We start from the raw sequence: 72,089 nt of genomic DNA, 5'->3' as shown, positions 1-72,089 counted from the left end.
TCGGGGGGTGAGGGTCAGGGAAAGAGAAACAGAGACAGGAACAGAGAGACAGATACAATGCCACACAAAGGTGGCAGTAACAGTGTCTTATACTCGAGAGCCCCTGGTTACTAACTGCAGGATAAGTTCTTATTATCATTCCAACGGTAGTCCTCTTGTTGGGGGTGGAGTGGGGTGGAGTGGTTCGAATTGGGGAAAGTGTTCAGGAGCGTGTGAGGGCGGCTGCATGTGAATTGGTGCAGAATCAAGTTTTGGGTTTTCGGAAGTGGTCACAACGTGGCGACGGCACAATGGATGGGGCAGGCGCCAAGCGAATGTAGTATGCGAACATACCCACCATCGCCCTCAACATGATGTCCCCGCCCCCCCCCCCCCCCCCCTTTGTGTGGGGTTGCATCAAGTTGTGCATAGCCCCTCGGTACACAAACACCAAGTGTTACTCCGTACTGAGATTCTACCAGTTCCCGGTGTTGTGAGGGATGGGCCTGCCTCGTTGCCATGCAACGCTCCAAGTAGAATCAAGGAGTCATGGAGCTGATCAGTACCCTTCGGTCCCACTCGTCTATTAAGACCAAATATCCTCAATTAATCCAGTTCCATTTGCTCGCATTTCCCCCATTTCGTTCCAAACTTTTCCTGTTGAAATATCCATCCTGGTGCCTTTTAAATGTAACAGTACACACATCCACCACTTCCTCTGGCAGCGCATTTCATACACACACCACCATCTGCATGAACAGTCTCCCCCTTAGATCTCTCCCTAATCTTTTCCCTCTCCTTAAACCTATGCCCTCCAGTTCTGGAATCCCCCTCACAGGGGAAAAGTCTATAGCTCTTCACCCTCTCCGTGCCCCTCTTAATTTTAAAAATTTCTGTAACTTCACCCCTCAGGCTCCCATGCTCCAGTGGAAATAGCCCCAGTCGATTCCGCCTCTCCCAACAGCTCAAACCCTCCAACACTGGCAACATCCTTATAAATCTTTTCAGAACCCTTTCAAATTTCACAGCATCGTTCCTACATCAGGAAGACCAGAAGTGAACACAACATTCTAAACGTGGCCTAACCAATGTCCTGTGCAGCCAGAACATGACCTTCCAACTCCTATACTCAATGTTCTAATCAACACAGGAAAGTATACCAAATGCCTTCTTCACTATCCTGTCTACCTGCAACTCCACTATCAAGGAACTATGAACCTGCACTCCAAAGTCCCTTTGTTCAGCAACACTCCACAGGACCATTCCATAAAGTGTACAAGTCCTGCCCTAATTTGCCTTCCCAAAATGCAGCACTTCACATTTATCTAAATTAAAATCCATCTGCCACTCCTCAGCCCAGAGGCCCATCTGATCAAGATCCTGTTGTACTCTGAGGTAAGCATTTTCGCTGTCGACTGCACGTCCAACTTTAACCATCTTCCATTTAGGAACTATGCCTCTTATCTTCGCATCCAAGTCATTTATGTAACTGATTGAACACTGTGGACCCAGCACCGATCCTTGTGCGACACCACTGGTCATAGGCCTCCAGACAGAAAAATAACCATCCACCAACTCCCTCTGTCTCCTCCCTTTGAGCCAATTCTACAGTGAAATGGCTCGTTCTCCCGATATTCAACATGATCTTAATTTGCTAAACAGTTTACCATGAGGAACCTTTTCAAGTGCCTCCCTGAATTCCATATAGATCACGTCCACTGCTCTTCTTTCATAGATTCATGTAGATGTATAGCATGGAAACAGACCCTTCGGTCCAACCCGTCCAGGCCGACCAGATATCCCAACCCAATCTAGTCCCACCTGCCAGCACCCGGACCATATCCCTCCAAATCCTTCCTAGTCATGTACCCATCCAGATGCCTTTTAAATGCTGTGATTGTACCAGCATCCACCACTTACTCTGGGGCTCCCATTCCATACACACACCACCCTCTTCGAGAAAAAGTAGCCCCTTCAGTCACTTTTATATATTTCTCCTCGCATCCTCCTATCCCCTCTAGTTCTGGTCTCTCCCACCCCAGGGTAAAGACCTTGTCTATTTATCCTATCCATTCTCTTCATGATTATATAAAGTTCGACAAGGTCACCCCCCAGCCTCTGACACTCCAGGGAAAACCGCCCCAGCCGATTCAGCTTCTCCCTGTAGCTCAAATCCTCCAACCCTGGCAACATCCTTGTAAATCTTTTCTGAATGCTTTCAAGTTTCAGAACATCCTTCCAATAGGAGGGACACCAGAATTGCACATAATATTCCAAAAGCGGTCGAACCAAAGTCCTGAACAGCCGCAATATGTTCTCACAACTCCTATATTCCATACTTTGGCCAATGAAGGAAAGCATGCCAAATGCCTTCTCATCAATCATCTTCAAAAATCCTTCAAAACATCAAGTCAATGTTGACACGAATTCCCATGCACAAAACCATATTGCCTAGACCGAATCATTCCTTGCCTTTCCAAATACATGGAAGTGCTTTCCATCAGGATTCACTCCAACAACCTTCCCACCCCTGTTGTCAGACTCACCGGTCTATAGTTCCCTGGGTTTTCCTTCACATCTTTCCCGTCCATGTTAACCAAACCCCAGTCTTCCAGCACCTCACCTGTTGCTATCGATGATACGAATATCTCAGCAACTGGCCGAGAAATTACTTCCCTAGCTTCCCACGTGTGTCCGTGTCTATGTGTGCGTGTGTGTATAGTACAATGGTGGACATCTGTAGTGCGCCATGAGCACAAGTTCCCGGTTGAGGCCCTCACTATGGGTACCGAACTAAGCTATCAGCCTCTGCTCGGCCACTATTCGCTGCTGCCTGTCCCGAAGTCAGCCTTGGAGGATGGTCATCCAAATGTCTGAGGTCGAATGTCCTGGACCGCTGAAGTATTCCCCAACTGGGAGGGAACACTCCTGTCTGTGTAATAAATAAACACTACTTTTTTTAATGAGGAAAATAGGGTTTTGTGTCCAATTCTACTGTCGGAATCGAGTACTTCATCTGCAGAAATACTTTTATACTGATCTCTCCACTGGAAGCATAACCTTCCCTCACAAAATCAGCGATAATGTGCACTTTACTCAAAGACACAACCCAGCTGACATCTGTCAAGTGGACAACCTGACAGTTAAGCCTTGCCTCCCCACTGCTCCTGATAATGTGGCAGTCTGTAGTTTGGTTCACTTGCATTTAAATCAAAGGTTTTAACGGTTTCATCATTTGTAAAAAAAATTGAGTTTCAATCATGAGCAAAAGCTCAACAGGATCTGATCATGGAATCCATGGGAAGGTAAAGATTGTTGTTAATTAAATGAAGACGAGCGTAAAGCTGATGTTCGGTGGAAGAGGTATCTTGTAGTACAGTGGTAGTGTCCCTACACATGCTCCAGAGCTGTGCATTAACATCTCAGAACAGGTTGATTTTTTCAAAAACAAGTTATTTTTTAAAAGAATATATATATAAAGCAGACGTTAAGGCCTGCGCCTGGTGCTTAGGAACACGTTTGTATTCAGTAATTCAGGATTAACAAAATAATGCAGTTAGCGAAAACAATATGAAATTAAACTGGCGTGAGACCTGAACAAGTGTTTGAAATAGGTTTCTAGAGATAAAGCAGAAGGTAATCAGAAAAGACAGTTATGCACCGACAACTGGCAGAGGCAGGAAAACTTGCAATTGGGACGCTGTGAAAAACAGAGAAAAAAGATGATATTTTGGGTCTGTCTTCAGAGAGGAACATTCACTCCACTTCTCAATAATACAACAGAAGCAATGTCCTAGTGAAAATGAGCAGATCCATGAATTGGTCATTAGTGAACAGAAGTCGTACTGAAAATTAATACAATCCCAACATCGGAAGATCAACTTTCGAAATACTCAGAATATTGGTTGCAGTGATCATGATCGTTCGCTGCCACTCTGGTACATATTTGTCTTTTCTAATCAGCTTTCGCTTTATCTGTAGAAAGCTTTTTCAAACACTTTCATCTCTCTCACTGGTTTAAGTTCATGTTGTTTTCTCTCTTAATTCATTTTTTTTAGTCCTACTGTCCTGAATTCAAAAAGTTGTTCTGAATCCCCAGGCCTGGGGTTTAACATCAGCATGTTTTAAAGAAACCTGTTCATTCCCACTGAACTACATGATGCCCCTCCCACCCAACGTCAGCTTTACGCACCGCTTCCTTTAATTAACAACAATCTTTTCCTTCCCCTGGATTCAATGATGAAATCGTGTTGAGCATTTGCTCATGATTGGAACTCAAATTTGTTACAAACGATGAAATATTTAAAATCTTTGATTGAAATGGATGCAAACTAAACTACAGAGTATACAGACTGACGCATTATCAGGAGCAGTGGTGAGGCAATGCTTCACTGTCAGGTTGTCCACTTGCCAGCTGTCAGCTTGTTTAAGTAAATTGCACATTGCCGCTGATCTTATGAGGAAAGGGTAGGTTTCAGTGGAGAGTTCAATACAAAAGTATTTCTTCAGATGAAGTACTTGCTTCTGACAGTAAGTATTGCATGCAATACTTTTGTAGAGTGTATTTAATTAAACACACACATTGAATTGTTCGTTGCTGAATAAATGTCTCACCTTGAGGAGAGTTTGAAAACAGCCACCAGAGTATTGGCATTAAATTGGTTTGAAGCAAAGGAACATGCAAATGACATCAAATTATTTTTACACTTTACATTCTATCCCTGTTAAACTGGATGGACGTGCTGTGGTTCGTTTGGCCAAGAGTATGTTTTGCAAGATGTAAATGTCTGAATGAAAAGAAGGAGTGGCCCAATAGGGACAGTGACATAAATTGACGGCTGAAGGGCAGACTCTTTAACTGGTTCAGAGAAGAGGTGATTCAGGTTGGTGATTCTTTTTTATGCCTCTCTCTGTTTGTCTTCATTTGGTTAAATCTCTCTCTCTCTCTCTCCCTCTGTAACTCACTGTCTCCCACTTTCTCATCTCAATGTCTCTCTCCTTCTGTCTCTTTCTCTCTCCCTGATTCTCCCGATATCGCACTCTCTCTTTTTCTCTTCCACTGTCTGTGTCATTATTCTTTTCTTTCTCACTGTCTTGTTGTCTCCCTCAACAACTCTCTCGCTCAATGACTCTCCCTGTTCCTTTTTCTTGCTCGTTCCCCCCACTCATGTCTATCTCTCTCTCTTTCCCATGCCCTCCTTGTGTCTCTGTGTGTCTCCTCTGTTTCTGAATTCCTCTCTCTATGACTTTTTCTCTCTCTATCCTTCACAGTGTCTTTGTATCTCGTCTCACTCTCTCAAACTGGCCCTCTCTCACTATCGATCTCTCTCTGTCCATCTTTCTCAATCTTTCCCTATGTCTCTCTTATAGTGTCTCTCTGTCTTTCGTTCTTGCTGTCTCTCTCTCTCTCTCTCTCTCTCTCTCTCTCTCTGTCACTGTCTCTCCCTCTCTCTCTTTCTGTCACAGTACCTCTCCCTCTCTCGGTCTAACTGACTCACACTCTCATTCTGTCTGTCCTTCTTTCTCCACACCCCGCTGTATCTCTCTCTCCCACTATCTCTCTCTGTCTCCCACTTTCTCTCTTTCTGTACATCTCACTGTATCTGTCAACGCCCTCTGCCTTGCTTTCTCACTCACAGTATCTCTCTTTCACAGACATGTTGCCTCTCTTTCTCTCACTGACTTGTTCTGTTCCTCTTTCTTGCTCCCCATGTCTTTCTCACTATCTCTGTCTCTCCTCGTGCATCTCTCTGTTTCTATTATGTCTCTGACTTGCTCTTTCTCTCACTCTATCTCTCTCGATCGCTGTCCTTAATGGTATCTCTCTCTCTCCCTCTCACGTGCACACACATTCTCTGTCACTCTGTCTTTCTTTCTCTGTAACTCTCCCTTTCTCTCTCAATGTCTCCTCTATTCCTGTTTCCCATTGTTTGTCTCATTCTCCCACTATCCCAGTCTCCTTTCTTTATACATCTCCCTACCTCTCTCACTGTCTTTCCCTCTCACTATTTCTGTCTCAGCACCGCTGTCCCTTTGAGCCTTCCTCCCATTTTCTCCCACTCTCTCTCTTTCAGTGTATCTCACTGTTTTTCTCACTCCCTCACAGTATCTCTTGTTCACACACACAGTAACTTTCTTTCTCACTGACTGTTTCTTTTCCTCTTTTTGATCTTCCCCCCTCCATGTCTCTGTCTCCATCGATCTCTCTCTCTTTGTGTATCTCTCTGTTTCTACTGTCTCTGACTCTCCCTCATTCACTGTCTGTCCGTGTCCTACAGAGTGTCTTTCACTCGCACCATCTCTCTGTCACTTTCGATCTCTAACTGCCGTTCTCTCTGTGTCCTTCTTTCTTGTTATTCCCCATGTATTTTTCTGTCTCCCTGCTGCCTCACTCTCCATCTCTTTCTCGCTCTTTCCCTCTCTGCCTCTCACTCTCTGTCGTTTTCTCTCTGTCACTGTCACCTCTGTCTGTCCTCCATTCTCACTCTATCCCACTCTGCACGTCTGATTGTCTCTCTCTGTCTCTTACTCACTGTGTTACTCCTTGCCTCTGTCTCTCCATCTCTCTCTCTCACACACACACAAACTGTCTTTCTGTCTCATTTTCTCTGCGTCTCCTTCTCTCACTGTTTCTCTATGCGTCTGTTTTTCTCTCTCACACTGTTTTTTGTCAGCTTGTCTCTCTCTGTCTGAAACATGTAGTTGAAGTCAGAACGGTATATTTACAAATATCAGATTTCACAAGGTAATGATTGGACTAGGTTCCCTACAGTGTGGAAACAAGCACTTCGGCCCAACAAGTCCACACCGACCCTTTGAAGAGTAACACACCCACATACATTTCCCACATTTACTCTGACTAATGTATCTAACACTGTGGGCAATTTAGTATGGCCAATTCACATTACCTGCATATCTTTGAATTGTGAGAGGAAACCGGAGCACCCGGAGGAACGTGCAAACTCCACACAGACAGTCGCCCGAGGCTCGAATGGAATTTGAGGCAGCAGTGCTAACCACTGAAACACTGTGCCATACCCGGTCCTTCTTAATCCGATGAATTCTAATTCTTCAATAACAATATTATTTGGATGGATGGTAAATGATATTTTCCAGCTATACTGTGGGTAGGTTGGTACATACCTGCGTGATCCATACAACATCACACAGATAAATGCCTGCAGGTCAAGGAACAACAGCTCAGTGCTAATGTAATGGAGCCTGAAATTTGTTCATTCTTATGTCTCATTGAGGGGGTGATTATCTGAAAATTGTGTTCCAGGAGCCATAAACCTAAGCTTGATTTGCAATTTGGAAGTATCTGTGCTCAGAGACAGTACGGTGTCTGCAGGGGAGTGCAGTTTTCGAACCTCCGAGTTCGCAGTGGAAAAACCTCAGCTTTCACACGCTGGTGTATTCACTGGCTAGAACAACCACCATTATCCATCCCTAACTGTCTTTGAAGTGAACCGCGAATCACTGGCAGCAACTGTTGGAAGAAACCAGATTTAATGCTTTGAATCTGTTTCCCCTTCATCACAACTGATAGCAGCAGAGAATAAGGAGTATTTAGAGTGTGGTGTGGGGGAAGGTTAGAGTTGAGCGGATAGGTGGAGATGGAGCAGAGAGAAAGAGAGAGAGAGAGAGAGCTGTGTGTGATAACATGCGCCTTTAAGAGGGATTGGTTCTGTTCTGTTTATCTTCAAACAGATATGTTCCCAAGAAGAAGCAGATTATGCAGCTTTTTTTTGTTATGGTCTGGGCCAGAACCCCTCAAAATGTTTTAAGAAGGAAGCCGAGACTCTAACTTCTTCCTATTTTAAAGGCAGATGTAAAGTGGATATTCCCGGTTTAATGCAATTGATCAAACCATGCGGCTTTAAGTAGAACAGAAGTTAATTAAACACTGCAATTGAAACACGAACTAAAGAAAGCGAAATTTAAAATAAACTAACTATGGAACACATTAACAGATCCCATACAGTAACTACTAATAAGTAACTGTTCCAATACAACCTTGATTGTTTTCCGTGTTTTCTAACTGTGGGGTAAGAATGAAGTGTCATTTGCTTAAATCCGAGTAGATTGACCAATCGAACCACATCTGCAATGCAACACCTAACACTCAGGTTAGGGTCTAGGCTATGTTCTTGATAGTTTTTAGAGAGGTTGGACTGTTCCATAGTATATGAAATGGGCGGGCAGATCAGAAGCTGAATATGTGATAATAAATGCTAAGAATGGGAGAGAATGGGCGGTGGGAGAAAGGGTGACCTTCCCATCAGCGCTGCTCCACCTTCCGATATGATCCTGGCTGACCCTTTATCACGAAGTCCCATACCTGTTTTTTTTTCTCAGACCCACTGACCCTTTTAGATTCTGGAAATCTACATGTTTCTTTCTTTAAAAAAAAAACACAATGACTTTGCCTCCAGAGCACTTTGTGGAGAACGTCTCCGGATGGTCACCATTGCCTGAGTGAAGACATTTCTCAGCATCCCAGTCGGAAATGGTGTCCCGTGTGTATCCTGAGACCCTATTCAATTTCTGTTGACTCCCAGGCCAGAGGAAACTTCATCATTGCATCCTGAGTCCTTTCATAATTCTATACACATCAGCGAGGCATTTCACCTTCATGCATTATCCAGTGAATGCAGGCGGGCATAAATCTACCAAGTGAGAAAACCACCCAACCCAACAGAACGATCCTTCCTGCAGCTAATCGCAGCACCACCCGCCCCATCTCGAACACTGACACAACGCCTCCCTGTGAGGCAACTGACCCCCTGAAGTCACAATCCTAAACCCTCAATAACCACCAAATGCTGCAGTTCCCAGCTTTTCTCGTCATTTTCAGACTGACTTTCGACCCTTAACACTCTTTACTCTTCGCCATCCCCACCGATCTCTAACCCATCAGCGAGCCAATTCCTCAAACCCAGCTTCCACCTGACATGCCTCTCTAGCCCCGCATCATATGCCACCAGAACACTTCACGCACACATTGTATATACCCCTGCTCTCTGTGTCTCTGAAAATACGAGGATGCAGAACAAGTGAGTCAGAATAGGGGCATGACTAAGACTTCCACCACAGTCTTGAACAGTGATAATAAGCTCTGATTGAAAATATATTCTGCAGAATGATTGATTCAGAGATCTGTGCCTGAAATGAAGAGCTTCTTCAGACATACGAATTAAAGTTATTGCCATTTCACTCAAGTTTTGGTTTAACAGATTGTACTTTGGAATTAAAAGCACAACTTCTAAATTTGAGGACAGCTTCCAAGTATGCAACAGTAAATTAGGTGAACTTTTTAAACAAAATGTGGAAAATTGACAAACAAATATCAAATTAAGTTCAATACACATAATTATGTGACTGCATGTTTTGTTGCATGGTATGGAGATCTAGCCCTTTTCAGCTCTGAAAATGTCAAACCAGACTCAAAACATTAAGTCTGTTTCTCACTACATAGATTCTGTCAGACATTTTGAGTTTCTGCAGAATTTATTTGGGGCTGTCCTACATCGCTTCGTCCAACTACATTCTACTCTCCATTTAATAACATTCTGCTTTCCTGCTTACCCAACGAATTGGAGAATCAACCACTTTGCCATATTTTATTCCACCTGCTAAATATCTGCCTCCCGCGAAATTCTCTCTGTGCCTTTGAAAGCAGTTTTTTTCCTCTTCCCAATTTATATTGCAAACAATATTGTGGGTGGCACGGTAGCACGGTGGCACGGTGGCACAGTGGTTAGCACTGTTGCCTCACTGCGCCGGAGAGCCGGGTTCAATTGTGGGCGGCACGGTGGCACAGTGGTTAGCGCTGCTGCCTCACAGCGCCGGAGACCCGGGTTCAATTGTGGGCGGCACGGTGGCACAGTGGTTAGCACTGCTGCCTCACAGCGCTGGAGACCACGGTTAAATTCCCGCCTCAGGCGACTGACTGTGTGGAGTTTGCACGTTCTCCCCGTGTCTGTGTGCGTTTTCTCCGGGTGCTCCGGTTACCTCCCACAGTCCAAAGATGTGCCGGTCAGGTGAATTGGCCATGCTAAATGTTAGGTAAGGGGTAAATTAAGGGTATGGGTGGGTTGCGCTTCGGCGGGTCGGTATGGACTTGTTGGGCTGAAGGGCCTGTTTCCACACTGTAATGTAATCTAATAATCAATATATCCGTAGATTTGACTTAAAAAGGCTCTCTTCATTCATTATGTCACCGCTATAGCTGATAGACAGATAATGTTTCATGTTCAATCGCTGCGGCATTCCACGCATTGAAACTTGCCAACTTAGAAGTTATCTGTTCATCCCAACTCCCTATTTCCTATTAGTTCGCTAGCTCTCTATTTCCGCTGATATACAACTCCATCAGTGTGAGCTCTTGTGTCTTCCATCTCTCACAATTTTGAACATTTTTAGATACCTAAACACAATACTATCCTGCTTCCTACGAGTTCTAATCTGTAGTTATATCCTCAAAATCGTTTGAACAAATGCAATTTCCTTTCAGAAAACGATGTTGATCGACCTTACTTATCGTGTAATATTTAAAGGTGCTGTTATTCTTTATTTTCCATATCGCATACGGTTACCTTGAAAGTCCGACATTCTCGACCACTGCCTATTCCTGAGGTATGGTGACCCCTATGGTTAACTATGACATACCGTCTGTGTCCACTGAGAGAGAGGAAACCCATGGTCCTCAGGCATTTTGTGACCTTACTTAATATTTGTGCTGTACTGGATTCCACCAGGGGAAATAACAGGTGAGGATCTAACGGAGTTGAGAGTAGCCATTGTTATCCCATTGTTTAAGGAAGGTCAGAGTGATTTGGATAGAAATTACAGGCCTGTGAGCCTCACACTGGTTGTAGAGAAACGATGGGAAAAGATTCTCAGAGACAATATCTGTAGGCATTTAGAAGCAAATGGACTTCTGAGGGATAGACTCAACATATTTATGTGGGGAAGGTCACACTTCACGAACTTGATCGTTTTTTTTCGGGGGTGAGAAAGATCATAGACAAGGGAATAAAAGTTGATGCTGTCGACATGGACTTGAGTAAAAGCTTTGCTAAGGTCCCTCAAGGCAGATTGGTACAAAACGTAAAGTCACACTGTCCCAGGGGTGAACTGGTAAGATCGAAACAGACCTTGCTTCGTCGTAGAAGAACGAGGGTTTTTGTGGATGATTCACAATTTATTTAAAAATGGTGGGTTCTGACAAGTGGAATTCCACAGGATTCAGTGGTTTGACATCTGTCGTTTGTGATCTACATAAGTGATTTGGAGGAAAACATCGCTGGGCAAATTAGTAAGTTTATGGACGACAAGGATTGGTGGTTTTGTGGACAGTGAGGATGACCTTCGGAGGAGATAGCAGATATAAATGAGTCACTGCATGGGCAGAAAAATGGCAGGTGGAGTTGAGCTCGAAAGAAAGTCAGTTGATGCATTAAGGAAGGTCAAGTACAGATGAAAATTATATAGTGAATGGAAGAATCATTAGGAGAGTTAGTATGGAGAGAGATCTGGGTTTCTGGATCCGCAGATCATGGAAGGCAGCAGCGTAGGTAGATAGGTAATTAAAGAAATGCGTTTCGCATGCTTGGCTTCATTGAAATTGCAGAAAATGTAAGGGTGGAGAGACTATGCTTCAGCTTTACCGAACTCTATTTAAGGCCATACTCAGCATATTGTTCACAGTTCTGTTCACCACACTACCAGAAGGATGTCAATGCCATAGAGAGTGTACAGAAAAGGCTTACCATCATGTTGCCTGGTATGGGGGACATTTTGGCTCTGGCGATAGGCTGTCGAGAATACTGAAATTCAAGTTAAGAGACTAGACCGGACTGAGGTTCACACGTAGGAGATGTAGCAATTCTGGAACGTCTGAAAATAAATACGTCCCCTGGACTGGATGGGATTTATCTTAGGATTTCCTGGGAAACAAGGAGGAGATTTTAGACACTTTGGCTTTTTTCGTTATGTTGACATTGGCTACGGGAATAGTGCCAGAAGACTGAAGGATAGCAAATGTTCTCGCCTTGTTCAAAAGGTGAGTAGAGACAACTCTGATAATCATAGACCGGTGAACCTTACCTTGGTTGTGAGTGAAGTGTTGGGACAGAGTGTAAGCGACAGGATTTATGATCATCTGGAGAAGAATCCGTTGATTAGGGATAGTCAACACGGTTTTGCGCAGGGGAGGCCCATTCCGCACAATCGTTATTGAGTTCTATAAGATGGTGACCAACGACTTGGATGAGGTAAAAGAGATTATGCGGTGTACATGGATTTCAGTAAGGCTTTTGATAAGGTTCCCCATGGTAGGTTATTCCACAAAGTAAGAAGGCATGGGATTCAGAATGATTTCGTGGTTGAGATCAGAGATTGGCTCGCTAAAAGAAGACAGAGGGAGGCGGTTGACGGAAAATGTGTATACTGGGATTCATGTAGTAATGGTGTAATGCAAGGCTCTGTTTTAGGGCCACTGCTGTTTGTTATTTTTATACATAATATGGATGAGGGCGGACAAGCATATGATAGTAAATTTGCGGGTGACATTATGGTCGGTGGAGTTGTGGATAGTGCTCATGCATGTTACAAGGTACAGAGGGAGAAAGATAATCTGCAGAGCTGGGCTGCGGTGCCAAGTGTAGGTTAACGCGCAAAAGTAACGCGCACTTTGGAGGGGGCAACAGGAATAAAGGTTACTCGGCGAATGGTAAGATTCTTGCTAGTGTAAATGAGCAGAGAGATCTCGGTCTCCATGTACAGAGATCCGTGAAAATAGCTATCCAGGTTAAGAAATTTCTTTATAAGGCATACGGCTGTGTTATATTTTATTGGCAGATGGATTGACTTTGGGAGCCACGAGGTAATATAGCAGCTGTACAAAACTGTGGTGTGGCCACATTTTGAATATTGCGTACAATTCTGCTCACCGAATTGGAGGAAAAATGTTTAAGCTTTGGAGAGGGTTCAGTCATGATTTACGTGAATGTTGCCTGGTTTTTAGATTAGGTGAGATTACATTATGGATGGAAGGTATTATCAGGAAAGTTTGAGGCACTTGGTTCTGTTTTAGTCAGAGAGAAGAAGGTTGAGAGGTGACTTAATTGAGACATAAGAGATAATCAGAGAGGTAGACAGGGTGGAGACTGACAGCCTTTTTTCCTCAAATGGCTAGCACGACGGGACATCTTTAAATTGTGGAGCTATAGACATAGGACGAATGTGAGAGGTAGTTTTTTTTTTTCTGAGAGAGTAGAAAGGCTGTGGAACGCACTACTTGCAACAGCAGCTGACCCGTCATGGTTAAGGGCATTTAAATAGTCATTTAGAAAACGTACGGATGAATTTGCTATTGTGTAATGGAGATGTGCTTTACTTTTGTTCTGGAGGTCGGTGCAACGAGGGCCGAAGGGTCCGTGCTGTGCTGTAATTTTCTATGTGTTATGTTCATTATCACGGAGACTGGGTTTGCTTTTTGGGGTGACCTGTCAGATAATAGGACATGAATGGCATGGATCGAATGGTGAGTAGGAGACCTTTTTCCCAGGCTGGAGGGGTCAGTACTATGGGAAACATGCGTAGTGGGCGTGCATTTTAAAAGAGGCAAACATTTCACACAAAGTGATGAGTGCCAAGAGCGCTTTCTGAAAGAGTTGGTGGAAGCAGACACAATGGCAGTTTTCAAGACGTACCTGGTCGAAAACAAGAATAGGATCGGAGGTTGAGGGTCATGGTTCCTCTAAGTGAAGACAATTCATTGGTGACGGGCAACATGTGTCAAGACAGGCTTGTAGGGCCGATCGGCCTGTTGTTGTGCGATAACAGTCGTTACTCTTTGTTCTATTTTAGGCAATGACATGCATAACTTGCATAAATCTTCCAAATTTCTATTATTCTCCTTTTTGTGAAGTGCCCTATTTGCAGATATCCATCAACGAAAACAATTCCGGAACCTAAATGATATTGCCACTATTGTACCCATTATCACTGCAGTAACTATATTTAAACGTTCAGATCTAATCAGTCAGATCCAAGTGAATGTCAGACTTTAATCTCATTTGCTTTCTGAGTAATTGTTCCTTCAGTGATCAAGATAATTCCCTCCATTTACTTCTTGATTCTGAATCTTTTTGTTTTGTTGTTTTTAACATGAAACCGGATATTTGTTCAAACTCCCTGCTACATTCGTCTTTTCCATTATACATGGACAAATCTCACCATCGAAATAATCAATATTTCAGATAGCTTCTTCCTTTAAATAAGTATTAAAATCATTGCTTTCACTTTCTTTTTTTATTTGTCATTAACATTCATATTCTTGTTCTCTTCATCAATATTTGTCATTTGTCAGTTTCTATTTTTTTATATCTCTTAATCGATGTTTGCACAAATGATGATCAATTTATTTAGACTAGACGTGAATTTGATATTTAGCCATAAATGGTACATTCTTCTCTTACAATCTACACCATTGAATAGTTCCTTGATAAGAATACCTAAATATTACCTTAACTGTATCCCACTGTTTATCCAATCTCTTACCTCACCTTTCTTTCCATCTCTCACTGATGTAAACGCTGTCATCATCTTCTTGTGCTTGATCTTCTTTCAGTTTCAGGCACTAGCTTGATATCCAAGATTTTCTATTTTACATTGCATATGAAATTCCGGAAAGCTGTGACCACGTTTGTTGAACGAATCGTTTACTGGATTATTATTGATGATCCTGTCTCGTTTCATACATTCCAGGACGAAAATAGCTTGTTCTCCAATTGATTCCATCACGTATTCTTCGAAAGACTCTTATAATTACACCCCATGAATTCAACCACAAGGCTGTATTTCTCTATTTGATTCATCCAATCAACGTGAAATTTAAAATTGTAATTACTTATTCGATACCTTTCTGACAAAATCCCACTATTCCTTGGGTTGTGCTCTCCATCTACGCTCTTAAGAAATACAGGAATAAGACCCAGCAGAGACTTATTTTCCTTTCTCATCACCACACATGGTCATCCAGAAAACCATTTCTAACTATTTCACTGATATCCGATGGTTTTAAACATGAGACTGTGCAGCAAATAAACTAGCCCTTCGGACCACCATGGTTGCGCCTTCCATGATGCTATTCTAATTTAATCTCATCTGATTTCACATGTTCTGTGACCCTCCATATCCTGCCTGTTCATGTGTCTGTCTAAATTTCTCTTAACTTCGACATTGCATCTACTTCTAGCACCTCAACTGGCAGCATTTTCAAGGCATGTACCAGCCTCTGTGTAAAAAAAAAACACAAATGCTTGCCTCTCGTTTCAACTTTCCCTTTTCACATTGAAGCTTATCAAACGAGTTGGCCAAATTCCCTCCGCCTTGTTCGTTTACTTCTCAAACATGAAGGATTTTTGAATACTCAGTTGAATGGTCCCTTCTGAGACCATTTTGGAACCACTTCTGAAACAACTTTCATGTCATACGCATTGTTCTGTGACTTTTTACATCAACATTTTAAAAATGCTGCACACATTCAATTTCGGAATTCTATCAATAATTCTATCTTTTTCTGAGGACATACAAGTTTTTTCAGTTTGATTTTTTTCCTGTATCTTTCCATTTTGATTGCGTTGGTTCAATTTCTTCCTTCCCTTTCAACTCGCGATTTACATGTCGTCTTCAGATTTTTTTTTTGGAATTTTCTAAAGTGACAGAAGATAACGATATTATATGTCCACCTGTTCTTTATTTCCTGTTGCTAATCCTACAGTCATGCCTTCTGAGGAGTCATTGCTCAATGTAAGGTTGAATGCAATGTAATCATTACGACATGACCTGTTGACTGATTAAACCTGTGGACCTTGAGTCAAATAACCTTCATCACAAGAAGGCAATTTATGGAAAAGTATGATTTCATTTTACCGTGTTCATTCCAATAATTGGTTTTAAATTTGAAACGTCATTAATTTGATCAATCTCGTGCTGGAAGATTCCAATCCACTGACGATGCCTCATGAAGGTGAATTACATTGAACTTTCAGCATTGGATGAATTGTTGGAATTTTATTGTTTGTATTATTAGTACAATTTATATTGTTCCTTCTCAGAATAAGGGAACAGCTAACTTGAAAATTACCCACTCCCTGTCTAAAGCCCACTGGTTTCGCCTATTAGGTTGTCCATCATGAACTTCTGGCTCTTTCTGGGCAGTGTGGCGGTATCTATTCTGGCTGCAGCCTCAACAGGCACATTTGATTCGAAATTGGATGAAGACTGGAAAAATTGGAAATCACAACATGGGAACCAGTACACCAAGGTAAAAGGAGAGTCTGTAATGTTAAGCTCACTCAGAATAGGAATGGTCTGCACACAATTGGCAGAGATTGAGAATATGTAGTTGCAGTCAATGACAGGTACCTGTTGAGTGAAGTGACATTGAGAAAACATTGATCTTGAAATTCAATGGGTATTCTCCAAGTTTCTAATTTCATTAGAGAACTGATCAAACACAAAGTGAATCAGTTGCGACTTGGTGTATCTTAATTTACTAGGATCCCGCTGCAGTCCTGTTGGATTTACTACAAAGACCACAAACTGTCTCTAGAAGATTAAGATCCATTCTTGGTGTTGAAGATGCAATTGGAAGTGGGCAACTTGGAGACAGAGGGATGGGGAAGCCGTCTGATCATCCCAAGCGGCCCATTCAATGAAGCGTCTCTTTGCCGACACTGATTTTACTATGCTGGCAGCTTAAGGCAGGTCTCTCACACAACAGGTTAAGCAGGTGCACAGTACATGCACAGTAATTGCCCATGTATTGGCCTCGATTTTTTCGCAAGGACGTGGCTTATTGAATTCCCTGCCTGCCACTGGCTTAATCTTACTTTAGACAGGGACAGGTGGTAGTCGAGAGAACGTATCTATTGTCAACGTCTTTCATGACGGTCGATTAAACCATCCTCTTGTTCAGCTATTTTATTCTGAATTCACTTTCAGCATGAATCTCACAGACTGGCAGCTCGACAGGTTTTGCTATGGGTGCGTTATTTTGAGTGGGGTGAGGGGAACCTGATTAATAATTTTCAGATCTGGGTGGGAGGATGGACCCTGACAGCAAAATGTTATTTCAGGTTTCACAAGCGGATTTTTAATGCTTCTGTATAATTTTATAAATGAAAGATGCTGCAGCCTGATTATATTAATCTCTTTATTCAGGATGAGGAGAGCTACAGGAGAATGATATGGGAGGACAATATGAGATACATCGAAAACCACAACATCGAACACTCATTGGGAAAACGCACATCTAAAGTGGGAATGAACAAATTTGGAGCTCTGGTGTGTACAGGATGTATCGTCTGGGATCTATTTGATGCTGGTCATTGTGACATTGTGAAGCTCTATAATTGTGAAGTTATTTTCAGCTACAGGAGCAGCAATTGGACATTTGGTCCTGCAAGCTGACTCACTCATTCAGTACACTCAATGACTGATCTCACTTTACTCCAAATTATTGATTCCTTCCTTCTCATTCCAGGTTTTCATAACCCGCAACTCCTCTGGAAATAAAAAACATCTCCCTCAAATTTGTATATATTCAATGACTCAAGTCTCCACTTCTCTCTGCGGAAGAGAACTCTAATGACTAACAATCCCCTGATTCGATAATTTCTGCTCACTTGCACGATCAGATACTGTACAACTAAATTGCATTAACCAACACTGGCTGGCTTGAGCCCTCTATGGACGGCAGTCACACTATGGATACATCTCTATGTTGTTGAGTCTTCACAGATGCTGTCCATTATGACGTCTGGAAGCAGGAGTTGCATTCTGTACTGTGGAAGCTGCTCCCTTCGGCAACAATATTCTTCTTGAGTCTGCTGGATCTCTGGCTCCGCCCTCCCTATCGTTGACTAAACTTTATCCCACAGCCATTAAACTAACCTGCATTCCAAACAAATTGAAGTACATGATCCTGCTCTCTGTATTATTGCTCCTCAGGACAGTTGGTCATTTCCCCTATTCTTGGCGTCTCAAAAAAATGTGACTAATGACATCAGCATTACACCAGCATTCCATGAATGGAAAATAAATTAATGGAATTGAATTGGATTGAATTGAACTGAGCTGAACTGAACTGAACTGAACTGAATTGAATTGAATTGAATCGAATTGAAATTAATGTGACGTGTACTGAGGCACAGTGAAAAGCTTTGTCTTGCGAACAATACAGGCAGATCACAGAGTTAAGTCGCATAGATAAGAAAATAATAGCGACAATGACTACGTCAGGTCTTGGTTCTGTACTCACCTTTCCCATCAAGAAAATCATCCTCTCACCATGAGCCCTGTCAATCTCCCTCGAATCTTATTTGTTTCAGTATGATCTGCACTCATTCTCCTCAACTTTATTGTGGAGTGGGCCCAGTCTGTCAAAATGTTTCTCTTGTCATAAGCCTCTTCTTCGTAGGAATAGTTTTGATTAACCTGCTTCAAATTTCCTTCCAAATATTCCTCCGTAACGAGTGAAATCAATGCTCATCACAGGGTGTTTGTCCAATCGCACCAAGACTTCCCCACTTTGATACTGTCTTTTCTCTGCATTAAAGACAAATATTTCTTTTGCCTCTTTAATAACTTGCTGGACCTATGTGCACACGAATGTTAATAAGTGACCAAAGAGACAAAACATTTTTTACCACAGGAAAGCCGATATAGTGTGTGTACTTCAATTTTAAAAGACATATCATGCAGTGCCACATCAGCTGTTGCTGAACAAAATATCAGCTTATGTTTTAGTGCGTAACATATTGGCATTGGTAGAGGATTTGTTCGCAAAAAAACAAACAGAGAATGGGATGGTGGAAAGTGAAGACAGAAATAATCCTATTTTTCTTCTGGGATGGAGGGGAAAGATTGTCTAGCGAGTAAAGACTAATCAGGTTGGGACTTGACTGAATGGGGTTTATAAGAATGACGCGAATGAGAGAGGCTAGGAATTGTCATCATCGAATCACAATAACAGCGTTTTGAAATCGAGATGTGGAGGAATTCCTTCTCTCTGAAGCCTGAATGTCTTTGCAAGAAGATAGGATAGTGAAGAAAGCGTTTGTGATGCTCCCCTATATTTGTCATGTTATTGAATACAGGTGTTGGGATGTCATGTTGCTGTTGTGAGGACATTGGTTCGGCCACTGTTGGTATATTGCGTGCAAGTCTGGTCTCAATCCACTCGGAAAGATGTTGTGAAACTTGAAAGGTTTCAGAAAAGATTTACAAGTATTTTGGCAGCACTGGAGGATTTGAGCGATAGGGAGAGGCTGAACAAGTTGAGGTTGTGTTCTCTGCAGCGTAAGAGGGTAAGGAGTGACCTTATGCAGGTTTACAAAATTATGAGGTGCATGCATAGGATAATTAGACAAAGAAGTTCTTTTCCCTGGGATCGGGAATCCAGAACTAGAGGGCAGAGGTTGAGGGTGAGAGGGAAATGATATAAAAGAAACATAAGGGACAACTTTTTCACACAGTAGGTGGTACGTGGATGGATCAAGCTTCCAGACCATGTGGTGGAGGCTGGCACAATTGCAACATTTGAAGGGCATTTGCAATGGGTATATGAATAGGAAGGGTTTGGAGTGATACGGTTTGGGTGCTGGCAGGTGTGACTTGATTGGGTTGGGATATCTGGTCAGCATGGACAGGTTGGACCGAAGGTTCTGTTTCCATACTGTACATCTCTATGACACTAGGCCTCTCTGTATGCCTAATCTGAGAGAGATTCTTAAGCGGGAGGGGAATCAAGGGTTATAATGAAAATGAAGGAACGGGAACATGGGCAATTTTCGGTCAATCATAATGGAATGATGGAGCAAGGTGGAGGGGCCACTACTCTACTCATGTTGCTACTTCCTATGTTCTTATGGGTGAGGAAACACTTTCTCAAACTGTATAAATCAGCCTGTCAACGGCATTGAAAGGAGTCCTTCGGTAAGGATAAACACCCCAGTGGGTGTGACACCAATGAACATGCAGTACAGGTGGAGAGCCTGGAAAATGGAATGAAATCTTTGCAGATAGCAGACTGTGAGGAGACGCAGTTCAACGTAACTGTGGGAGACAGTAGATGGTCTAGCCCTTAAATGGAATCATTAACATCAAGAAAGGAAAGGAAGATTTTCAGATATTCCAGTTGAAGTTGGGACAAGGGTGGAAATTCGAAGTAAAATTGATTACTATTTCTAATTCTGGGTGAGTTTAGGAAGCAACAATCAATGGATCAGAGACAGAACTTTGACAGGGGTCAGAGTAGGACTGGAACAAGGCGTGCTCCATAAAGCCTGCAAAAAGGCAGCCGCAACTCGGACTTTTGCATGTACCTAGGGCCCAGCTTATTACTCAGAGGATGGGACATATTCAATCCCCTTTCAAACCGACATGTACCCCTCCCTACCCATCAAAAAGAGACACCAGATGATTCAATACCAGTCTGCAATCTCAGGTTGATATGCAGACATCCACAGTTCCGGATGATAAGTTATGTGATGATGGATAGCATCAAATCTGGTCATTTTCTCACCATTCCAATCCAGTATCTTCATGCAAATGAACAATCTGAGTTTCGCATCTAAATCTAATGGTTCAAGAGCCATGAGGCCAACTCAAGACCAACGTCTTATCCGGAAATCAGGTCACGCCGGTGATGAAATTCGAAATCCTCCTGATTGGGAAGGTTAATCTCAAACACCAATAAATCCCACCAATCTAAGGTGACTTAACCTATCCTTCCATGATGAAATTGACCTGTCAGGTTTTAATGATCAGAGACGACTATCGAACTGATTCTTGCAAAATGAAACATTTATAAAGCCCCTGCCATTTTGGTAATTGAACGATCGGGCAGAGATATTTGAGCTGCTCGAGGTTTCTCACACAGCTTTATATTGGATTGAGACGAAATGGATGGCCACTTATTTGCCTGCTACTCATTTATTCAGTCAAAGATTAAACACGAGTAACGAGTGCCCTCATTGCTTTCCCCGCACTTCATGCTAAAGTCAGCGAATATGTAGAATGTAGCTCTCTTACATTATTGACACTTGTCCTACATAATCACCACTAAAAGTCAAACATTTCACCAATGTGTTTGAATTTTCCGACCAATGAAGAGTTCAATAAGCTCATGAATGGACTTCTCCGAATCGAAGCTGTCAACATGACTGAAATTGAAACTGATGCAAGAGTTGAAAGTAATGAATCTGAAGAAAGTCACATTGAATTGAGAACTGCAACTGTTGACTGGCGGAGAGAAGGATTAGTTACTCCAGTGAAAAACCAGGTAAAAATCAGAAAAAGCTCTCAAGTTTATTAAGTGCAGACATTAACTTCTCAACAGGATTGGACGTTATGATCAGCTTGTAGGAATTGTTAGGAAAGGCTACGTTTCAGTAGATCATTTTTAATCTAAATTGCTTCTCCTGCTTTCTTGTTGCATTTGTTTCCTGGTATTGGTTATGGTCAGGCAAGGGAGCATGGTATATGTATCAATTGTAATGTTCGTGCTTTTACTCATAATATCTACAGAATTTTTACTTCAAAATCAAATTCAATGGTTAGATTAAATTGTAAAATTGAAGTCTACAGGTACAATTCCGAGGTAAATTGCCACAACTCAACAATGTTAATGTTGCAAGCTGCAGTGCCAAGCTTCCTTGTGATACCATGTCCAGTGTTATTCAAAGAATATTCGATCATATGCTCGACACCCCAACTTTTAAAACCACGTTCACAGTTCACTTCTGTTGGGCCTTGTACCTCTCTCAATCATTCTTTCAAACTGGACAAGGCTGATCGACAGGAGAGCAGAGCCTGCTGGTAAGTATATGAAGTATTGTGTACAAATGGTAGTTGTAAAAGATCGGATTATACTGTAATTCACTAAATGTCAGTTGCATTGAATGTTTGGGAGGGATACCGCCACGAGGCTCAGTGAGATTTCTCACTATCGTTATCATAGCCATCTCATTAGCTCCGTCAATGCAGCTATAACATCCCGCATATCCGCTCCGAGTCTAATCTTCCCACACATTCTTCCCGGAACAATTCAATATATTCCTGATTAGCGCCCGATATCCTGGGAGCTGAGCCATCATGAAAAAGCTGCTGTGAATCCACATGAGCACGAGAATGGTAACCTTGCCTTGCACAGATAGGAATGCTTTCGAACATGCCAGAGAATGGTACAGAAAAACAACCAACATTGCCATAAAAATGCTATGAGTCAGAATCGCTGTGACCACCCACCTTCCCCCTCCGACACACTCTATCCCAGCCCCAGCACCCCCTCCTACCCAGATCCATGCTGTCACTGACGTCTTCATCATCTTCAAAACCAACATCACATCGGCTTTGCCACTTCACTACCTCGGAATACCTCCCGCATGTACCAACACCAACAGCCATGCAAAACTTAAATCTCTCACTCAATCCTTCCCTTTCTGGCATTCCAGGAGATGAGGGAACACTGGATGGCAGAAAGCTCTTGGATTGGTGGAGAGGTCTCTGACACCAGAAAACATGATACACTCACATTCCACTGAGCGAGTAAATACCACTCATCACTCCTTTGTTAACGCTCTGTCAGTCTCATTAATTCTTCAGTGTCGCTTTGCATTGGTCCCAGAAACTTCTGTCTCTCGTGTTCTGTCGGTTTCGTCAGCATCAACTCTCGCTCCGCAGGGAAAGAAGACACCTCCTCGTTCTCTGAGCATGAAAGTATTGCGGCCTCAGAGGAAATATCAGTAAGGCTGCGTCCAGCAAACACCCTCAGCTCCCTGGGAATGTGAGCTATTGAGGGTGTGGGAGCACTGTTTGGTAAGCCCCTCACTGTGTCATTTCCCACAGCACTCGGAGGGCTGCCAGCGACCCGGTACGGGCAGAAGAGACCGTGGTGTCGGCAAACATCGACATTTACCAGGAAACAGCAGATGCAGCAGACAGAGATGTACACTTGAAAGACGACAGGGATGCAGATACATTGTGGGGACCCAGATATCCCAATCAATGAATCATCTAACCTCCAAGGACAGTTTGGCAGTTGCCATGGAGAAGCAGGCCCAGCACCCTCAGCGTCTGCTGGCCATGGCCACAAAGCTGCACCCCATCGCCCACTGCTCCACAGGCCTGTAGTCGAGGTGCCACTTTCTATTCACAAGTAATAGGGACAGTGCCCTGCTGGAGGAGGAAGCACACACAGGTCACTCCAAAGACCCAGACTCAAGATGTCATAGAAGTGGCTGAGCCTCCACCTGCAAACTGCTGCCCAGTTCTGCTCAGCATTGTCAGAGCTCCCTCACCCCAACCAGACAGAAATGCTGCGATGCTGACTGAACAAACCACTGCAGGGCTAACAGGCAGCAACAAGGAGTCCGATCCTTCCTGCCCAACACAGTAACCGGTATTCATTAAATCTGAAACAATGAAGGAAAGGGAGGTTTAGTGTAAAGCTTGACAAACCTCGTACGTTATTTGATCCTTTTCGATAAGTGGTATCAGCTTGACCTTCCACTTGGCTGTTTCTCTCTCGGTGGAGAGAAGCCTTAATATAACTGCAGCACCATGATACCGAACGACATGGTTACATAGGATCAATGTGTGTACTGAGAGCCTGGTGTCGCATGTGGAAGGAAGAGGAACAATGTTTGCAGAGGTAAGGCTGTGCTGCTAACACCGTCACACCTCATTCAACAACTTTATGGAATCCCTTCCCACTATATGCAATGGTGAATTCATTTTATTCACCATTGCATATAGTGTTATCACCCATCCTCGCTCACAACTGCAATCTCCCAGACTTCTCAACGCACAGCCCTCAGAGGTGAAGAATTGCAAACTCTTCTTGCTGTGACAACAGTTCCCAATCCCCGAACTGGTCACTTTGTAGCCAAAGGACTATTGAAACCAAGTCTCTGGATTGCATACGCAAAGACAACTCCCCACCGCACCCCCGCCCTCCCCGCTCCCCCCCCGCCCCCCCCCCCCCCCCCCCCCGCCCCCGCACCAGACTATGGTCGATCCCTGGACTGTGGACCAGCAAATGCCAGATGCCAAAGTTCATAGGCAAGGCCCATACAACAGGAGCCTGTGCATCTTGCCCTGAGATGCTATTTGGTCTGATCGAACACCATGGTCGTTTATAACCAATCGGAAACAGCGTTCATCCTGTCCCTCTCTGAGAGCCATGCCATGTTCCCTAGACAGCCAATGCATTTTGTGAATTTGTCAAGAGGGGAAATTGAATAATGGGACAAGTTTTGCAATTAAGGAGACTTTACATCATCAAATAATCCTCTTACATGTCAATGCTTCAAGTTGTTAGTCACTGCTATAGAAATCAGATCAGTCCTCCTGGGAATAACCCTCAGGACGCTGCTTGGCCTAAACACTGTCCCCGCCAGGCACTCAGCTCCAGTGTGGACCAGCTAGCGGGAAATTCTCCGACATCTTCAAACTCTCTCTTCTACAAGCTGAAGTCCCAACCTGCTTCAAGAAGACCACCATCATCTTGGTAAGTGAGGAAACAAAACTCATGCATTGTTCCTTAATGACGACCCGCCAGTGGCCTGCGCACAATAATCATGAAGTGCTTCGAGAAGCTGGTGAGGGTCCACATCAACTCCATTCTCCCAGCCTGCCTCGGTCACTTAATGTTTGCCTTTTAAAGTAACAGGTCCACAGTGGGTGAAATATCTCTCGCCCTGCACCCCTTGAACATCTGGAAAAGGACACTTTTGTCAGACTCCTGCTCATTGACTATCCCTCTGCCTTCAACACTCTTATGCTCTCCACATTGAACTCAAAACCCTGTGACATTGGTCATGATTCTATCCTCTGCAACTGGATCCGCAGCTGTCTGACCCACAGATACCAATCATTGAAGATAGGCAACTGCACCTTCTCCCGAATAACCTTCACCACTTGCGTCCCCCAAATAATGAGTGCTCAACCAGTTACTGTACTCCCGTTACACCCACGAATCCCGAACGAACACCATCCACACATTCACTGACGACAGCACTGTAACAAGAGGGAAATTTGACAACGATGAATGAAAAGACAGAAGGGAGATAGAGGGATCATTGACGTGGTGCAATGAGAATAGCTTCTCTCTCTCTCTCAATTTTGGTAAATTAAAGAACACATATTTGACTTCAGAAGGAAAAGAGAACAACACACTTCAATCTACATCAATGGGAATGAGGTTGAGAGAATGGAAAATGTCAAATCTCCTCGACTGCCCATAATGGAAAAACTTTCTGGGAAATGCCATGTGTTTGTGCCGTTCCAAATTATACAACAACGCCTCTTCTTCCTCAGAGAGCTCAGGAATTTTGGCATGTGCATAAGGACCCTCACTAACTTCGACAGTTGCACCTTTGAGCGCATACTGTCTGGGTCCAGAAGGCCATGTATGGCAATTGCGAAGCTCAGGATCATAACAAACTACTAAAGGTTGTGTGCGCAGTCCAGGCCATTATGGAATCGAATACTCTATTAATGAACTCCGCTTACACATCTCGCTGCCACGAAATTGCAGGCAACATCACCAAGGACCTAACTCACCCCGGTAATGTACTCCTTACATGCATTCCGTCAGGTAGAAGACACTGAAGCTTGAACACATCCACCAGCAGGTGCAGGAACAGCTTTTCCCCAGCTGTAATTAGACGGTTATGAGACGCTCTTGTTCAAATCATACTGATCTTGCTGACATTGAATTTGCCTTGTGCCCACTCTCTGCAATGTACCATTTTCCAAGTCTTTTTTGATCTCTTCATCCTCGCATACTTCATCCTCGCATCCTCGTGCCTATATTGCTCATAAACAAAGGGTTTCACTGTTGTTCGCGACACGTGACAATAAATAAATCAAATCAAATCCGAACCTGGGCACACCGATATTCACAGATTCTGTGTGATTCAGAGAAATTTGAACAAACAGTTAGACTAAGAACATTCGTGTGAGACTTTGTTCCATATCAATGTAGATGGAAACTGCATATCGTTTTTAGATCAATATGATTTAATGTGGTTATGTTTCTGTCAACACTAGGGTCAATGTCATTCTGACTGGGCTTTCAGTGCAACTGGTGCCATAGAAGGACAGTGGGCAAAAAGGCATGGAAAACTGGTTTCTCTCAGTGAACAGAATCTGATTGATTGTAGACTAGGACCTATTGGATGCTCTGGTTCAAACGTTTTGATCGCCTTTGATCTGGTGATTCAACTTCAAGGCATCAACTCTGCTGAAACTTACCCTTACATCGGAAAGGTAAATCCCCAAGACTTCTAGTAAGGTTGTGGTGGAGTCGGGATTCATTCTCATTTCGTTTTATTGTATTTCTTCTCTCCTGTCTGCGTTCGCTTGTAAGTTTTCTTGGGTTTTTAATTTAATTACCTCTTGGTGAAGAGCAGCGAAATCTGTGAGTGTGTCGAGCAGCATGGACTCACAACGGAGATAGCCGAGAGAGTTTAGGTTCCTGATGGCTCCTGTCCTGACGCTAATTCATGGCTGCTTAGGCGGTGATGAGTCTAGGTCACTGGCAGTGCCCATATCCAGTACAGTTTCGTGCAGGCAACAGATGAGCTCTGTTTCTGTTCATGACAATATCTGTATCTATCATAGATTCACACAATTAGCTGTACAGGTGAGTCTGGGTTTTTGGCAGCATGTGCATCCAGCTCAGATTCATGGAGGTAGGGTGCAAGTGGGTCAGTTTTCTGTCAGTGTCTGTATCCAGCAGAGGTTCATGGAGGCAAAGCGGAGGTGAGTTTTGTTTCCTATCAGTATATGTATCCAGCTCTGATTCATGGAGGCAGAAAAGGTGAGTTTGGTTTCCTGTCATTACTGCATCCATCATAGATTAACTGAGGCAGAGTGAAGATTAGTTTGGGTTCTGTCAGTGTCGCTATCCAGCGCAGATTACTGGGGAGAGGGGAAAGGTTTTTTCGGGGTCCTGTCATGATCTGGATCCAGCACAGATTCATGGGGAGAGGGGAAAGGTGTTTTCGGGTTCCTGTCATGATCTGTGTCCAGCACAGATTCATGGAGATGGGGAGAAGGTGAGTTTGGGTACCTGTCAGTGCAGGTCGCCATCACAGATTCATGGAGGCAGCAATGGAGCTTAGGCCCAGTACAAGATCCGGCAGCAACTGCAGTGACTGCATTAGAAAGCGATATCTAAAGCAGCCTCGTGGTAACAACAGAATCGTGTTTGGACCAATGTCATGCCCAGCAGCATCAGTGGCATCTACTTTGCTGAGGTTCATCAAGGCCTCTTTGTGACCAAGGCATCAGCGGAGTCAAGATGCTGCCAAATATTGGGCGACTTTCATTCCGACGGTGATAGAGAAGGGGACACATGCCTGACCAGCATATCCATGATGGAGTACTTAGCAAGGACTATATAATCCTTCAGCACTCCCAGTCATCTCAACCTTATCTTGGAATGCTCTCCTACATCTTGACACAACACCTCGTACCCTCAGACAATCTGTTTGAGGAGTTAAGAGTACTTCCATTTCTGTGAATTAATGCGCACCATTCCCACAGTTCAAAGATGTGGAGGTTAGGGAATTGTCTATGTTAAGCTAACCATAGTGGGCAGGGAATTATAGGTTAGCTGTGTAAGCCATGGGAGACGCAGGGTTACAGGGATAAGGTAGGGCCGAATGGGCACTTTCTGCACTCTTGGGATTTTCTGATACTGAGTTAGCATGTGGATGTGACGTTCAGCTGAATCAACGGAACTTTCAGCATGTTCTGTCCTTCAGACGGTACGTGCACCATCCACTATAACAGTTAACATACTAACACAGCGAAGGACAGATCTGAAGAGTCAGTAATAAAGGTAATTATTTTAGTCTGTCTGCTTCTCCCATATGCCCCATCGGGCTGGTCTGTCACACTAATATAAGCTGCAATTTTACATGAAAAGGAACAATTTACGTTTCGGAGTATGAGCTATAAGAAGTTATAAACGTTTGATGAGAAATCTTCGAATTCTGTGCTCATGTCGTTGGTCGGTCTGTGTCTAAATATGGTCCTTTGTTAAGAGAGGTGTTTAGTCTGTGGAATGTCATTTACTGTGCAACGTGCTGGGTTGACATTTGGCATATTGTGTGTAATTAAGAAACTTGGCTTGAATCTATACTCAGGAGACTTTTTTGCGTAAGTTGCTTTACGGTTGATGCTGTTCCTCCAGAAGCCGTTGTTGTCTTTCTACACGTCACAATTGCCCCGAGTATTGGATTTGATTGGGATCAGCCTCTTGCGTGCAAATCCGAGCTCCTTGTCTCAATGTCACATAGTTTCACCCTGTTCTTCAGTTCATTCTTCAAGTCCTTACCTCAGCTCTTCCACACCCTCATGCCTGGTCTCATTGTAGAAGACTTGTGCGTTATTATCCAGGACAGCTGTTGCTTTTGTTTTGGGTTTGTGACAACACTGTTAAATTGTTCCTGTGGTAATCTGAGGCCACGCAGACTTTAAGTTCATTGTCTGCCCATCCACTCTGCTCTCCAAAATCCAGCGTTTCATTGGCCAAATAAACAACTGAATGAAAGAAACACTCTCGTCATGTGACAGGCGTACATGATCTGGTGACTGGGCATCAGTCCAAACTAAACCTATTCTCTGGCTATGTTTTATGGAGCTGATGGCCTCTCACTCACTGGCTGGCGAGTCAACATTAACAGAGTCTCCTCTTTTCATGAAGCCCCAGTGTACGTATTGTCACTCGGGCACTGAGCTGGACAAGAGAAGGGCTTTGCACAAATGACAGCGTCAAGGAGTGGTCATTACCAGCCAGAGGCCAGTGGCCCTGCTCAACAGGAAGGCAGTAACATTCGGTACAACAACAACCTGAGGGCTGGTATTGATCTTGGGTAACAGACCAACAGTAAGTGATTGAGTGAGAGGAGGGGAGGTGACGATCACAACACAGCTTTGTGTAGGTGTGTGTTTGGCTGGGGTGGGGTGTGGTGCAGTAAGGTCACATATCAGCAGGTGTACCCTTCCTCAACTGGTACTTGATATTTCCCGACCCCTAAATCTACAAGCAATGCTGAACACATTTGCATGTCGTTGTCCTCTCATGTTGAGCACCTCACTCACCCCTGAATGAATTATATTGGCATTGGGATCAGAACTGATCAGTATTATAAATTGTCAATTGGCAGCCTCAGTTTGGACGCCAGCACGAAAACTCGGCTTGTGATTCATTAAACCTTTAGTCCCTAATTTACACTCCACAGTTGGGGAAACGACATGATCTCAAGAGTTAAAGTGAGAATGACACCCCTTTCCATCAAGGCATGACGTGACATCAAGGAGCCCAAGAAAATATGGAGTGAATGGGAATTGGAAGAAAAAGTTCCTTTAGTTGTAATTATATCAACCACATTGGAAGGTGTTTGCAGTTATTTGATGTCTTTCTGGTCAGGACATGACGATCGGCGTTCCTTAGTGTCGCCTTCTTGGTACAGCCATCTTCAGCTGCTTCGTCACTGGCCTTCTATCCAAAAGGTACGCAGAGAGAATATCTACACGATTGTCAGTACTATTTGAATTTATCACATTTTGAAGAAATCTGTGTCCAATGCGGCAAAGTGTGGACAATATCTCCACCTGAGAAGATAAATAACAAATAACATTCTCACCAGACAAGTGCCAGAAAATGACATAATCCAACATGGGAGAGAATTTAACCATTACTGAATCGCACACTATCAACATCTCTGAAGACTTTCCATCAACTAAACAAAAGGCAAGGATATGGTGGAATACTTCCACTTCCCTGGATGACTGCAGCTCCGACAACAAAGAAAGAAACAGTTATTTTATTGGTTGTCTGCTATAGACATTGGACAGATTGGACAGTAGATCTTGAAAACGTGCAGATATAACAGAATTGCTGATAAGTTTCATTTGAAATTCCCCAATATTAATTGGAACATCCGTGGTGCAGATTATCTGGATATAGAAGATTTTGTTAGGTGTTTACAGGAAGTATTCCTGAAGCAATAATTGTATATGCCGACTGGGGGAGGCCATATTGGATTTGGTGCGAGGCAATTCGCTAGGCCAGGTGTGAGATATGTCGGTGGCAGAGCATTTTGGTGACAGAGAGCATAAATGACTCAAATTTGCGGTCGCCATGTGGAGGAATAGAAACTGACTGTATGAGAGGGAATTTAATCTGGGGTAAAGGATGTTCTACTGCTCTTCGACAGGACCTATGGAGTATAAATTAGGAATAATTGCTTAACGGAAATGCACAACAGAAATGTGGAGCAATTTTTGCTGTGTTGAATAACTTTGTCCCAATGAAACCGGATTGGAATTGTAAAGGAAAGGAGCCCTGGATGACAAGAACAGAAGAGCGGGATCTAGCGCAAATTTTGAAAATTACAGGGTCGAAAAGAACGAACTCAAAAATCGACTGAGGAAAGCTGGCTGTGGGCATGAAGAAGCCTTGGTGGGAAGTATTTGGAAAAATCCAAATGTTTTGCACACGTACATTAGGAATAAGAGAATGATCTGAGAGCGCGTAAGCTGGATCCAAGCCAGTGGAGGGAACTTAAGCACTGAGCGTGGAGAGGTAGAGAAGGAGCAAAATGAGTTTTTTTTGCCATTGTATTCATGAGAGAGAGGGAGCTTGATGTTAGAGAGAATACTGGGGAAGAGCTTAATAGGCTTGAGCAGATTGATATTAAGAATGTGGATATGGTGGAAATTCTGGAAAGCATGAGTATGATTCAATCTCGAGGGCCGTATCAGATATATCCACATTTCCTACGGGAAGTGAAGATTGAGATTGCTGCACCTCTGGCAATGATCTTTGAATCCAACCTCTCCATAGTAGTTCTTCATGTTTGGAGGGAGGCATATATTGTACTTCTCTTCAGGGAAGTAAATAGGGAAAAATACCTGGAAATTATTATCTAGGTAGGTTGACGTCTGTGGTCAGCAAGGTACTGAAAAATGTTCGCAGATATAGGATTTTGGATTGTTTGGATAAAGATTTTTGATTAAGGATTTTTCTTTTATAAATGGCTTGGATAAAGAGGTGGAAGGTAACCAGAGAGGTTTACCCAAGAAACAGGCTGTCAGGAGATGTCATACGTTTATAGTCACTGGAGGAAGTAAAGGGAAGATATCAGAGCTCGGTTATTTCCGCAAAGAGTTTTTGATGCGTGGACTGCACTGCTGGCTTTGATAGTAAAGTTAGAGACATTAAGAATATTTAAGCGACTGCTGGTCAAGCACATGCACGGCAGCAATTTGAGAGGATTGTGCTTAGTTTGATCTTAGATTAAGATAAATGTTTGGCACAACATTGGGGTCCGAAGGGCCTGCATTGTGCTGCACTGTTCAGTGTTCTATGTTTTGACACTGAGTAGGTTTGACACCATCCAGGACATTCACTCCATTTGTCTGGCATCAAATCCACAAATATTAATTCCCTCCAACATCATCACAAAGTGATAGCAGTATATACAATCCAAGAGCTACAGCTGTGAATTTCTCTGATGGACTGTAGACAGAACCTTCCAAACCGAAGGCCAATTCCGCCAAGGACCGCTGTAGATACAGTTAACACCACGCCTTGCAACATCCCCTCAAATCACTCACCATCCTGGCTCAGAAATTTATTGTCATTCCGCCACCGACTTTGGGTCGAAAGCCTTGAACTCCCTCTCTAACAGAATAGTACCGATCACAAATTCTGCAAATGTTCTGGAAGGCAGCTCATCACACCTTCTCCAAGCCAAGTTTGAATGAACGCTGACACAGTCTGCCACAACTACATTTTAATCCATTTTGGAATTAAATCTGGGTGTATGCGGCAATTCCTCCTGCAACACAACCATCCATTTCGATATTACTCCCAGTATCAATCTCACCCCAGAGTTCGCATCATATTCTGCCCTATGTCCTGAAACTGAAGAAACTGCAACATTGGAGAGAAGATATTGAAAATTATTCACCAGAATCTTCACTCCATCAGAGTGTAGCAAAGTCACCACATTTATAATTTTCCAATTTTCGTTTAAACACGGGCATCGAGGCCATGCTTTAGACAATCAATATACTCCATCATTTCCAACATGCAAGAATTTACAGAAAGGCCGAGGGGTGCAGGTGTATAATTCCTTGGAAGTGGAGCCGAGGATAGATAGGATGGTGAAGGAGGTATTTGTCACAGTTACCTTTATTGTTCAAAACATTGGTACAGGTATTGGGACGTCATATTGCAGCTGTACAGGACATTGGCGAGGACACTTTTGTAAAACTGTACACATGTTTGGTTGCTCTGTTAAAGGAAGGATGATGTTAACTTTCACAGGGTGCAGAAAATATTGACAAGGATGTTGCTGGGGTTGGGTTTCAGTTATCGGGAGAGACTGAATAGTCTGGGGCTTTTCTCCAAGCGGAGGAACAGAGGCTGAGGGGTGACATTATCAAGGTTTATAAAATCATGAAATACATGAATCGGGTGAAGAACAGAATGCTTTAGCCATGGGATCGGAGTCCAAACCTAGAGAGCAGAGCCTTAAGATGAAAGGGGAACTATTTGAATAGGTACTGGGACTAATACTTATTAGTTGTAATCCAATGACTCTAATGATGTAATTATTGACGGTTTGGGAAAAGTTTATCTGCATGTGAAGAATTTAATGCACTACTGTATGATCACAAGTTTCAGATGAGTCGACCGAAAACTGTGAAGAGGCTCAACGCTTTCGAATGTAGTTTCGGTATGAGCTAACTAGATGGTGAGCCTGATTGGGATATTGAGTTGTCAAGGCAAAGTACATATATTTTATTTTCTCACATTTCAAGTCATTTGTAATACCATTGCTTGGTCTCACTGTAGAATGTTTCGAATACATTGAGCAATAAATATTAAGTTTGACTCAAGAAAACCCTACAAATGATCTGAGTTGTAACTGTCTCGCGCCGAGATCATGTATGTATGGAATGACCTGCCTGAAGGAGTGGCGGAGGCTGGTACAATTACAAAATTAAAAAGGTACGGAGATGGGTAAATGGATTGGAAGTGTTCAGGGCCAAGTGGTCGCAAATGAGACTACAATACGTCAGGATATGTGACCGGCGTGGACGAGTTGGAATAAACGGTTTGTTTTCGTGCTAAGTCGCGCAAAATGTGCCTTTTTCTAAACAAATAGTGAACAAATATCGCACAGGTTTGGGAAAAAAATTGGCTTCCAAAGTCGGAATGCAGAAAAGTGTCAAGCAAAGAAAAAATAGTTTTGTTATGATCTTAATGAGTATTCATTTTGAACATTTTATTTAAAATATAGCATGGACGCTACTGCAAATTTCAGCCAGATAAAATTGCTGCTAAAATCACTGACTACAAATGGGTTTGGGGAGGCGAGGCAGCATTGGAACAAGCAGTGAGAGAGATAGGACCGATGTCTGTTGTGATTAATGCAAGTCTGAAATCCTTTCAACATTATAAAGGAGGTAAGTCGCAGAGCATTGGATAATGTGTTTGAACCAGATTATCGACTGTTCAAGAAAAGGTATTAGAAATCATACATCTACAGACACATTTACTGTCACTATTTTGGTATTAATATTACTGCAAAGTTCACCATGGACCATGACCCTTACCCTTGTTCCTGCCTACACTCCCCCCGTGTTACATGCCATCCAGTTCTGTCAGATATCATCGAGTTAAAGCTAGACCATGCTACAAGTTGAGCTCATGGATGGTAATGAGAAATGGACCTGCTCCCATTCAGAGTAATGCAAATAGCTCAAAACGTTGTGCTATAGCAAAGAGAACTGATAGTGAGGTGTAACTGTCCTGATGTGCTGCTGACTGTCTGTACAAGTCAGCGTTTTATTAATTGTAAACTGAAGACGCTACACTCAGTGTATCTGGATTAAGAGGAAGGGCGAGACCTTCGACTTGAAATCTCTTGGCGTCCTGCTGAGAGTCCTTCACTCTCTGCTCCACCTCTTCTCTCAGCAGCTGTTTCTATTCTGTTCTTGACCTCCTCTCGTGTGGCAACGCGAGATGACTTGCAAATACGGTGGTCTGAACAGGAGGTGGACGCCTGCACAGCTTCCTTGTGATGATGACACAGGTCGTCTCCATGTGCAGGACTATTCCCTATTGACTTCATCAACATTTAAAATCACAAACCACTTCTACTGTACAACCCACAATTGGAGACAAACTGGAAAATACTGACTGCAGAGTGGAACTACTTCATCACTCCAGGTGAAGGATTTTGTAAGTTAACAGAATGTGTTAACACACATGGCAGGAAACCGATGTTTCACACGGTCAGATACCATGGTCAGTGTGTTCTGCAAATGTCTGGTAAATTATTTCTACATCGAAATTAATCTCAGCAAGATACTATATCAATCATCGATATAAAAACAACAGCAAAAATTATAAAAAATGGAAGAATGTAATCAAGGTCGGACCGTCAACTGGAAAACAGAGAGTCTCTGATTGGGTGGAACAAGGAAATTAAATTAGAAAAGGGATGGTGGTCCAGTGCCAGCAGGAATGGAATGGAGACAATTAAAGAAAGCAAAGAAATGTATGCAGTAAGTTTCAGGGCCTGAGGGAGTGTTATTTAAAAAAAAAGGACCTGGGGCCCGCGTGCATAGTTCCATGATTTTGGAGTCACACGGAGACAGGATAGTGAAAGCAGCATTCGTCAGTACATTGAGTATATGCTTTGGGATGTCATGTTCCAGCTGCACATATCATTGGTAAGGCCAGTTTTAGAAATTTATGTTAAAGTCCGAACTTTCTGCGAAAAGAAAGATTTTGTTAAATTTGAAAGGATCCAGAAAATATTTAAAAGGACTTAGCAAGGATTGAAATATTTGAGGGTTTGAGTGACGCTGAATTGAGTCCAGCTTCGAGTTTTACTGGAGAAGCACAGCAGTCAGGCAGCATTTGAAAAGGACGAGAATCAAGTTTCGGGCAAAAGTCCTTCCTGATGAAGTCGATTTTCCTGCTCCTCAGATGCTGCCTGACCTGCTGTGCATTTCCAGCATAAGTCTAATCTGGACTCTGATCTCCAGCATCTGCAGTCCTCACTTTCGCCCGAGGCTGAGAAGTCTGCAGCCTTGTTCGCTGGTACGACAGAGACTGAAGGGTGAGCTTGTGGAAGCTTATAAACAATAATGGGTATGGGACGAATAAAGAGAAGGAGAGTCCAAAACTAGAGACCAGACGTTTAAGGTGAGAAGGGAAAGATTTAAAAGTTATCTGAGGAACATTTTTTTTCACGCAGAACATGGTACGTGTCTGGAATGAAATACCAGAGAAAGTGGTGGAGAGTGATACAAATACAACATTAGAAAAGGCATCTGGATGGGTACATGAACAGGAATGGTTTACAGGGGTATTGGCCAAGTGCTGGAAAATAGGACGAGATTGGTTGAGGATATGTGCTCAGAATGGACGATTTCGATCGAAGGATCGAAGCATTTCACCACTATAAATCTCTATGACTCTGAAGGATGTGCCAAGAAGAAGTGAGAATGGCAGAGGCGATGTCATTGGGAAACATTGATTAAAGTCAACAGATGTAATGGTGCGGAGTGAGGACGATCAATTTGAAGACAGTTAGTAAAAACAGACATGATGGTGTTCATTACTCAATGCTAAATTAACACGAAATAAATATTTCACAGATAAACCATTTAATATGTGTCTCCTTACAGGAGTTTACTGTGATGAAAATTGCAATGGATATGTAACCGATGAAGTGCTGGTGGTTGGTTTTGGAATTGAGGATGGAATGAACTATTGGCTGGTTAAAAACAGGTCCGTACTCTATGAAATAATAAACACCTGATCATAGATGGAGAAGGGACAGTGACATGGAATGAATTTCCTGTCTCTGTGCTGCAAATTGTGTATCTGTTCAGCGAGCACGTAACACTGTGTTTATCTGGAAGCGAAGGCTTAATGGTTGTGCTGTCTGAGATGATATCTAAAAACACGTCTGAGGCAGGTATCCCATCACCAAGTAACGCTGCACTTACAAGTGTACGGTTCTTGACTGAAGGATTACTTCATACAGAGGCAGGCATCAAAGTGTCATTATCCCTGAATCACAACCATTTTTTAAACTTACCAGTACAAATTACAAACATCCGGTTAGAATTAACAGCTATACACAACAAAAGACAATTTACTGGAGAACTGGGCGGCAAAGTCAGATCCCAAACCCAACTGTACAACCTGTTCACAGGGAAACAATGACAAAGCTCGAAACACTTGTCACGAGAGCACTGATGGGCTCAGATTAACAGCCCAAATTTTGGAACGTAGAACATAGAACTTTACAGCCCAGTACATGCCTTTTTAACACTCGATGTTGTGCCGACCTGTGGAACCAATCTGAAGCCCATGTAACAAACAGTATTCCATTCTCATCCATATGCCTGACCAATGACCATTTAAATACTCTGAAATGTGGCAATACCTCTACTGTTGCAGGCAGAGTTCCAAGCCCCTACAACAATCTGAGGAAAGAAACTACCACTGACATTTGTCCAATATCTATCACTGTTGATTTTAAAGCCCTCCTGCCAGCTATCGCCATTCAAGGAAAAAAGCCACTCACTATCCAACCTATCAAATATTTTAATTAATTTTTGTGTCTCAATTAATTCACCTCTCAAACTTTTTCCTAACGAAAACAGCCTTAACTCCCTCAGCTTTTCCTTTTAATATCTCCCTCCAAACCTGGCGATTTCCCAGTAAATCTCATCTGAACCCGTTCCAAAGCATGCACATTCTTCCTGTAATATGGTGACCAGAACTGTGCACATTACCCAGAGTGTGGTTGCAACAGAGTTTAGTCCGGCTTGAAGCATGATCTCCTATTTCCGAAACTGAATTCCCCTATCAATCAAAGATAACACACCATATGCCATCTCAATAACCATATCAACCTGGGAGGCAACATTCAAACATCGATGTACCTCGACACCGAGATCTCTGTGCTCATCTAAACAAGCACGAATCTGACTATTCGCCCATTACATTGGATTCCTTCCAAACCGAATCACCTCACACTTTTCCGCATTAAACTGCATTCGCCACCTTTCGTCATACCTCTGCAGCTTATCTACTTGTCTCTGCAATCCATACATCCTTAGTAACTGTCCACAGCTCTAATGTACTTAATGTCATCCGCATATTAATCCACCATCCTTCTGTGCTCTCATTCAGTGCATTTATATAAACATCGACTAAAAAAAGTGGATCCAAAACTGATCCTTGTAGGACTTCATTAGTAACTGAACTCCAGAATGAATATTTTCCATCAACTACTACCGTCTGACTCCTTTCAGTGATTTATTCCATGAGGCGTCGCTGACTGTCGTTATTACAATCACGGCAGTCAGGCTCGGAAGAAGCAGTCACATCTTCAGGGCGAGATTGGATACAAAATGTTTGATTAAATAAGTCCTATGGTTCGGGTGAATATACACACACAGAGACACACACACACAGACACAGACACACACACACTGACACATACACACATTTCTACATGATTTCCCAGAGGAAAAAGTATGTGGGTGGCTTATAAAAGCATAGACATTGTTGTTTAATAAGGTAGATAGTATTACAGTGTAATGGGTGCTGGAATAGTTTGGTAAAGCTGGAAATGTGATTTGGGCAGGGTAACCGGATATGGAACAAATTTTAAGGCCGAGGTATCGTTGCAGTGCAGGAGACACTGGGTAACCTGTGCCCAAATCAACTCATGCTCTGCACAGCCTATATCCTGTTGCAGGCAATCTCAGAACGATGATGGCAAAAAAAAAAAACTCTGAGAAAATCTCCTCCTCCATACGGCAAGAAGGAAATCTCCAGGAGGCCATCTATAAAGCTCTCACTCGTCCCTATTCACTTTCCCCTTCATATCTACTCCAGCTGCAGACCTATCCCTGATAAGGATCTCACCTCATGCCATTTTAAATTGTGTAGTGAGTCCATACGTACGGTACAGATCAGCAATTGATGTAAAAGAAAACAATTGACTCTTTCCAGCCTGATGCAACTTATTCTTTACAACTCATTATCTAGCTCAGTAATTCCAGAATTCAGTCCCTAAAATAATTCCAATTGTATACCAGAGTTAAAACAGATGCTTCTCCAAACATGTCTCGTTTATTAGCGTTTTGATTCCAACACCAATGGATTTTCTTATTTTCCAGCTGGGGAACAGACTGGGGTGAAGACGGGTACATCAAAATTGCCAAGGATAGAGGGAATCACTGTGAAATTGCCAGTTTTGTGCGGTAACCTGTCGTGTAACGAGCCAACTGATAAGACAGAGCTTCATCAATCCCAGCTGAATAATAAACCGGATCATTTCTGTTAATGCTGACTCATTCAAGGACATTGCTTTAATTGTCTGCTGCAAATTTAAAAAGTGAAATAAAAACGATTTTTGCACATTTCTATCGCTTCATATAAAACCAATGGCATTGTCTGATTGATACATATAGCCACTGTAAATGACAGAATGAATACATTCTCCAGCTTGTAGAAGACAATAATCTGCATGTACTGCTGATGTCCAACAATATAATAAAGGCTGTCAGCAATCATTTTCAGAGCTTGTTTGTTCCAAAGGAACGTATTTGTCTTTGTGCGGAATTAATTGTCTTGTCTGCTATGAAATCTATTGTCAAACCACGTTGTAGACAAATGCACAGAAAATTTGAAGAGTCTGTGTTTTTGACACCAGCACAGCTACTGAATAAATGCAATGGGGTTGTTGAGGACAATAAGGCTTAATTGAACAGAGTCTAACCAGAAAACCTCCTGGAAACAGGTTAAGCTTGCCTGACTGTAGAATGGGAGTGTCCCGACGAGATTCAGTTCAGACAAATGCGAATATGTAATTTCATCTATTGATTGGCACTGAACAGAAAAACTGGTAAACGGAGAATTTTAAGTATTGCAAAGCAATACTGGTGGAGAATCGTCAATGACAAAAAGAGGTCACACACAGATCTGTGAAATAGACGAATACTATTTTATTTCTGACGATATCATGGGCAGGAGAAATTGCCAGGAATGGCACAGCATGGACACACTGCACAGATAATTCCAGGTTTCTCTATCCCGTGTTGTAGATATAAATAGTTTGCATACTGTTACATCCGTGTTCCAGTCGAGCATTGCTAATGCCAAAACAATATGAATTAAATTATATTGAATGGAAAAAGAATGTAATTGTAACAGGGGTGTCCGTTCCTCGTCTGGTGCAGGTGCCCATCTCCAGTATCCTCGTTTCAATGCTTATGCAGGGTGGTGTGCAATCTTCCGTCGAATCAGGTGTCACTCAGTCTAGGTTGGCTTTGTGTGGTTCAGTACTTGAGGAGACTGGAGATGTCCTTGCATTACTTCGACAGAGATGATGCTATTGTGAGCTAGGAATACTTTTGTCAGATCATCTAAGGAGTGTATTCATTTAATCTGGAAGCTGTTTAGAAAATGGCTTGTTTAGCTGTTTTGTTACTTAGCTGATTGTGGTCAAGTTGAGGCATTTTGCGTATGTTGTGTTTAGTTAATAACCGACATGGCTTCTGCAAACAAGTAGTGGGCAGGCAATGTAGTTTTTTTTTTCTCTGACAATTCCTCCTTTTTTTGTTTTTGCCTGCTAACTGGGTTTGAGGTGAAGGGTGTGTGTCGCAAGAACCAGGGGGTTATCTGACGCGTTCGGGCCAGCATCAGTTGGGTAGTATTTGGAGTCCGAGTCCAAAACTGCCTATTCCGTGTCGGTTGCAAAGTTATTGTTTGAGTGGGCCTTCATTGATGCATGGTAAGGGGACGGGGGTAGCACCTTGAAGCACAAGCGCTGGCGATTTAAACACATTTTAATAGCCATGCAAGAAGTGCGATATCGACGATGATAGTAATGACGAAAATGAATCCCTGTAGCAAGGCTGTGCCTCAGGAAAACTGCCACAGTTCTTGCCCAGTTCCATAGGTCCCATTTTGGTTTTTGGTTGAGCAGTACTGCGGTAGCGCATTGGATATGCCAGGCTGGGTTACTGATGTCCTCACTGGGGTTAGGTATGTAAGTGCAGCAATCGGAAACGATGAGGGTGCATGCGCCCACTTCCTCGAACAGCAGATAATCCTGGATCATCCAGTTTTGCAGGGTCACATTGGGGATGCCAACAGTTTTGGCATTCAGCTTGTCGTTGGTAACCTCCTCCAAGGTGGAGGCCAGCTGATGAGTTTTTATTTAGAACGAGTGGTTGCATATTTGGGTGAAAGGATAGAGAGAACCAGGTCAAGATTGGTGAGGCTTCGCTTCCTGTGATATGGTGGCGTCGTAAAGGGACAGACTGGAAATGATATGCAAATGGCACTGAACCGCATATACAACATAACAGCTCCTGGGTCAGGATAATGATGGGTAGGCTTTGTGGCCAAAAATAGTGTAGATACCATTATGGATTCTCAAGTGGTCGGTCTGGAAGTCTCTCTAGGTTTTGGTGCAGGTGGTGTTTTGGCTAGTAATGTTGAGGACTTGAAGGATCAATAAACTGTCTTCTGCTGTGGACCAACTTGCTGCGGGGGTGAGGAGCAACGAGTTCGTGCACTGGCGCCAGCCGGCATTCCATCTGATTGGATGGCTGTTTTTGTGGCTGATAGATTACAGGAGTGTGCGCTGTCAGAAGGGGTGAAATCCTGTAAAGTGCGCGGGAGAACTTCCGAGAACTGAGCATTTCTAGTCCTACAAAGAACGGGGCAGTACTGTATCTGATCCTACAAAACTCAGACAGGCCAAGTGCGGAGCATCAGAGTGGAGAAGCAGTTAGGCAATAGCATAACAACTTAATCATTTTCGATATTCAGTTCAAAGTATATAAACACCACTCAATGATTAATATTGCATCTGGAAAATGAACGATGTTATGGGTCTAAAATCTAAATTGGAGCACGTTGATAAGAAACAATGCATGAAAAATGGGATAATATAGTTGAAATATAGTTGGATGGTGTGCATGCTTACTGCATGCCCATCACAAATAAATTTGAGGCATCCAAAATGGTAGGAATCTGGATGACTAAGGATACTGATGAGAAAATAAGGAAGGAAATGAATGTGATGCATGCCACGATAATAATAGCTGTCAGAAACAGGAAGAGAATCTCAAACGCAACAGAGAGGATAATACTCGAATATGGATTCGCAAATGATAAGGTGGTTTGTGGAATAGTGAGTAATGAGGATGACACTGATCATCTTCGAATGAATATTCGTATGTTGGCAGAATCGGCAGACGCCTGGCAGATAAATTGCAATAAATAGGTACAGGTGACGATGCTTTTTGATAGGCAGAACAGAGAGGCAATACAGACTGAATGATACAACTTCGCTGAACGTAGAGGAGCAGAGAGACTTCAGGGTTAATGTGCTTGCATTTCAGATGGATGCCAGGGAAGTTGAAACATCATAGAATATCATGAAATCGCTACAGTTTGGAAACAGGGTTTTCAGCCCCACTAGTCCGCACTGACCTTCGGAACACAAATCCCCCCATACCCATTCCCATTACTCCATTATCTTATATTTACTCCTGAGTAATGCACCTAATCTAAACATCCCTGAACACTTTAGCATGGCTAATTCACCTAATCCTTAGATTGTGAGAGGAAACCGGGGCACATGGAGGAAACCCACGTTGAGAGGAGGGGAATGTGCCAACTCCACACAGACAGTCACCCAAGGTTGGAATCGAATCTGGGTACTTGGTGCTGTGAGGCACTGTGAAACACTTATTGAGAAAGGAATAGAATACTACGGTTTTTACATAGAGGCGTGGAAGGTAAAAGCAATGAAGCGGTGACAGACCTAGAAAAACCATCTGGAAGACGCATTTGAAGTTTTATATTCAGCTGTGGGCAGCTTCAGTATGGAACATCTTAATGCCCAGGAGAGAGTGAAAGGGAGTTTTAGAAGAAATATGGAGGAATTCTGGATCCAATGAAAGGATAGAGTGAATAGTCATTTTCTCCTTGAGGCAGAGAACATTAAAAAGTGACCTATTTGGAATGCTTACACCTAAGATCAATTTTGACAGTGTAAAGAGTGATATCGTTTTCCAATTATAATTAGTAATTTGCTGATAACAATATGAAGTCTGTCAGCAAGAGCCAGTTGATGAGAAACATAGAACATAGAACATAGAAGAATACAGCGCAGTACAGGCCCTTTGGCCCTCGATGTTGCGCCGATCCAAGCCCACCTAGCCTACACTAGCCCACTATCCTTCATATGCCTATCCAATGCCCGCTTAAATGCCCATAAAGAGGGAGAGTCCACCACTGCTACTGGCAGAGCATTCCATGAACTCACGACTCGCTGAGTAAAGAACCTACCCCTAACATCTATCCTATGCCTACCACCCCTTAATTTAAAGCTATGCCCCCTCGTAATAGCAAAACGTTTTTACACAATGAGCTATCAGAATTTGGAATGCACTACCTGGGAAAGTGGTGGAGATAAATTGCACCAGGGAGCGTCAGGTGAACTTGAATGACGGTAGATGTTACAAAATATATAGGGTTATATGGTGGTCAGAAATGCACTGTCCGGCAGGGTAGTTGAGAATGCAAATCACAAAACCTTTAAAAAAGTATTTCAGATGAAGACTTGAAATGTCACAAAGTTCACAATTATCACATTTTGTTTTGAGAATGAAGTTTGTGTAGCCCAAGGGCTACATTTGTAGTCAGTATTTCTTGACAGTTTAGTGGATTTGGGTCGAAGGACCTCGTCTGACCCACTTACTTCTGTAATACCATGACAGTGATTGTGAGGGTGATTGAGGCAGAAACCCTTTAAACATTTAAGAAGCATTTAGATGTGACTTGAGATACCAAGGTAAACAATATCCACTTGGAAAAATGGTAAGTTAATACCAGATAATAGAGATGGCTTTGTTAAGAGCAGGTCGTGTCTGACAACTTAATTGAGTTTTCAGCTGAAGTAATGGCAGCAATGGACAGGGATAAAATTGGTGGAATATGGGATGAGAATACTTCAGTATTTGCTCTCGACTGGTGCAACTTCATTGTTTCAAGAGGCTTTTCCTATGCCATTACCTTATATGGCTCGATGGAAAATAGACAGAAAAAAATCATTCAGTATATTGGATGGTGTGGTATGAAGGAGAATTCGTTTCACCGACCGCAGTCCAAATGCCTTACCAATACGATTCTTTTGCTTATCAGTGCGTCTTTCTCTTTAATGTCACCTCTTCAGGATAATCTAACTTCCTTGCAGGAGGCACAGGCTGGCCGGCATACAACGTGCAATGTCTCTGATTCCGCAGGTTACTGGAGGACTGAAGAGTTCTGCCAACATCGTGCACACCCACAAGATGTCAACCAACCAGGAAACAATCAGAGAACCGCTCTAAAAAAACTATTTCTGTCAAAGCTAATTTTCTTAATCGTCCATAGTGCTGGTACAGCTGCAAACAACCGTCAACTTGGAGACCCTGAAGACCTCAGGATTCAAAATCGAGTTCAATAATATCAAAGTGCTAATGCTCCATTCCTTGGTAGAACACTACGCACCCGATCATGAAATGGGTTACATTCATTGTTACCAACTCATAGAGCTAATTGTAACCAGGACAGCTTGTCTTCTTTCCTGGCTTACCATCAAAATTGTCTTGGCGGACCCTGTCGTTTGCTTTCGCTCTCTCTCTCTCTCTCTCGGCTCCCTCACTACTTATCTGATCGCTCCTTTTCCCACCCACCAGACCCGCATCCAACGACGCATCAGCAGCAAAAATTCCTCATTTTCAAAGCTGCTTCTAGTTCTGAAGAAGCATCACTGCACTCAAAATGTTAACTCTGTTGTCTCTCCAGAGGTGTTGACATACCTAAAGTGTTTCTTCAGCATTTTGCTCTAACTCCATATGCCAAAGGCAAGTGTCTTTGGCTGAGACTCCTTTAAACTTTGAACAACATTTGAATCCTTCTCTCAGATTTAATATTAACAACTTATCCAACATTCTATAGTCCATAGTGCTGGTACATCTGCAAAGCCTTCCTCTTGGAGACTCACGTCTTCAGGATTCAAAATCAAGTTCAGTAATCTCAATGGAGATATGAAATTCAATGTAGATAAATGACTCACTGTGGGAATTCACTTTGGGAAGAATAACAGTAAGGCACAATACTGGGTCAATGGAAATATTTGTGTTAGTGTGGATGTGCAAAAATATCTTGATGTCCAAATACATAGATCTCTGAAAATTTCCACCCAGGTTGATAGCGCTGTTAAGAGGCATACGGTGTGTTAGTTTGTTAGAGGGATTGAGTTCCAGAGCCATGATGTAATGCAGCAACTGTACAAAATGCTATTGCGGCCTCACTTGGAATATTGTGTACATTTCTGGTCATCCCATTCCAGAAAGGACGTGGAGGCATTGAAAAAGGTGCAGAGGAGATTTGCCAGGATGTTGCTTGGGCTGGAGGGAAGGTTTTATGAGTGAAGGCTGAGGAACTTGGTTCTGTTCTCTTTGGAGAGAAGAGGGCTAAGAGTGGATTTAAAAGAGATATACAAGATGCTCAGAGGATGAGATAGGATGGACAGTGACAGTCTTTTTCTTAGGATGATGGTGTCAGCTTGTTCGAGGGGGCATAGCTGCAAATTGAAGGGGGATATATTGAAGACAGACGCAGAGGCAGGTATTGACTCAGAATGTGATAAGGGCATGGAATTCCCGGCCTGCCAATGCAGCAAACTCAGTGACATTAGGTGCATTTAAACAGTCCTTGAATACGCATGTGGACGATGATGGGATAGTGTAGGGGGATTGGCTTAGATTTGCTCACAGGTTGACGCAACATCGAGGGCCAAAATCCCTGTTCTACACTGTATTTCTCTATGTTCTATATTCTATTCCCTTCCATTTGTGGAATTGAGTTGCGAACACCTACCACTTTTTGTTTGTAAATGCATTTTCTAATGTCTCCCCATAATTGTCTGGTGTGAAATCTCAGACCATGCCCCATCGTTCGAGAATCACCAATATGTGGAGATGTTCTATCTCTAAATTCCCAGTCTTTTCCGTATTATATCTTGAAACTTTACAGCACATCTATCACAACATAACTTTTCAAATTCGCAAGGAAAGGATAAAATTTCGATATGTTTCCTGAAATAGCTTGATCCATGAAGTTGAAGAAACATCGTCATAAGTCTATGTTATACTCCTTCCAAGATGTCTGAACGTCACAACATTGAGGAAGTATTCAGATATGCACTTACAATGCCAAGACTGTGGGCCAATGGATGAGCACACGGGATTTGAATAGTTAGATGGCTAGTTTTGACTGATACGTGTATGTTGTACTCCCTGCAAGTTCGATATGTCCTTCCCAAGGTGTGCTGATCACATCTAATCACAGTACTCCAAGCGTCAACTACCAGGGTTTTGTTTATGCAGCACAGAAGGAGACATTTCTGCTGACGAGACGAGTAGAGACAACCAGGTTCGACCTCGTTGGGATTATTGAAAAATGGTGACAGGATGATCAGGACTGGCACTTAAATATCCAAGGATATTCAACTTTCTGAAAGGATAGACAAGAAGAAACAAGGGGGAGTTGCTTTATTGATGAAGGATATGATCAAGGTTGTATTGAGATTTGATATTGACATGAGGGACAAAAATGTTTGATCTGTCTGCATGGAAATAAAAAAGCAAGGTACTCCTACACCTTGATAGGAATAATTTACAGAATCCTGAAGAGTACGTATGAAGTAAGGCATGACATAAACCAGGAAAAAAAAGGAGGGCTTGTGAGAAAGGCGCAATGGCCGTTATGAGCGACTTAAACATAGGTATTGATCGGATTAATTAACGTGGTTAGGGGAGCCTCGAAGGCCTGTTCAGAGTGCAAGGTGGTATTTCTTAAAGCAACATGTCACGGAGCCAACTAGAGAAGTGGCACTTTTTGATTTGATATTATGAAACGATGAAACATTGGTAAATGAACTTGTCGTTCACAATCCACTTGGAGGGAGTGACCACGTCATACTCGAGTGAAGACAGAGTCCTATATAAGAATTTTAGCCGATTTGATTGGGGTATATAAAATATTAAAGGGCATTTATAAGCTGGATATGTTGATCAGATTTTCCCCCTTGTGATAGAGTTTTAGTGTTGGGAAAAAGCAGTTATGCAGGGCTAAGGCAGGAGTTGGTCGGAGTAGCTTGGGGAAAAAATGAAGCTCTGGAAGAGCTGAAGAACAGTGGCAAATGCTGAGGGAGGTGCTAAATATATCTCAATTGAAGTATATGAATTGTAAAATAGTTCAAAATCATCCAGGAAGTCAATGAGAGCATAAACACTAAACATTTCATGCTGTGAAGGTTAGTGAAGCTCTGGAGCAGTGGGAGTATTGTAAACGTCAGCAAGGATTCACTCAGAGCAGAATCAATCGAGCTAAGAGAAGCTAAGTTAACAGAAAACATAAGCACTGATACCAAAAGCCTCTATAAGCATATAAACAGGAAGTGAATAGTGGAAGCAAATATTGGACCTTCAGATATCATTAATAATGATCAACTCAGAAATGAGTTTCCTCGCTTGAGGAAGGATGTGGAGGTATTGGATGCCGTTCAGAGGAGGTTCATCCGGTTATTTCCCAGGGATGGAAGGGCTGTGAAACGATCAGGGTTTGTTCGTATTGCAAAAAGCCAACTGCCAATCATTCACTATATGTACCCAGCTTCGTTTCCAATTTATGAGCTGAACATGAACCTAAAGTATTTAGTTTCAGAGAATAACTCATAACCAGCAGGGGGTTACTCTCCTGCTAAGCAGTTACACATGCATCAGGGCAAACCTATTGATATAGGTTTGCCCTGGTTCTCTCCTTTCCCTCTATGCCTTGAGGTATTCACTGACAAGTAATTATATTTTGCACTGTTTTCTGCACCGAAACACTCTTCTGAGAGTGAAGGATATACTTTATGTGCTTCACCTGTTAACCTACTTTGCATCAGGTTATATTTGCATTCCTTGGGTTTCAAATGACGTAGACATACCATTTTTTTTCCTCAAATTTCAATTATTTCCCACAAGGCCCTCACTATTCTGGGAATCAACATACAAATTAAATATTTTGTCAATTTGTGCGAAAGTCCCTTCAACTAATCAGCCCAGAAGTGAAGGATTGTGGGTAGAGATTTGAACACTCTGCTGACAGGACACATGGCCCGAACAGCCACGATAGTCCACAATCCTCAGTAAAGTACTGTATCGTTACCCCTCAGAGAGAGAAACGTTGAAAATGAAAGTCCCGTTATTCCAGAAAATTGTCATTGAATTGCACATTGACTGCACGAATTGTCTCAATTCACTGATCAATTGGACTTCGTTCGACACAGAGAGCAGACCAGATGCCTGTAACCGCAAAGAATTATTTAAAGACCTGTAGCTGCACCTAAGTCTTCATGAACCGTTAAAATATAAGTATTAAAATGAAAACACGAACTCCTGGATAAAGACCAGCGTATGTATGCGAGGCAGGAATTGCTCATGTGCGTCAGTGACTGTGGGAGAGAGTGAGCGGGTCTTTCTGCATGTCTGATAGTGCACACAAGAGACGACATTTGTGTGTGAGAGTGAGACAGAACGAGAGAGATTGCATGTGTGACTTTGAGTTAGTGTATTTGATACAATGAGAATGTTTGCAAAAGTTTGTGTGAGAGTATGTGTGAAAACATGTGTGCATGTGCATACATGTGTGTGAGAGACAGTGGTTCTGAGAAAGAGGGCTTGCATTCTTGTGTGTCTGAAATGAGATTACCTTCTTCAAATGCAAAATAAATAACTACTCAATATTACGTATAAAGTCTTGGCAGTCAATTAAACAAGTATTGCCAACTTTCTCTGAGGATTTCGTATAGTCCTTCTATTTTGCTAATTAGAACCTGGACCAGTACAAACATGGATTAGCACATGAATCAATCCAACTTGTCTTCTGCAGTTACTCTACAGATAAATATAAGGCTATCTGGTCCAGCATAAGTTTACAGTTCACCATGTATACCAAAACATGATGATGAACCAGCAACCCAACTGCAAGCAAAGATAGACCAAATCAGAACACAGGAAACAATTCAAGAGAATAACGGAAGTTTTAGATATTGGCGTGGTGGGGAAATTGTAGAGAGTAGTGTTTCAACGTGAGACAGCCCTTATGCTACCAGATTGTCAACGTCGTTGCTTTGAATGGTGCTGCATAAGAAGTCTGTGATCAGAACAGGTGGGTGACCTCGTTAAGAAGGCAAATGGTATACTTGCCTTTGTTAATAAGAGCGCGAAAGTGATGCTGCAGCTGTATTCAACGGTAGCTATGTCACAGATGATGTAATGTATGCAGGAGTGAAATCCACGCTTTTGTGAAGTGGAGGTTGTCCCCCTAACTACGAACTAAAAGTTTAGTAATGTTTGGAACAATTTTCCTGTAGAATCCGCTCAGTTGTAAAACTCGTAGTACTTCCTTCTTTGAGGATGGTTTTGGGAATTCCTCGATGGCCTTCACCCTCATGTTCCTCAGTGTTGTCACCCACTTCCGTTGCTGTGCCCGAAGAATGCCATTTCCACCTTCACAATTCCTCGTTTTGCAAGTTTATGATCAACGTCCCCTGCCATAATCTTTCAAAGAACTCTACCAAATTTTCCATGTGATATTTCCACGAATTGCTAAATATCACTAAGTCAGCACAATTGGTCAACTCTACAACAGGTCTGTTCACAAGACTTTGAAAAGTAGCTGTTGCAGTTTTAATTTCAAAGGGCATTACTTTAAATTAAAATAGCCCGTTTGGGATCACAAAAGCAGAAACATCTTTTTTTCTCTCTGACTTTGACCCGAATCACAAAAGAAGTCTAACTTTGTGATGTCATGTCCAGATTTCTCCACACAAATCTTCAGTTTGGGAATTGATTGTGAGTCAGATTTAGTCATAGCGTTGATCTACAGACAGTCAATCCAGAATAGTTCAATAACTTCAAATTTCGTCAACAGGCTGGGCAAACTACATTTGCTTTAATTCATCTCAATGAACTTCCACTTCCTTCTGAAGCTGCGTTTATTTCAAAAGATTGAACCTGTACGGATGTTGTTTTATCCATTTGTCAGCCTCATCGACTATGGCCATAGTCCTCCCTCTTCCATTTCTGCATAGGTGCCCATAGCACGGTAACACAAATCATTCAATATAGTTCTCTTCTCCTGGGACAGATAGAGCTCTACCCTATCCAATTCCCTAAGGACTTCTTCATCCTTCAACCTTTTTCTGTGGCACATCAAAATCCAAATCATCACTACTTGATTACTCACATTGAGTGCAGGAAACAATTCCTGCTTCCTTGATTCCTTTTCCCTAACATAGTTCAATTCCACCATGCTCAAACAATATCCTTGAAAGTCTTTTTTCCTATTTGGTATCTTTACCAGATAATTCATCTGAGTTAAATTCTTCTCAATCTGATAGGGATAATTAAATCTTGCTCTAAAAGAATCTCCTACCACTGCTAACAGCACAAATTATTTATCTTCATCGTCAAACATACGGATTTTAGATTTGTTATCTGCTTCGTGCTTCATTCGGTGCTGTGCCAACGTTGTCTAGCTAATTCATCTACTCTTTTGAATGTTTCTCTCACCTCAGAAATTTAATCCTACCTCAAGCTATCTGTCTTCGGACCTGCGAACTTTTCCATAATTAATTTTAAATGCCCTCTTACTTCTGTCTGAATGCCAATTCGAGTCGTGTAAACGGAATCCCTTCATGTGAAGCATCCCTAATAGTAAATAATATAAATAGGATCATTTGGGTAATCCTGGAAATAAGTGCTCAAGTGAGCCTTGGCGCCAGCTGCCATCTTTATAATACTCCCTGAGATTCAGGATGGTGCACACTTGACGTAAAGTGACTGATGCCTGAACTGTCCATAACCTCCTTGAATAATTCGGCAGTAAAAGTGAACCTTTAGTCTGACTGAATCTTCCTATGGAAAGCAAGCAGCTCCGCCACAACCTTTATGCCCTGACATTCCATCGTGGAATTGTCTCTGGAAGCCTGGTAGACACACCCATTACAATTAGAAAAAAAATTGGTTCCCACTTTTGTTTTTAGTTCGTGGACGTACACAATATATTATAACCTTTCTAAAGGTTATTGAAATGTGGGAATTGACATCAAAGGCTATGATTTTATTTCTACCTATGGCTTTCTTGGTACATAATGAAGGTACAGAAAAATTCAACGGCGTCTTTGCACAATCCAAAACAATAAAATGGTTCTATTTCTTGGCCTGAATCTTCCTTAATCCTAGATGACGAACGACATTTAATTCGCAATACTTCCTCTCTTCATTCTATCGGCAACACAATCTGGACATACTCAGTGGGTACTGTCAAGTCCCTTCATCTTAAAGAGAAAAGACAATTTGGCATTTGTGGCATATAACGGACTATACAAATCTAAAGACATACCATCTTGCATGAAAATTGATTCAGCCACAATTTAAAGACTTGCCAAGGAAGTTGTTTCTGGATTACTCGGTTGTCTGGTGTGTATGGACGACCTGATGATCATTAATCACACAAGCAAAGAACATTTTCAACATCTATCAGAATTGCTTGATTGACCTGGCGAGGCAGGTTTGTAAATTTGCAAGTCACTTTCCTGGGCCATATCAATTTGTTGAACATTCCTTCTCTTTCTTCGGATTATATTCCCTTACTCCTTACCCCCTCCCTCAGACGATCTTCTGCATCTGAGCTGACCTGGGAGTCAACAGTTCTGAGGAAGCGTCAGTCGACACGAAATGTTAAACCTGATTTCTCTCCACAAATGCTGCCAGATCTGCTGAGCCTTTCCAGCAATATCTGTGCTTCTTGTTTCTGATTCACAGCATCCACAGTTTTGTAAATCGATGTTTATTCCATAATACCATTGTCATCAATATTACTGATGCCTACTTCATATCCCAGATTTATAAAGTACATTAAGCCTCCTCTTTGATATGAATATATTTACAATCAGCCTGCCTTCGCAATTTGTGTGGACGGGTGGAGTTATTTCGCAATTTCACAAATCTATATTTAAACACTGTCTCCAGGCCTGTCAAGTTCTGTTCATTCCAGCAATCTGTCCTCTGAGGCAGCAATTTTCACAACAGTGCAAGACAATTGCAAGCACACAAAACAAACACTCTCCAAATTCACACACTGAAACAGACACTCAGTTGAAAATCTGAATCTACTTCAATGACATCAATTCATTCAGTATCTCTACCTCATGCAGCATGGACCCTCAGTGGTGAGCGCTGCTGCCTCACAGCTCAAGGGACCAGATTCGATTCCAGCCTCGGGAGACTGTCTGTGTGGAGTTTGCACATTCTCCCTGTGTTTATATATAGATTTCCTCTATGTGCTCCAATCTCCTACCACAACACAAAGATGTTCAGATCAGATTAATTTCCCATAATGTTCACGATGTGTAGGTGAGGTGCTTCAGGGGAAATGTAGATAAATGGGGTCGGGAAATGGGTTTGAGTGGAATACCCTCCAGACGGTCGTTATGGATGTGTTGGGCCAAATGACCCGTTTCCACAGTGTAGGGATTCGACGGAGGTTCGAGGCAATAAAACATTTCAAATGAACTTCAGTTCCAAGAAGCACGTGTTGCAAACATTACAGCCTATTCGACTTTTGAAATAAGTACAATTAACACAAATGACCCCAACACATCATATTGTAAGTTGAATGCCCAGTCCCTCAATCTAATATATATTGAGTAGTATCATCCAAAAAACAGACATTCTCCAACCAGTGCTTGAGGTTCAACTCCAGAGTATCCCCCAATCTGTAATGATTCACCAAACAATAGAGGTTCTTCAATGATACAAACTATTCAGCAAAGAAACTGAAATTGAACCATCTTCACATCCACCTGACATGAATCTGTGATGTATAAATTGCAACAATGGGATAATGTTCAACAGACAAATGGCCGTCAACAAACCCAGTCCTCCGAACAGCCTGTGCAAATCCAGACGTTATAAATAGTGCAGACATGTCATCTAATGCAGAGATCAATCTTCCAATTGCTTTAGACCTGACAGCAGAAACTTGAATCAATCCCATTGTCTAAAGCATTGTTCAGGGTGACTTGCATACTGCCCAAGTCTGCACCAGTCCATTGTTGGGGAAAGATGACAATTACTTGACAAAGACCGTGACAAGATCAGTTTGTCCAATTGTTTCCCATTAGTAACATTGATAGGAGGTGTCAGCAAATCTGATGTAACATACCATCCTCTCAATTATGCTCAATTTCTGCAGAACTTGCTGAAAGGAACAAATTCTGTTCCATTTGGCTCATATGGATGAGCGAGATCAGGAAATGCACATACTATGGCTAACTACCCATGACCTGGAGTAAGTTATTGAATAATCACAACATCGAAGAATCCAAATGCATCTGAAATCAATTGCAGCCAGCGGGAAGTCTCAGGACTGTCAAAGCAGGAATCATACAAGATTGTTATGCTTGATAGGGATTACAATTATCACACCTTGCCAATTCAGGTGTTCCTCAGCCCAATGTGCTCAGTCCAACCGTAACAAGTGATGCATTCCGTCTTAATAAACGTGGAATTACCACATTTGTCCATCTCGACCAATAACGTTCAAAGGTTGTACGATATTAGTGACATCTCAGAACCCTAATCAACCATGTCTGCATGCTTAATGAGCTGCACAACTTCCACATTAGAAGTGATAATTTTCAAATGAATTTCACACGACAAAAGTGTCAGAAAATAATTAATTCGGACGAAGCCAATAATGCTCGAAATACTATTCAAAATAAGTTGGGGCTACGATGGTTAATCATCCCACTATGTTGATTCTGACAGTTAACTGTGACCGAGAAATACATTGATTTTAATGTTTATATGCGTAGGTGATATGTATACATTACTACACAAGAGAAATGAATAATTTAATTCTCAATGAGTAATTCAAAACCTATTTTACTTCACAATTATCTGCACACATGACTGGCTTCCGAATCTGCTTCAAAGACCATTTCAGAATCAACCGGATTGTTTATATCTCTTTAATAACATGTAGACTACGCCCGGTAAGACAGGCAAATTTCCTTCGAAGAAGCATGTTCGTAAACTAGATGTTATTTTCAGCTGATTAAATAGTTACATGATATCCATCAAACTAGTTTAATTTTAATTAAATCTAAACTTAATTGTAGATTTTATTGAATTCAATTTGACGCTTTCCAAACTTTTTCATTTTGGACGAAGTATTGGATGGGATAAATACCATTTGTACCCGAAAGTGACAACACAAATGCGTAAGGTGGTAAAGAAGGAAAATGCTATGTCTCTTGACATCGGTATGATCCTTCACTGCGATAGTTGGCCAGTCATATTGTAAGCATGTAAGATTTCAGCCACATTGGAGTATTGCATGCAGTTATGTTTGCAAATATAGGAAAGAATATGAAGTCTTTGTAAAGGGTGCAAAAGAGGTTTACCTGGATATTTCATGGATCGGAATCGATTAGGTATCAGTAGAAGAGGGATGTACTTGGATTAATGACCTCAAGAGGGTTCAGAGGCCAAGGGCAAACCTTATAGAATTGCAAAATGGTGGGATGAATTAATAGGTTCGACAGTCAGAGCCTTTATCCCGTGGTAGAAATGTCACATAATAGGCTGCATGGCTTGACGTTCGTGGGGGAGGGGGGGGGTGTAGAGAGAGAGTTTAAGGGGATTTGCAACAAAAATCTTTTAACACAGCACGTGAATAGGGCCTGGAATATGCTGCCAGGGTAAATGTTAGAAATGGATACGATATGGACACCAACGAAGCATTCAGATAGATGCATGAAAAGCCAACGAATTGACAACTGGACCATATGCAGACAAATGGTGTATGTTTATTACGAAGACATGGACAGCATGCATAGAGTGGGCTGAAGGGCCTCCATGTGTTTTTGTACATCAGATTCACTGTAGTGTGGAAACAGGCCATTTAGCCCAACAACCCACACCAACCCTCCAAAGAGAAACCCACCCAGACCCATTTCCCTTCATTTAATTCTGACTAATGCACTTCACACTACGGGTAATTTAGCATGGACAATTCACCTGGTCTGCCCATCTTTTGGATTTCGGGAGGAAATCCTTGCAGGCACAGGAAGAAATTGTCACTCCACACAAATAGTCTCCCGAGACGGGAATTGAACCCAGCTGCCTGGCACTGTGACGTAGCAATGCTAGCCCCTGACCCATCATGCCAGCCCAACTTCGAAGCTTTATATTCTCCTATGGAATAGGCCATGAATCTGTTGTTTTGTTTCAGAACATACAATTTTTTTTTTGGGGGGGGGGATGAAATGACGAAAACTTTGATGAAACGGAGATCTATGTTGACCAAGGAGGAATTATTGCCAAGTGACTACATGGTATTTGTAGAAAACCAAAGGTTATGAAAAATGTGTTTTTGAAACTGGATTTTTGCATTGTCAAGTCTCATAAGGCACACTGTATGCATACTTCAATTCTGATGTGCATTAATGATACAGATGTAATGATGCCATTTTCTCGATAAGAAGAATCTTATGAGACAAGTTCCCCTGTGACACAGATGATCACTGGACGTATCAAATTTCACCTCACCCTTTAGTAGTTCCAGGAAAGAATCTTGCAAATTTGATCTATTCCAGAGAATATTACTTTGTCCAGATATTTTTGTTGTGTTTTCATCCCTCACCACACATAATCACCAGCAACATTCTTCCTACCAGAGCCTTGTGCCCTTTTCTTGCCTTTGTTCCACTCGTTTCTTCGTGCCTCCATTTCCACATTTAAAAAAGGGACATCTCAATCATTTTCCAGTTCTAATGGGGATTCATCAAGCTGAAATACAACTTGATATATTTTATTCACAACATCACTGAAACGTAGTGTGCTGTTCCAAGATGCTGGCCAGTGTGCTGGACACCTTTGCAAGATGTTGTAATGTAAACTGTGTGATATGTATTACATGTTGAATAAATTATGTGCTATATTAAATATGAAGTATGATACATAACATCCGTGTGATCTTGGGTTTCTGTAATTTCAACGAGTAATGTTGTGGTTTTCCACATTCCTGAAACGCTTTTTATTCTTTTGCAATCATTAATGACGTAAGGGGTGCTGTACCGTTAAGACAGTTGAAAGCTCGCAAGGACTTCGAGAGGCACAGAGTCCAGAACAAGATTACAATGTAACGCTTGGTCAGAACAGCTAACACTGGCTGAGCTGCTGTGAGACAAAAGCAAATGCAAATTCAACCAGTCAGTTTCCATTATTCCCCAAGACAACAAATTCTAATAAAATTTGAATTTGGTATTTTGGCAATATTAAAACCATGAAGTGATCCAATGTTTTGGGATATGAAACCAGAAAAAAAAACTTGATCAGTTGAGAGTGAATTGCCAAAATACGAACAAATGTTGGCCGCTCATCAGAACTCTCTGAGAGTTACCTGTCTGGGGAAGGAGTTTGCACGGTAAAAAAGATCGACACCGGCCCAGAAAGCAAACCTACAGAGGAAGATGCAAAGAGAAGATTCAACAGCTGGCTGTTTTTTTGAAATTTGTATTTTTCAGCAAATCCTAATCAGGTGTTTTATCAGACCAGTATTGCAGAGGGGAAGGTAATCGATAGGGTTAGATAAATGAGTTCTAATCAGTTGTTAGATAATATTCCCTGACAGACTTTAAACAAAGATGCTAATTTTTACTTTAAATAGCGACTTTTGGGATAGTTCTTTGCATCTCAAATTTTCATATTACCGCATGGGGTATTTTTTTTTCTGTCTTGCTCGTTTAATTTAGCGGTCTGGGACGGGGGTTACCTCGTGTCATAAGACACATAATCATCGAATCACCCATTAAATAATAAGGCCTTTGGACCATCGATTCTACTCTGCCAAAACTACGGTCTGAAAATGTGAAAACGGTCTGAAACTACTGAAGAAGGGCTCATGTCCAAAACGTCGATTCTCCTGTTCCTTGGATACTGGCTGACCTGCTGTGCTTTTCCAGCAACACATTTTCCGCTCTGATCTCCAGCATCTGCAGTCCTCACATTCTCCAATACTACGGTCTGTCAACTCTTCCTACTTTTGAGCATGTGATCCATAGATTTGAATGTTATGGTTTATCTGATGCTCATTCAAGAATCCTTTTTCTAAGGATTGTACAGTTGGTCGGCTGCTCTACTAGGATGAATATTGCCCGACCATTCTCGTTAGCGCCGCTCTTATCTCTCAAATCCTTTGCATTTCTTTGTACCACTCATGGAGTTTATTTATATTTGCCTTAAATTGTTTTGCAAACCATGAAAGTACATCATAGGTCTTTCTCGATAAGAATAAATTTTACTTTTGTTTTCAGTCTGCATGAAATTTGTCTTGATGATTTTGCTTTCTTGGACATTGTGACAATTGTTGGTCAAGTAGAAGCAAAGCCATACTGGTTGTACCTTAAGCAGAATGAGAACTGAATCCCTCTGGTAATGATTGCTCATTCTGTTGGGACAGAATTAAACTAAAATTGGAGGGGGCAGGTATCCCGATGGATGGGTAATCAGGGGGATATACAGAGTAAGATTCAGGAAAGACAGTCCGGAAATACATTAGGAGGTTCTAATAAGTAGAAAGCCAGTCACGGTGAAGCGAAATTGAAATTGTTAAGATTGAATGATGCATATTTTCAAGCAAGGGGTCTGAAGAAGAAGGACGGAGGATTTGATATCACAAGTTAAGAGTCAGGGATTGAAGTCATTAATGTCACTGAAGGCAAGGAATAGGTAGGTCAATTTTCCAGAATGAACAGTCTTCAAGCGATACAGAGAATCAGTAAAAATTGGAGGGCAAGTCATTATATTGATCAGTGATCAATTTCAAAGAGTACAGAATGATAAAGCATGAGGAATTTCCTCAAGTGAAGTTATCCAATTAAAAGTAAATAAAAACAAACCAAAAAGGAGCAATTACATCACTATGGAATGCAGTATATGCCCTCTATTATTCGGGAAAAAATGAGTATATACGTGGGTAAATTTCCAGGAATTGTAAAATTCATATGGAGCTGGTTTGGGGATTTCAACTTTGCGATTATTAATTGGAATAATGATAACGTGAATGGCTGAGAGGCAGGAGAATTCTTAAAGTATATCTAGTAGTTCACAAATCCACGATAATCAAGGAAAAAATGAGAACTGCAAATACTGGAGATTAGAGACTCCGTTTTAATCAAGATTTGTATGGAAAACAAAAGACGAGAATCGGCCTGGAATCGAAGTTCTAAATGAGGGAAGGGCCGCTTTAAATAAAGTCACGTGAGGTTTGGCCAGAGAGGACTGGAAGAAGACTTTTTCTCGACAAGTCTGAAAGTATCAGAAAGTTTGCACATGCAAGAATGAAGTGGGGAGAGTACAGGACAGGATGTTCAATTAAATAAAAATCGTGAAACCCTCAAAATCAGTGTTTTCTACACATCCTTATCGTCAATGCTGTGCGGTGAAAACAGCAAAACTTATAAAGGAGTACAGAATCAACAAGGGAAAACGTAACAATAAGATAAGAGCAAAAACACAGACATGAAAGAACAATGTTGAGAAAATAAAGGTAGGTCATTGAACTTTATTAGAACTTTGAGGAAACAAACAAAACCAGAGAAAACACAGATTGCATTCAGGACCACAGTGATAATTCGTGTCTGAAACCAGATGATGGCGGTAGTGGTCTCAATGGATGCTTTCATCAATTTTATGAGTGAGAGGAGCGATATGGGAGAGAAATCAAAGAGAAAAAAGCGGGTAGCAAAAGCCAAGTGATAGCTGTAGGGGATTTTTAAATGGGGGTAGATAGTATCCATTGTAAGGAGGATCACAGGCCTCTTACGGTGTGTTGCCTCCCCAAGTTCGGCTGAGGGACTTCGCTGACCGGCCTGAAAGGAGATTGAGAGGGAGGAGGATGATCCAGTGACTGTGGTCCACTTTGGGACAAATAACAGAGGCATGCCTAGGAGGGATTATATTTTGGTGATTGTCAAGCCCTCGGAAAGTAATTAAGAAACAGGTACTCAAGGTTTATAATCTTTGGGTTACTACCTGAGCCACTTGCAACCTTGCTTAGTAATAAGAAAATTAGCAAGTAAACACATGGCTTTTGGAGTGGTGTGGGAAGAGAGGTTCCATTTCGTGGGACGTTGGCATCATGAGAGAATCTGACATAATGGGATGGTCAACGTCTGAACCGATGTAGAACCAGTCTGAACCAGTGTTGCAGCGAAAATGACAAATAAGGTGGTCACTTGGAATTCACACGGGTGCATTTTTGGGGAGGATGGGAGGGGCAAACGACAGGGAACCAGCATGTTTGCATGCGTGCAGAGTTTAACTACACAGTGTTTAACTACGCTGAGTTTAACTGTGAAAGAAGTTGAAAGGAAGGACAAATCCGGAGATATTATTAATAGAGATATTGCAATTCAAAAAGGGGTATAAAAACTACCAGCAAGGCACTTTGCCTGAATGCTGTTAGAATTTGAAACAAGGTAGGTGAGTTAATGGCACAAATCATTGAGAACGAATACGATTTCGGAGCCATTACAGAGACATGGTTGACGATGATCACAACTGGGAGTTTAATATCCAGGTGTATCAGACGATTCAGAATGACGGAAAATAAGGTAAGGAATTTAATGTAGCTCTCATATTTAAGGACCAGGGAGATGGTGAGCGATGATGTAGGTTCTATGGAGAATAAGATTGAATTGATTTGGACGGAGAATAGAAATTCTAAAAAGTCACTGATAGGCATGGTTTGTCGGCCACAAAATAATAGCATCACAGTGGTGTGCACAACGAACAATGAAGTACAATTTGCCTGTAAAACTAGTATGGCAATTAGTATGGGATTTTTAATCTACATGTCGATTGATTGAACCAGGTCAATCAAGGTAGCCTTGAGGAGGAGTTCATTGAATGTATCGGGAATAGTTTTCTTCAACAGTATATAACGGGACCAACAATGGAACAAGCTACCTGAGGTCTGGTCCTGTGCAATGAGACAGGAATAATTCACGATCTCCTGGTAAGAGATCCTCTTGGTTGGTAAGATGGCAGCATGGTTGAGTTTAGAATGCAGGTGGAAACTCAGAAGATAAAATCCCATATCAGGGTCACGTACTGAAACAAAGGATACTACAATAGGTTGATGGAGGAGATGGCTGAAGTAGACTGGAAGCAAAGACTTTAATGTAGGTCAGTTGACGAACAGTGCAGGACTTTCAATACAATTCTTCAAAGTACTCAGCAAAAGTGTACACCAGCGAAAAGGAAGGACTGTTGGAAAAGTGGTAATCTGTCATGGATGCCAAAGGAAATAAGGGAGGCTATCAAATTGAAAGGGAAGGCAAACAAAGTGGCAGAGACCTACCTGAATCTAGAAGATTGGGAAAACACCAAAGGTCAACAAAAAGCCACAAAAAAATGTTATAACGGAAAGTAGGATAGATTATGAGAGTAAACTAGCTTTGAATGTAAAGACTGATAGCAAAGGTTTGAAGAATATAAAATGAAAAATTGTGGCTCAGGTAAATATTGGTCCTTTAGAAGACAAGAAAAGTGGTTTAAAAATGGGATATGAGGAAATGTGTGAAACATTGAAAGTTTTTTTTTGTCAGTCATCACAGCGGAGGACACGAATAACATGTCAGTAATTGTCAAGGAGACTAATGTCGGTTAGGACTTACAAATTATCATTATCACAAAATAAGTAGTGTTGCTGAAGCTCATGGAGCTAAACGTTACACAACTCTACTGGTCCAAATGAAATGCATCTTCGGGTATGAAAATAGATAGTGACAGAAATATCAAGTGCACTTTTGGTAATTTTCCAAAATTCGCTGGACTCAAGGGCAGTTCCGGAAAATTGGAGAACAGCAAATGTGACAATTATTTTTTTAAAAAGGAGGTAGACAAAAGATGGGGAAATATAGGGAAGTTATCTTAACTTCAGCAGTGGGGATAATACTTGAATCTATTATCAAGGAAAAATTAGCAAATCACCTGGATCGAAATTACTCTATTGGACAGATGCAGCATACGTTCATGAAAGGCAGATCATCCTTAACTAATTTACTGAAATTCTATGAAGGAATTACAAGCACCGTGGACAATGGGTTCTCAGTAGATGTAGTTTATCCAGATTTCCAAAAAAAATTCGACAAAGTGCCTCACAAAAGGCTGCTGGATAAGACAAGGTTGGGTGGCGTTATGGGCAATCTATTAGCATGAACAGAGGATTGGTTAACTAACAGGAAGCAGAGTGTGGATAAATGAGCATTGTTGGTTTCTGATCAGTGACTAGTATTGCATCTCAGGAATTAGTGTTGCGACCATAATTATTCACACTTTGTAAGGATAGTTTGGAATTGGGGACCATGTGTAGTGTGTCAAAGTTTGCAGATGACATTAATATGAGTGGTAGAACAACATGTGCAGAAGACTGTGAAAGTTTGCAGAGGAACATAGATGGTTTAAATGAGTGGACAAAATTCTGGCAGAAAGAATGCATGTTAATAAACGTGATGACATCCAATTTAGGAGGAATAACATTTAATAATATTATTATTTGAATGGTATATATTGCAACAAGCTGCTGCGTACAGGGACCTCAGTGGAATTGTACAAGATATACAGAGGGTTGGTAGACAAGTATAGTAGGTAATTTAGAATTTTGTCCTTCGTTGCAAATGGGATTGTATGTTTCAGGGTGATGTTGAGGCCACATGTGGCATACTGTGTTCACTTTTGGTCTCCTTACTTGAGAAAGGATGTACTAGCACTGGAGAGGGAGCAGAGGAGATTCATTAGGTTGATTCTGGACTTGAAGGGATTGACCTATGACGTGAGGCTGAGGTGACTGGGTATATATTAACTGCAGTTTAGAAGAATGATGGGGGATCTTAAAGAAACATATCAAACAATGAAGTGAATAGATAGTATCAAATTAGAGATAATGTTTCCACTGGCAAGTGAAACCGGAACAAGAAGGCATACCCTCAATGGTAGGGGGCGCAAATTTGGGACGAAAGTTTTGTAGAAGAGAGTGGTGGAGCTGGGCGGAAGTGAAGTCGGTGCGCAGAGCTGATCGGGCAGCAGAGAGCGGCGGGAGCTGTGCGGAAGTGAAGTCGGTGCGCAGAGCTGGTCGGGAAGCAGATAGCGGCGGGAGCTGGGCGGAAGTGAGGTCGGTGCGCAGAGCTGGACGGGAAGGTAAGTGATTGTTATTTAAGAATTTACCTCGACGCCAACGGTCTTTTTGCAGCAGAGAGCGGTGGGAGCTGCGCAGATGTGAAGTGGAGCACAGAGCTGGTCGCAAAGGTAAGTGATTGTTATTTGAGTGGAGAAGGAACCCAAGACACTACACGTGTATTGTCTCCCACCCTCCCTCCTCCTCTAACCTAAAAAAAAGGACTCAGTCGGCTGAACAGGTAAGCTACTTAGTGTTGTTGTTTTGGAGACTAAGTGTATAGATATGGCAGCGCAGGCAGTGGAATGTTCCTGCTGAAGGATGTTTGAGATAGGGGTGACCACCGATACTCCTGCCGACTTCATCTGCAGGAAGTTGGATGAACTGAGAATTATTCGAGAGGTTGAGAGCGTGAAAGAAGCTACAGTGACATAGTTAGGCCAGAGAACAGAGGTAGCTGGGTAACAGTTAGAGGTGGGAAAGGGAGGAAGCAGGCAGTGCAGGGATCCCCTGTGGTCGTTCCCCTCAACAATAAGTATACCGCTTTGGATACTGTTGGGGGGGACGGCTCAGCAGGAGCAAGCTGCAGTGACTGGGTCTCTGGCACGAGGTCCGGCTCTGAGGCTCAGAAGGGAAAGGGGAGAGGAGGAGAGCGCTAGTTATAGGAGACTCTATAGTTAAGGGGACAGACAGGCGGTTCTGTGGACATGGGCGAGACACTCGGTTGGTTTGTTGTCTCTCTGGTGCCAGGGTCCGAGACGTCTCAGACCATGTGTTCAGAATCCTTAAGGGGAAAGGTGTGCAGACAGAAGTCGTGATGCACATTCCTACCAACGACACAGGTAGGAAGAGGGGTGTGGAGGTCATTCAAGAGCTCGGTGTTAGGCTGGAAGCTAAACGCTAGGACGGACAGAGTCGTCATCTCTGGGTTGTTGCCGGTGCCACGTAACAGTGAGGCAAGGAATAGGGAGAGAGTGCAGTTGAACACGTGGCTGCAAGAATGGTGTAGGAGGGAGGGCTTCAGGTATTTGGACAATTGGATTGCATATTGGGGAAGGTGGGACCTGTACAAGCAGGAGGGGTTGCACCTGAACCAGAAGGGCACCAGTATCCTGGGAGGTAGATTTGCTAGCACTCTTCGGAGGGGGGGCGTTAAACTAATTTGACACGGGGATGGGATCCGGACTTGTAGTCCAGGAAATAGGTTAGCTGTTTTTCAGGATGTCCAAGAATGTAGGGTGGCTGTGGAGAAGGTAGCACTGACAGGGAATACTTGCCGACACAGAGATGAGTTCAAGTGTGTATACTTGAAGGGGTAAGGAGTATCAGAAATAAGGTGGGTGAACTTAAGGCGCGAATCGGTACCTGGGACTACGATGTTGTGGCCATCACGGAAACGTGGATAGAAGACGGACAGGAATGGTTGTTGGAGGTTCCTGGTTACAGATGTTTCAGTAAGATTAGGGAGGGTGGTAAAACAGGCGCGGGGGGTGACATTGCTAATTAGCAATGGTGTAACGGCTGCAGAAAGGCAGTTCGAGAGGGACCTGCCTTTGAAGGTAGCATGGGCTGAAGTCAGAAATAGGAAAGGCGCAGTTACCTTGTTGCGTGTTTACTATAGGCCCCCCAATAGCAGAGATGTGGAGAAACAGATTGGGAAATAGATTTTGGAAAGGTGCAGAAGTCACAGGGTAGGAGTCATGGACGATTTCAACTTTCCAAATATTGATTGGAAGCTCTTTAGGTCAAGTAGATTGGACGGGGCGGTGTTTGTGCAGTGTGTCCAGGAAGCTTTTCTAACTCAGTATGTAGATTGTCCGACCAGAGGGGAGGCCATATTGGATTTGGTACTCGGTAACGAACCGGGACAAGTGATGGGCTTGTTATTGGGTGAGCATTTTGGTGATGGTGACCACAATTCTGTGACTTTCACCTTGGTTATGGAGAGAGATAGGTGCGTGCAACAGGGTAGGTTTTACAATTGGGGGAAGTCTAAATACGACGCTGCAAGACAGGATCTGAGGAACATAAATTGCGAGCATAGGCTGTCGGTGAAGGATATGTATGTACATATCAGGCAGGAAAGAGATGGCCATGTGAGGGAACCTTGGTTGACGAGGGAGGATGAATGTCTAGTAAAGAGGACGAAGAAGGCTTACATAAGGTTGAGGAAACAAGGTTCAGACAGAGCGTTGGAGGGATACAGGATAGCCAGGAGGGAGCTGAAGAAAGGGATTAGGAGAGCTAAGAGAGGGCATGAAAAATTTTGGTGGGTAGGATCAAGGATAACCCCAAGGCCTTTTATGCGTATGTGAGAAACATGATAATGTCGAGAACGAGGGTATGTCCGATCGAGGACAGTAGTGGGAGACTGTGTATTGAGCCGGAAGAGATAGAAGAGGTCTTGAGTGAGTACTTTTCTTCAGTATTTACTGAAGGCACCGTATTATTAAAGAGGAGAGTATGAAACGGAGTGGTAAGCTAGAGAAGATACTTGTTAGGAAGGACAATGTGTTGGGCATTTTGAAAAACGTGAGGATAGTCAAGCCCCCTGGGCGTGACGGGATATCTGGGAAGCAAGAGAGGAAATTGCAGAGACGTTGGCAATGATCTTTTCGTCTTCACTGTCAACGGGGGTGGTACCAGGGGACTGGAGAGTGGCGAATGTTGTGTCCCTGTTCAAAAAAAGGGAATAGGGGTAACCCCGGGAATTACAGGTCAGTTAGTCTTACCTCGGTAGTAGGCAAAGTAATGGAAAGGGTACTGAGGGATATTATTTGAGTATCTGGAAAGACACTGCTTGATTAGGGACAGCCAGCACGGATTTGTGAGGGGTAGGTCTTGCCTTACAAGTCTTATTGAATTCTTTGAGGAGATGACCAAGCATGTGGATGAGGGTAGAGCAGTGGATGTAGTGTACATGGATTTTAGTAAGGCAGTTACAAGTGGAGTTCCGCAGGGATCAGTTCTGGGTCCTCTGCCGTTTGTAATTGTTATTAATGACTTGGAAGAGGGAGTCAAATGGTGGGTCAGTACATTTGCAGATCATACGAAGCTTGGTGGAGTTGTGGATAGTGAGGAGGGCTGTTGTCGGCTGCAAATGGACGTAGATATGATGCAGAGCTGGGCTGAGGAGTGGCAGATGGAGTTCAACACTGTCAAGTGTGAGATTGTCCATTTTGGAAGGACAACTAAGAATTCGGAATACAGGGTGAACGGTAGGGTTCTTAGTAAGGTGGAGGAGCAGAGGGATCTTGGGATCTATGTTCATAGCTCTTGGAAAGTTGCCACTCAGGTGGATAGAGCTTGTAAGAAGGCCGATGGTGTAATAGAATTCATTAGCAGAGGGATTGAATTCAAGAATCCAGAGGTGATGTTGCAGCTGTACAGGACCTCGGTAAGGCCACATTTGGAGTACTGTGTGCAGTTCTGGTCGCCTCACTTTAGGAAAGATGTGGAAGCTTTGGAAAGGGTGCAGAGGAGATTTACCAGAATGTTGCCTGGAATGGAGAATAGGTCGTACGATAGGTTGAGAGTACTCGGCCTTTTCTCATTGGAACGGCGAAGGATGAGGGGTGACTTGACAGAGGTTTATAAGGTGATCAGGGGAATAGATAGAGTAGACAGTCATAGACTTTTTTCCCCTGGTACAACAGAGTATTACAAGGGGACATAAATTTAAGGTGAAGGTTGGAAGGTATAGGGAGGATGCCAGGGGTAGGTTCTTTACCCAGAGAGTGGTGGGGGCATGGAATGCGCTGCCTGTGGGAGTGGCAGAGTCAGAATCATTGGTGATCTTTAAGCGGCAATTGGATAGGTACATGGATAGGTGCTTAAGCTGGGACAAATGTTCAGCACAGCATCGTGGGCCGAAGGGCTTGTTCTTTGCTGTATTGGTCTCTGTTCTTTGAATTGAGAAGGAACTTCTTCATTCAGAGGGTAGTGAATCTATAGAATTCCTTGCCCAATTAAATGGTTGAGGCTTCCTCACTGAATGTCTTAAACGGAAGATAAATAAACTTATGGACAGTAAAAGAATTAAGAGGTATTAATTAAGAATTAAGAGAAGGTGGGTAAGTGAGTAGATTACACATGATCTTATTGAATGGCGGAGCAGGCTCAAAGGGCCAATTGGACTATGTCTGCTCCTTGTTCTTACTTTCTTTCTGTGGTTTATACTGGATCTGAAAATGGGAATGACCTCTGAGTGAAAGATCTTCTCGGATGTCGCAATTATATCATGATAGCATTTAATATTCGGTTTGGGAGTGAGCAATTTGCATCAGAATCAACTGTGTTTAACGTTTGTAAAGACAATTACAATGGAATGACTGTCAGAACAGCGAAGGTAAAACTGGGCAGATAAATTAACAGGAAAGGTAACAACTGAGGGCCAATAATGAAGGAGTGCTGCACTGTTGGAGCGTTATATCGAAGGAATCGCCATACTGTTGGAGGGTCAGTATTCAGGGACTGCTGCGTTGTTGGAATGATCAATACTAAGGGAGTGCTGTACTATCGAATGCTCAGTACAGTACTGTCTCAAGCCAGTAGAAAATGCAGTGCCGCAATATCAGGGGTTAGTATTGAATAAGTGAAGCACTGTTGGAATGTCCCTTTCCATTTTTTGTCCAACTCTGCTCCACAGGTTCCAGATTGAATTTGCTCGCACTGCTTTTTCAGGGAGAATGTTCGAGACCCCAACCCCTTAATCACCCCTGCCTCCCTCACACACTCAGATAGCACGTTTCAGGCCTGAACACCTCTATTGACACTGTCTTACCAACACTCTCAGGCATCATGTTCAGACCCTACATCCTCGATGAAATCTGCTTTCCCCACATTGTCAGGCAGCATGTCCAGACGCTAAACCCTCGATTGACCCAGCCTTACCCATACTCTCACGCAGTGTGTTGTGGACCCTAAACCTATTATTCCCTCAGTCAGCGCGTTCATACCCTACATCCTTGAGAAGCACTCTCAGTCACTGTGTTCAATATCTTAACCCTTCAATTGACAACACTTAAAAAGCATTTGAACAAATACATGTATAGGAAAGGTTTCCAAGGATATGGGCAATGTCCAGGGAAATAAGGTTATCATGGATGGACAATTTGGTCAGCACAGACCAGGTTGGGCAGAAGGACCTGTCTCAGTGCTGCACAACTCTATGAACTTGCATCCCCCACATTTTCAGGCACTATGTTCCTGATCCTAATCCCTAAATTGACCTTACCTTCATCATAATCTCAGGCACATTGTTCCTGTCCCTAACTCCTCAATTCACCCTGCCTCCCCAACACTCAGGTGAAACGTTCCAGGCCCCAACACCTCGATTGATCCTGTCTGGCCCACACAAAATGAAGTTACTTTCCTGAGACTTGGTGTGTGGAACTAGACTGGATTGATTTGTTTTTAACACCTTTACTGCCATTCGCTTTAAATCTGTTGCTCAATGCTCTGACAGTCAGACACATTTTAGTGATCAGTCAAGTTCAGAAGAGGCTGAGGGTAGAGAACAAGGAGAGAATCAGAGTGTCAGAGATGGAAGGCAGAAGGAATTCTGTGATTTTGCTCTTCACCATATCTAGGAGTTTCAACGACCTGTGTTTAATCTATCATTTACATTTCTCATATGTCTTTCAAGTATTTAATCTTGTCGATTACCTGCCGATTCCATATGACTTCATTACAGTTGGTTTCATGCCGTAAAGCCTAAGTTGTTGCACAAAGACATTGTTGTTTAGGTTCACAACGAAGACCAGTCATGCAATAAAATAAGTGCTAATATGAATTCCTCGCATTATGACTAAACAAAACTCCTCAGTGTCGTCCACAGGAGGGTTCCACTGTTTCCAGATTATGAAATAACCTTTTTTATTCACCCGTGGAATGAGGGCATATCTGGTTGGGTCCAGAAAATATTACGCTTCCCTAGTTGCTTTTTTTGAGAACGTTGCAGTGAGCTGCCATCTTGAACTGCTGTAGTCCACGTGCTGTGGATAGACCCACAATGTTGTTAGGGAGGGAATTCCAGAATTTTGATGCAGTATCACAAAATATTTGATATATTTCCAAGTCAAGAGGGTGAGAGGCTTGGAAGGGAACTTGCAAAGGTTGGTGTTCCTGTGTGTTTAAAGCCTTTGTCCTTCTTTAGAGACTACAACCCACTCTATATGGAAATAGAGTTGTTGGAAGGTGCTGTCTGACGATCTTGCATGAATTTCTGCAGTGCATCTTGTAGATGGTACACACTTCTGCGACTGTGGGTTGGTGTTTGGGGGAATGGATGTTTGTGGATGTGGTGCCAATCAAGCAGGCTAGTGTCAAGCTTCGAATATTTGTTGTAGCTGTACTAATCCAGGAATATTTCATCACATTCTGACAGCGTTCTTACCCCACTTTCGGGGTAGAGTTTAGCTTTGAAAACTGTGGATTTCCCATCATGGACAATTTATTTGGATTGTACAAGGGAAGTGGATTTTCCTGCCGGGTAATTCCTTTCAGGTTGGAATCCTCTAAGTCTCCAATGAAATGAAATCCTTTTGAGGATTCTGATTAAAATCAGTCAAATAGTTCATCAGAATATGTTTCACTATTAAGTACATTGTCTCACTCCTCAGTAACAATTATCAGAACACACCCACCAGTTAAATGATAAAAAAAATGTCTGGGCTCCTTACTTTTCAGCCATTAAGTTGCCCAATTCCAATTCCAATCCCAATGCAGTCTTATCAGAAATTTCCTGTCATGCAGTGAACTGTCGAAATAGTGCAAATAAAGCTCCCTTGTGTTGAAAGTCACTCAATGTCACTCTCTGCTGGCCACCACACTACGGCACATGGGGTGTTGAATGGTGAAAACACTCGAGGATTCAATCGGGGAGGGAGAGGAAGAGGGCAGCAGCTCCCAACATCATCTGATACACACACTCGGAGACACACATATAAGGCAGATGTGGAGAGGGTTGCAACTGGACGTAGACCTCTCAGTGTGGAACATGGTCATGGGGGAAATGTTGTGCCCTCTCCCGAGTGGGTAAATGATTTGTCTTTGTGCATTATTCATGACATTATACACATTAAATAGAATGCTTTCACTGACCCAGACCTAAAACAGAACTCTGCGTTTTCTTCACAGATGCTACCAGACTGCTTTGCTTTTCCATTATCTTCTATGTTTGTTTCTGATTTACGGCATTCACAATTCGTTCAATTTTTATTTTGCAATGTGAGACATACACAGACTCTGATATTTCCTCCTCAAAAATCTGCTACTTATGCAGTGATGTGGCTGTCCAGTACAAGGTGGTATTTTATCACGTCAAGCACACGCTGGACAGAGAGAGAACACGAGAGAGGCAGACAGGATTCAGTCCAAATATAATAGAGATCCCATTGACAGAAAGACTGACATGGAGAATCACACACAGAACTGAAAGAAGGAGAAAGAGAGGATAGAGAGAAAAGGTGGAGAGAAGGACAGAGAGAAGAACAGAGAAGGCGGGAGAGAGAACAGAGAGAAAGAAGGACGGCAGAGTGAAGGATGTTTCTCGCTATCCCAATTACTCCCAGCACTCTTGATATTTTCTGACACTCCCCATCTCCTGGGGTTTTCTTCTGCCTGGAAATATATCAGCGTGTCTCTACGTTTGTCACAGAGTCATAGTTGTACAGCACAGAAACCTTGCGGTCCAATTTGTCCATAGCGATCTGATATCCGAAAGTACTCTCATCCCATTTGCCAACTCTCTTAATCCGGTCTACACACCCGCGTTGACCACTTTCTTCCTCAGAGACTCAGGGGCATGGTCAGTCTAATTGGTCCCTTTCCCCTTTCCCTCAAAGATGCACCATGCCTGGCCTGGAGGACTAACTAGCCGTTTCACAGATAACATTAATTCAGTGCAAGTTTCTAGTCTTCAGCCATTCTGGGCACACTGTCATCAGGAGGTCACTTCACCCCCCTTCCAATCCCCCATCCACTGTTTTGGATAATAGTGGGGGTAAAACGTGGGACAGATGCGGTGTAACGAGGATCCCACTGCATTAACTGCACAGCTCTCTGCATCACTGAGTCCAAGTATGCCCAACGCTGCCTAGGCGCCTCATCCTCCGCCTAGGAACCCTCCAACCACAAGGGATGAACTCGGATTTCACCAGTTTCCTCATTTCCCCTCCCCCTACCTTGTCTCAGTCAAATCCATCGAACTCAGCACCGCCTTCCTAACCTGCAATCTTCTTCCTGACCTCTCCGCCCCCACCCCAGTCTGATCTATCACCCTCACCTTGACCTCTTTCTACCTATCATATTTCCGACGCCCCTCCCCCAAGTCCCTGCTCTCTACCTTTTATCTTAGCCTGCTGGACAAACTTTCCTCATTCCTGAAGAAGGGTTTATGCCCGAAACGTCGATTCTCCTGTTCCCTGGAGGCTGCCTGACCTGCTGCGCTTTTCCAGGAACACATTTTCAGCTCTGATCTCCAGCATCTGCAGACCTCACTTTCTCTTCTACCTTCAAGCTCGTTCTGTATCAAAATAATTCTCCCTCTATTCTGTGTGACCTGTCCTTGCTAACCAGTCCACCATGAGGAAATTTGTTGAATACTTTATCCCGAAGTAGATCATGTGCACCACTCTGCCCTCAACAATGCTCTTTGTTTCTCCAAGAAAATTCAATCAAGTTAGTCAGATTCCATTTCACACCCACAAAGCCATGTTGACTATCTGTAAACAGTCTTTGCTTTCCGAAATACACACTTTTCCAAATACAATACATCCAAATACTCACTCAGGATTCCCTCCAATAAGTTGTCCACAACTCATGTCAGGCTCACCAGTTTATAATTCCCATTCAATTCTGGAACTAGCAGTAGTTTCAATGACATGGAGGAAAGTTGAATAGAGAAGTTAATAATTTCAAAAAACTTCCAACTTTTTTTATTTCAGGGCAACATGATTTGTGAAGGTGAAACGCTGCCATATCTGAAGGTTTGAACATGAGAGAATATTTGATATCTTTAAGAATAACTGGAATAGATTCAGGTATTTTCTTAGAATGAAAAATGTTTTCTTACCTGGAAGAACATTCCTGAACTCAAGCAAAACGTTGACGTAAGAGGAGGCAATAGACTGGGAGAAAGTGAGGTCTGCAGATGCTGGAGATCAAAGTTGAAACTTTATTGCTGGAACAGCACAGCAGGTCAGGCAGCATCCAGGGAACAGGAGACTCGACGTTTCGGGCACAGGCCCTGAAGAAGGGCCTATGCCCGAAACGTCGAGTCTCCTGTTCCCTGGATGCTGCCTGACCTGCTGTGCTGTTCCAGCAATAAAGAGGCAATAGACTGGTCTTGAGCAGGATGCGGGAAGCAAGTCACCAGTTAGAATAAGCTTGTCCATCAAATGGCCCAATGGCTGGAATGAATGTGGACTTCTCTTCCAACTTGAAATGCACTGGTATCTGTCCGACTAGTCCCATGGAAAACATCACTTATTTCTCTCCCATGAGTCCAGCAGCAACAGCAACTGTGGGTGAGAAAAGGCCTCAGGTTTGATGCATTTCCTGTCTAGTTCCACCTCCCTACTTCAGTCTGAGACTTGTACACGAGGTACAGCAGTGCTTGAGGCTGCAAGGCATGAGGTGAGTGTGGTCGAAATTCATAAGGGCCACGATGGCGCCTGAGTAAGTGATGGCAAGAATCTGAGATTTGGCGAGCAGGAGAGGGCTGCGAGGTAGAGAGTCACACTGTAACACTCACTATGTACAGGCGTCAGCCATTTGAAGGACAGCTGTCGATGAGGTGCTGTGGCTTTCCTGTGTAACTGGAGAGAAGGAGGGTACCTCAGTAGGGGTAGAGATTGGTTATATGTAGGATCAAAGGAATAGGAGTGAGTGTGGTGGCTGAGAAGGAAGGAAAGGAGCCAGAGTAAGTCATTGAGAATTGGTCAGTCATTTTAAGGTAGCTTCTTATGTTCCTGACAAAGCTACGGTTTAGTTATGATACATAGAGAGGAAAAATGTGTGATCTGTGTCAGTTTGCGTGCTTTACTGATCTCTGAGAACAAACAGGTATATGGTGTAGGGTGTATTGATCTGTGCAGGTTGGAGCAACAGTCTTCTGTTCAAGTGTTGGGTACTACTTTGTCTTGGTGTCTTTTCCATCTAATCTATCCATCCCTTCAAGAACGTCGTAAATTACAAAGAACAATGTATATTCACCTAATCTCCAGAGAAAACATGCGCAGTCTCCTCAATTGCTAATTGATAGGACAGTCCCACCAACCCAGCAATCAGTTTACTGAAAAGCCGTATACTCCCTCTGAAGTAAATAGGCCAGAGGACCAGAAGTGTGCACAGTGCTCCCGCCAAGATCGCACCTCTAAAAAGAAAATTCTAAAGCTAACAGCGGATTTCCCTTCTGAATTTCTTTCTGCACCGACATGTTAATGTTCAATACCTTGTGATCAAGAGTATTTTGGTCCTACTGTGCCTCAATATATTCAAACTTTTATCATTTAAGAAATGCTCTGTTCTCCAACCAAAGTGGATAACCTCGCGTTTATTCACATTCCCTCCCACCTCCCATGCTCGTCTCTAAACA

At 42.6% G+C, this 72,089-nt stretch overlaps 1 protein-coding gene across 1 annotated transcript; it reads left to right on the top strand.

The window, feature by feature from the left end:
- Positions 1-16,177: 16,177 nt before the first annotated feature.
- Positions 16,178-38,706, top strand: LOC148134808 (procathepsin L-like). Its single transcript, XM_087985391.1, has 7 exons — positions 16,178-16,315; positions 17,215-17,337; positions 21,125-21,337; positions 26,110-26,328; positions 33,387-33,552; positions 35,788-35,890; positions 38,302-38,706. The coding sequence occupies exons 1-7, from the start codon at positions 16,184-16,186 to the stop codon at positions 38,387-38,389; spliced, it is 1,044 nt and encodes a 347-aa protein (XP_087841517.1). The 5' UTR covers positions 16,178-16,183; the 3' UTR covers positions 38,390-38,706.
- Positions 38,707-72,089: the final 33,383 nt, after the last annotated feature.

This window comes from Chiloscyllium plagiosum, unplaced genomic scaffold (assembly GCF_037043375.1).
Source record: "Chiloscyllium plagiosum isolate Xiang-an unplaced genomic scaffold, Cpla_swu_hap1 HiC_scaffold_52, whole genome shotgun sequence".
Taxonomy (NCBI): Eukaryota; Metazoa; Chordata; class Chondrichthyes; order Orectolobiformes; family Hemiscylliidae; genus Chiloscyllium; species Chiloscyllium plagiosum.
This window is presented reverse-complemented; position numbering and strand designations above follow the sequence as displayed.

Excerpts from the sequence above, each read along its gene's own strand:
- LOC148134808 (XM_087985391.1), top strand. The coding sequence starts at position 16,184 with ATGAACTTCTGGCTCTTTCTGGGCAGTGTGGCGGTATCTATTCTGGCT. Across the intron at positions 21,338-26,109 it reads TTACTCCAGTGAAAAACCAG|GGTCAATGTCATTCTGACTG; the intron begins GTAAAAATCAGA and ends TGTCAACACTAG. Across the intron at positions 35,891-38,301 it reads TATTGGCTGGTTAAAAACAG|CTGGGGAACAGACTGGGGTG; the intron begins GTCCGTACTCTA and ends CTTATTTTCCAG.